The sequence below is a fragment of the Eleutherodactylus coqui genome, chromosome 5 (assembly GCF_035609145.1).
Source record: "Eleutherodactylus coqui strain aEleCoq1 chromosome 5, aEleCoq1.hap1, whole genome shotgun sequence".
Classification (NCBI taxonomy): Eukaryota; Metazoa; Chordata; class Amphibia; order Anura; family Eleutherodactylidae; genus Eleutherodactylus; species Eleutherodactylus coqui.
In genome coordinates, this window is record NC_089841.1 from 34,212,038 (window position 1) to 34,278,758 (window position 66,721).

Below are 66,721 nucleotides of genomic sequence, written 5' to 3' on the forward strand. Positions count from 1 at the left end.
TGGATGGAGTAGAGCTGTGTGTGTGATGTGTGGGGGATCAGGATGGATGGAGTAGAGGTGTGTGTGTGATGTGTGGGGATCAGGATGGATGGAGTAGAGCTGTGTGTGTGATGTGTGGGGGTCAGGATGGATGGAGTAGAGCTGTGTGTGATGTGTGGGGGATCAGGATGGATGGAGTAGAGCTGTGTGTGATGTGTGGGGGATCAGGATGGATGGAGTAGAGCTGTGTGTGATGTGTGGGGGATCAGGATGGATGGAGCAGAGCTGTATGTGATGTGTGGGGATCAGGATGGATGGAGTAGAGCTGTGTGTGTGATGTGTGGGGGATCATGATGCATGGAGTAGAGCTGTGTGTGTGATGTGTGGGGGATCATGATGCATGGAGTAGAGCTGTGTGTGTGATGTGTGGGGGTCAGGATGGATGGAGTAGAGCTGTGTGTGTGATGTGTGGGGATCAGGATGGATGGAGTAGAGCTGTGTGTGTGATGTGTGGGGATCAGGATGGATGGAGTAGAGGTGTGTGTGTGATGTGTGGGGGATCAGGATGGATGGAGTAGAGCTGTGTGTGTGATGTGTGGGGGATCAGGATGGATGGTGTAGAGCTGTGTGTGTGATGTGTGGGGGTCAGGATGGATGGAGTAGAGGTGTGTGTGTGATGTGTGGGGATCAGGATGGATGGAGTAGAGCTGTGTGTGTGATGTGTGGGGGTCAGGATGGATGGAGTAGAGGTGTGTGTGTGATGTGTGGGGATCAGGATGGATGGAGTAGAGGTGTGTGTGTGATGTGTGGCGATCAGGATGGATGGAGTAGAGCTGTGTGTGTGATGTGTGGGGGATCAGGATGGATGGTGTAGAGCTGTGTGTGTGATGTGTGGGGGGGGTCAGGATGGATGGAGTAGAGGTGTGTGTGTGATGTGTGGGGGATCAGGATGGATGGAGTAGAGCTGTGTGTGTGATGTGTGGGGATCAGGATGGATGGAGTAGAGCTGTGTGTGTGATGTGTGGGGGTCAGGATGGATGGAGTAGAGGTGTGTGTGTGTGATGTGTGGGGATCAGGATGGATGGAGTAGAGGTGTGTGTGATGTGTGGGGGATCAGGATGGATGGAGTAGAGCTGTGTGTGTGATGTGTGGGGGATCAGGATGGATGGAGTAGAGGTGTGTGTGTGATGTGTGGGGATCAGGATGGATGGAGTAGAGCTGTGTGTGTGATGTGTGGGGGTCAGGATGGATGGAGTAGAGGTGTGTGTGTGATGTGTGGGGATCAGGATGGATGGAGTAGAGGTGTGTGTGTGATGTGTGGCGATCAGGATGGATGGAGTAGAGCAGTGTGTGTGATGTGTGGGGGATCAGGATGGATGGTGTAGAGCTGTGTGTGTGATGTGTGGGGGGGGTCAGGATGGATGGAGTAGAGGTGTGTGTGTGATGTGTGGGGGATCAGGATGGATGGAGTAGAGCTGTGTGTGTGATGTGTGGGGGATCAGGATGGATGGAGTAGAGCTGTGTGTGTGATGTGTGGGGATCAGGATGGATGGAGTAGAGCTGTGTGTGTGATGTGTGGGGATCAGGATGGATGGAGTAGAGCTGTGTGTGTGATGTGTGGGGATCAGGATGGATGGAGTAGAGCTGTGTGTGATGTGTGGGGATCAGGATGGATGGAGTAGAGCTGTGTGTGTGATGTATGGGGGGGGTCAGGATGGATGGAGTAGAGGTGTGTGTGATGTGTGGCGATCAGGATGGATGGAGTAGAGCTGTGTGTGTGATGTGTGGGGGATCAGGATGGATGGAGTAGAGCTGTGTGTGTGATGTGTGGGGGATCAGGATGGATGGAGTAGAGCTGTGTGTGTGATGTGTGGGGGATCAGGATGGATGGAGTAGAGCTGTGTGTGTGATGTGTGGGGATCAGGATGGATGGAGTAGAGCTGTGTGTGTGATGTGTGGGGGGTCAGGATGGATGGAGTAGAGGTGTGTGTGTGATGTGTGGGGATCAGGATGGATGGAGTAGAGCTGTGTCTGATGTGTGGGGGATCAGGATGGATGGAGTATAGCTGTGTGTGTGATGTGTGGGGATCAGGATGGATGGAGTAGAGCTGTGTGTGTGATGTGTGGGGGATCGGGATGGATGGAGTAGAGCTGTGTGTGTGATGTGTGGGGATCAGGATGGATGGAGTAGAGCTGTGTGTGTGATGTGTGGGGGATCGGGATGGATGGAGTAGAGCTGTGTGTGTGATGTGTGGGGATCAGGATGGATGGAGTAGAGCTGTGTGTGATGTGTGGGGATCAGGATGGATGGAGTAGAGCTGTGTGTGTGATGTGTGGGGATCAGGATGGATGGAACTCTATTTTATTATAAAATTAGGAAACATAACAGTAATTGTCAAAACAAAAATCTGTCTCTCTCCACAGTTTGGAGCACCGAACACAAATTAACACAACATGTGTATTCCAGTCCGTACAATGTCCGCTCAGGAAGCTTGCTTCTTCTGAACAAAACAGAAAAATAAGGACCTCCTCATCCTCTCTTGCCCTTTCTTGAGCTTCTCTTTTGTTCTTTGCCTCTTCTCCTGCTTTAGTTTTTCTGTCCGTATCTTCCCTTACTGCCCATGGACTCTCTGGTGCCAGAAGATCCTCGATGCCAGACAAATCAGCAATGCCAGTATACGTTCCCCATAATAAGAAAAACAAATAAACTGGCTTTAGATTTTTTTTTTTTTTTTCTCATTTAAAATGAAACAACAGTACCACCTAGAGCATTCCCCTCATAAACCCCCCTACGCTAGGCCGGGCCCTTAAGTGATGAAAAGAAGATAACATGAAATGTTTACATTATTTATACAATTTTCTGTTTCCCTACGAAGTTATACTATAACCTACTTACAAAATTATTATTTATATATATAAATTGTGTTTTTTTTTTTGTTTTTTTTGTTTTTTTTTTTAAATATGTATTTATTTGATTAATTTATTATTTTTTTTATTTTTTTTTAATTATTTTTATTTTTTTCCTATTTTTTTTTTTCAACACAATAACTGTAATCTAATATTTACAGCATATTATATACATATATACACAAAATATAATTTATTATTATTTTTTTTTGTTTGTTTTTTTTCCCTTAATATAATTTAATTAAATTTTGTTACACACTTAATTCTCTTCACTATAAAGAAAATGACCTCCCCCCTCTTACCATCACCGTCTTACCATTGAGTCCTGGTTCAGTCATTTGCAAGCCCTATTTCTCCTTTTGTACTTAAAACAAAACAAAAAGCTATTAGTGTGAGAAAAACCAGCCCACCACCAGGAATCGGAAAGGGAAACAGGCTAGGGCACCGTAAAAGAAAGGCCCCTCCATAACCGAGATGCCTTTGGCGCTCCCAACCTGCTGCCCTCCCAAGAACGTACCTTCCCCAGGTCATCAAGAATGCCCCTACATACTACTTCCACCGGGAGGATTTTCTGACGCGTCGAAACTAGACACCTTGCGTGCCACGTGAAATATCTAACCACTAGGCTGACTAAATATAACGTGCATTTATCCCGGCCACCCAGAACTCTGAAAGCTCCATATGCCCACTCGGAATAGGAGAGTCCAGCCAGCCGGGGCCAGCCGATGGAAATCCCCACCCTTCTATATACCTCTGTATTGAAGGGACATTGAAGTAGGAAATGCTCCATGGTTTCCACCGTAGAGCCACACTCTTCACGGGGGCAATTTCTTTCCTCCGTGCTCCTATACTTCAGATTGTCCCTCACATACAGCTTTCCGTGGAAAGAGCGCCAGGCCAAATCCCAAAACTTCATAGGGACCCTCACTGAATTTAACAAAACCAACCCACCCTCCAGGTCCTGGCCTGGGCAGTCCTTGAGGGCCAATGGCTTTTGGAAACGGGAGGTCAGGACCCTCCTATCAAGGAACCTCCTCGAGAGAGTCTCAACCTCCACAGCCCCCAAGCCCCATCGACGGATAAGCTTCAGAGCCGGAGTAACGTAAGCCGGGAGATGTCCGTGCGGCGTGCGTAGGTCTTTCACTCGGTCTCCTCTCACCCAATCCTGGAGAAAGGGCCGAAACCATGACTTAGAGGAAACTACCCACCAAGGAGCCCTTTCCTCATTGCAGAAGTTGACTAGATTAATCTTCAAGAAGGTGTTGACTAAATACACCACGGGATTGACCATACCCAATCCCTCTAGTCTCCTTGGGCGGTATGTAACCTCTCGCTTCACTAGGTTCAGCCTGTTGTCCCATAACAGCTGGAAGAACAGGCTATAGATCCGTGTCCAAGAAGACTCTGGCAAGATGCACACGCTGCCCAGATAGATAAATAAGGGGAGCAGGAAGGTTTTGATGAGGCTCACCTTTTCCCTCAGGGACAAAGGCCATCCCTTCCATTGGTCCACCTTTTGACTGGCATCTTTTAGTCTGCATTCCCAATTTGTCTCGGGATAATTTCCCTGGCCGAAATGGATGCCCAGAATTTTTAATGACTCCTGGGGTCTTGGGAGGGTGTCCGAGAGACTAAAATCAGGATCTCCTTCTCCCAACCAGAGACTTCCACACTTATCCCAGTTGAGCTGGGATCCAGTTACTTCTGAATACTCCACAACCTCCGACATCACCCATCCCGCCTCCTCGCGAGAAGAGACGAAAATCGTGACATCATCGGCGTAGGCCACCACCTTTAGTGCCGGCCCAGAGTCCCCCAGGCCCACCCCAACCCCCGCCAACGGCCCACAACCCAACCTCCTTAAAAAGGGGTCGATCGCAAACACGTATAGCAGGGGGCTTAAGGGACAGCCCTGACGAACCCCGGATCCCACAAAAAAGGGGCGCCCAGCCCAACCGTTCACCAGCGGGAAACTCTCAGCCCCTTTGTACAAAGTTTTTAACCAATTGACAAACCCTACCGGCAGACCATATTTCAAAAGCACCGACCAGAGGTACTCATGGTTAACCTTATCAAAAGCCTTTGCCTGATCCAAGGACAGCAAGAACCCTCTCCAGTTCCCAGCCCTGCCCTGCTCCACAACCTCCCGGACACTCAGCACAGCACTAAATGTGCTTCGGCCTGGAACAGAACAGTGCTGATCACCCGAAAGCAGCTCCGGTGCAAAACGCACCAAACGATTAAACAGCACCTTAGCCAAAATCTTCCGGCCCGTATTGAGCAGCGCTATGGGACGCCAATTCTCAATCCGGGACGGATCCTTACCCTTTGACAAGATGATCAGGGCTGACCTCCTCATTGACTCTGGCAGAGTACCCGAGGAAAGGCACTCATTATATACCTCAGTCAATAGGGGAACCAACTGTTCCTTAAAGGTTTTGTAGAACTCGGATGAGAAGCCATCCGGACCTGGCGTTTTCTTGAGCTTAAGCCCTTCAAAGGCCAGTCTCACTTCCTCTTCTCTGATAGCGTCTGTCAAAACGTCAAGCCCAGAGGTCACTCTCTCTTCAGGAATGGTTTCAGCCAGGAAAGCCGACAGCCTGTCTCGATCTTGATCCTTCCCTGCCAGAAGGCCCGAGTAGTAGGATCTGACTACCTCCAGGATCTCTGAACTGGACCTCTTCAGAGACCCTGTACTATCAATCAGTCCTGTAACCATCTTACTATTTACTGACATCCTACAGTTTCTGTAGGGGTCGGGCGAGCGGAATTTCCCGAAATCCCTCTCAAAAACCAAGGATGTGTACCTATCATACTGGCACCTTTTTAACAGGGATTTCACTCTGGAGACTTCCTCACGGTTGCCCCCCGCCGAGACAAGCCGCTCGAGTTTCCTCCTCAGTCCTTGATATAAACGATAACAAGACAAGGATCTGAGGTTAGAGAGCTCACGGAAATACCTCGCTGCCCTTTTCTTGAAAATCTCCCACCACTCTGACTTACTGTTACATAGGCCCATGAGCGGAATCTGGCTCTGAAGGAACTCCTCAAAGGACTGTCTTATCTCAGCTTCTTCCAGGAGGGCCGAATTCAATTTCCATAAACCTCTACCCATCCGAGGGGTATCTGTAACATTCAAAGTAAACATAATTAAACAGTGGTCGGAGAACTCCACCTCCACCACCAATAAAGGTGAGGAGACAGCTTCCTCCTTTAAATAAAACCTATCTATCCTAGACCTACTACTACCTCGATGGAAGGTGAACACCGTGTTGCCTGGGGCATTCCTGATGTGGATGTCCTCCAGGCGAGCCTCACTGACTATTCTATTCAAAGCGACGCTATCATAATCCAGTCTGTCTTTGGTACCTCCCCTATCGCAGAGCCTCGTGACGTTATTGAAGTCTCCACCAAAGACTACCAACCGGCTTGAAAAAAGATAGGGCTTGATCCTTGTGAAAAGGTCCTTTCGCTCACATTGACTTTGAGGACCATAGATGTTAATCAGTCGTAGCTCTTGACCTCCCACAAGGACGTCTAGGACCAAACACCTCCCCATTTCCACCTCAATCACCCGTCGGCATGTGACATCTGCGGTTTTAAAAAGAACCGCCACTCCGCTATACTGCTCGGCCGCAAGAGACCAATAGGAGGGCCCGTGAGTCCACTCCCTCTTTGCCTGATATATACTGGCTAAATCTGTTAGCCTGGTCTCCTGCAAAAATAAAATATCAGCTTCAACACGGCTGAAAAAATCAAAGGCCATAAATCTTGCAGTATTTGACTTAATGCTGGCTACATTAATGGTCGCCAGCGTCAACGGACTGAGTGCCGCCATCTAAGGTGATTAAGGTTGGATGACTCTTATCTTATCCCTTCCCCTTTCTTCACCCGAAAACCCACATTCCTCTCCTCCTCTCTTTAATGACGCAGACATATCCATGCCCTCGATTGTTGCCCCTCCTTCTTCAGGGGACGCCAAACTTTTGTCTGGTGGCTTCGGTACCTCCTCCCTCCCCTGGGACTCAGTCTTCCCAAGGACGGGAGGGCGGGTCACATCCTCCGGCCCCTCCCCACCCCTCTCGGGTTCCCCCGTCACCCCCACCAGCAAGGGAGATTCAGGTTCCCCCTCAAGGGATTGAAAACGGTTTGAAAGAGACACCAGAGGGGAGCCGGTTTGTCCTTCCATTAGTCTCTGACCCGGGGCAGGAGAAGATTTCCTTTTACCTGGTTGTTTTTTCTTTTTCACATCCTTTTTCCGCCTCTTTTCCAGCCATTCTCTGCCACCTTCATTTGATGACAGAGCGGCGCCAGAGGCGGACCCCTCTTCCCTCTGCAGTCTCTCGGCCTCCTCCTCCAACTCGCTCTCCCCTGGAGCCTCAGTAGCAGGAGCTTTCTCAAGGGCAGGGGCGCGGACCGTACCAACGGTTTTCCCAGATGTTTCACCTGCCCTTGCCGCCTTCCTGGCTTCCAGGCGTCTCATCTGACTTGCTGTCTTACTGCCGTTCTTCACTGGACCCTCAGCCCCAGTACCCCCGTCAACACCCTCCCCCACCGGCAGACCCTCACCCTGCGTCTCCTGAGGCCTACCCGTGGGTTCAGGGGCCGTGTTGGCACTAGAACGAGGGCAGCGGCTGTAGGGGTGTCCTAGAACACCACACAGGTGACAGCGTATGTCCCTACACGATGCGGCTGTATGGCCTACCCCTCCACATGAGAAGCACACCTGCTGAGTGCAGTCTGCACTAAAATGGGTGGGGTCGCCACATCGGTGACACACTTTTGGCTGTCCCCGGTAGAAGACCGAGATCCTGTCCCTACCCAGATAGGCCGAGGAGGGGATGTGGGTCACTGAGTTCCCCGCCCGGCTCAGCTGGACCAGAAAAGTCCATGCCCCGGACCAGATACCATATTCATCCCGGTTTTTCACCGGGGCACCCTTAACTTCTCCAAAACGACTTAACCAGGTCATGATATCAAGCGAAGACAGAGACTCATTACGCGTTAACACAGTCACCGTCTTTACATCGTCCTGGCGGGACAGGGGGGAGACCCTGAAATCCCGCCAGCCAGGCCGATTCTTCACCAGCTCGTAATTGGTCCAGAAGAGTTCCAAACCCTCTGGCCTTACGAAACTGATGTCGAACTCCGGGCTACCGAAGGGATGGATCAGAGCAAAGATGTTATGTGCCCTGAAGCCCATCTTCAGCAGTAGTTCAACCACCTCACTCCTCCTAGGGCATGTTTCATCACTTTCCCACCGAAGACGGACTGCATTCCTTCTGGTCCCCCTTGGCCCGCCTGTTGGGAGTGACCAATTTCCCGTATTTTCTCGGAAGGCAGAAAGACCAAAACGTTGAACCCAAAAACTTAAATCCACCTGCTCACCATCTATAAGGGCAGACCTCTCGCCCCGTCTCAGAGCGGCCGTGAGTTGCTGTCTTAAATCCCTATCCGTGCCACCAAACAAAACCCTCCTCGCATCATCCTGAACTGCACCAGCGTAGCTCTTTGCCCCAGGGGCCACCGGGGGGTTACTACTGCGGGGAGGGCCTAGATGAAGGGCCCGGCATAGCCCCCCTCTCATCTCCACTCATCTCATTATTACTCCTGCTCCCTTGCTGGGGAGGCTCAACCCTTTTTCCCCCTTCCATAATTTTTGCACTCCTACATCCTTCCCCTGAATTCTCACCTGCACCCACACTCTTCTCCCTCCCCTCACTCTCCCTACTTTCCTCAACCTCCACACCTTTGTTATTCTGCATTTTATTCTGTTTTGTTCTTTCAACACTCCCCTCCTCCCCTTTATCAGTGTTTAGCCCTTCATTTCCCTTATCTATTACAATCTCCTTCTCTCCCTCTGCTTCTACTTGCTTTATTACTTTCACCCCCTCATGCGCTCCACCATTCTTTCTTTTATTTCCCTTTTCTCCCTCCTCAGTTCCCCCTCCCCTCTTGTTTTGGGAAACTGCTTGTACTGTCTTCCCTGCTGCTTTCTTTACCTTCGGGCTGGCCTGCACCAAAAGGGTCCCCGACGAGCCTCTTTGCACCATGGCATGGGTCCCCCCCAGCCGGCCATCCCGACCGCTCTCACTCATTCTTCTTTTACCCTCCTTTATTTCAGCCACACTCTTACAACTCGCAGCTCTTCTCATTTTACCATCTTCCAGAGAGACTGACTTTGGCGCGGTTTCTCTGGTGCTCAGGCCTGACGCTGTCTTACTTGCCCCAACTGATTTCCCGGTGGCACCTTCCTTGGGCGCTACTGCTTTTACATCTATTTTTTTTCCCTGGACATTTTTAACCCTCTGAGTGCTGAGAACCCCGGACTGCTTTTTACTTTCATTCATCAGCTGCCCCTTTTTAATCACTCCTGCCTTTCCACTCCCCGCTGCTTCAGCTCCCCGCCCCTCCGTCTCCTGTGCACGATCCGCTGCCTTAACTCCTAACTCCCCACTGGACACTAGCCCCGTGCCTGTACGAGTTGGGAGAGTTTGGGGTTCAGGTTTTACATTAAATGTTGCTGGCACTGCTGATTTTACACTGGCCTTTCTTGATGTATTTAACCCCTGCCCGGTCCCTTTTGTTTTAGTATCTTTTCCTTTGTCCTGGAGAGGAGAGACCACCGGCCGCTGCTGCGTTGCCGCCTGTGCGTTCTCCCCCCCTCCAGGGCACTGCTCCTCTACGGTTGGTATACAATCCATATCTTCATTGGCATCATCTGTCCCCTCACCCGGCTCCTGTACCTCCACCACAGTAGCCTGGTCTGAGGAGACCTGCATAATTACATGCTCCAACTGTACTTGCTCCACCGAGCCCGTGAAACCATCATTACTATGCCCCGCCCCCTTGTAGTCTGACCCTGCAGCAAGCACCTTGCCAGACTGGACACGGGGGGGCTACCAATGGTTCTATTTTCTCTCCCTTTTGACTGGCTCCCGATGCCACTTCAGACACCGGGCGACCCCCTGCCGCAGGGATTGCATTATCAGGAAGTGGCACATATCTTGAACTTACCACTTCCACTGTAGCCTTCTTCACCTGGCCTTTTGCGTGGATACAGGTGTCCTCTTCAGGTGTCTCGTTCCCGAAGCACAGCTTGCTCAAATCCGGGGGGGCCTCCATTTTCTGGATCTCGCTGAGTAGATACCCGCCGCTGTCACTTTCCTCTTCCATGGATGAACCTGAGAGGGGCGGGTCGGCTTGTCTTGCCGGGATACTAGCGTCAGACTCGTGACCCGTCCTCTGCTTTCCTTGGCTGCCCCTGGGGCTCTGTTCATTAACCCCCTGTGATCTAGCAGTGTTTGAATGCTGCTGCAGGCTTGTAGAAAGCTGGGTTTTCCCTCTGCAGCCTTCCTCTGCACTCTCTTCACTGCTGGTATAGGATGGAATGTTCCTATTAAAGCGCTCCTGGTGTCTCCAGTTCTCCGACATGCTGCCTCCGTTTGCCTTTATAGCGTCTTTTCTTGCCGTCAGTTTCTTAATTTCTTCCACTATGTTCTTTATTTCGTCCTGATAGTCTTTCTTTTGGTCTCTTGAGCATGTCTCTAGCAGGGCTTTCAGAACCTGCACTTCATGCTGCAGTTTCTTCAATTTGCCGCTTATTGTCTCATACTCCCGCTTGTACTTATTAAAGCGGGTGGCTAATTGCTCTGCTGTCTCTCCGTCCTTTCTTTCACCCCAGGAGTACAGATCTTCCTCCTGGGGCTTACCTTTAGTTTCTGCCGCTTGTACTCTCAGTCTCTGCGACCGCCTCAATTCCGTATTGGCTCTTGGAATCGGCTGCCTCTCGCTGCCCCCCGCCGGTCCATCCCGGGAGGCAGTGGATGCCCCAGGCGAGGGCATACTCGCTGGGGAAAAGCAGACCTTCTCCCCCTGGAAGAGGGAGAGGCTGCCTGCACGTCTTCACTCTCCAACAGCTGAGCACACACTGCTGCACTCTGACACGCCCACCTCAGGATGGATGGATGGAGTAGAGCTGTGTGTGATGTGTGGGGGATCAGGATGGATGGAGTAGAGCTGTGTGTGTGATGTGTGGGGATCAGGATGGATGGAGTAGAGCTGTGTGTGTGATGTGTGGGGATCAGGATGGATGGAGTAGAGCTGTGTGTGTGATGTGTGGGTGATCAGGATGGATGGAGTAGAGCTGTGTGTGTGATGTGTGGGGTCAGGATGGATGGAGTAGAGCTGTGTGTGTGATGTGTGGGGGTCAGGATGGATGGAGTAGAGCTGTGTGTGTGATGTGTGGGGATCAGGATGGATGGAGTAGAGCTGTGTGTGTGATGTGTGGGGATCAGGATGGATGGAGTAGAGCTGTGTGTGTGATGTGTGGGGATCAGGATGGATGGAGTAGAGCTGTGTGTGTGATGTGTGGGGATCAGGATGGATGGAGTAGAGCTGTGTGTGTGATGTGTGGGTGATCAGGATGGATGGAGTAGAGCTGTGTGTGTGATGTGTGGGGTCAGGATGGATGGAGTAGAGCTGTGTGTGTGATGTGTGGGGGTCAGGATGGATGGAGTAGAGCTGTGTGTGTGATGTGTGGGGATCAGGATGGATGGAGTAGAGCTGTGTGTGTGATGTGTGGGGATCAGGATGGATGGAGTAGAGCTGTGTGTGATGTGTAGGGGATCAGGATGGAAGAACTAGAGCTGTATGTGTGATGTGTGGGAGGATCAGGATGGATGGAGTAGAGCTGTGTGTGTGATGTGTGGGGGATCAGGATGGATGGAGTAGAGCTGTGTGTGTGATGTGTGGGGGATCAGGATGGATGGATTAGAGCTCTGTGTGTGATGTGTGGGATCAGGATGGATGGAGTAGAGCTGTGTGTATGATGTGTGGGGATCAGGATGGATGGAGTAGAGCTGTGTGTGTGATGTGTGGGGGATCAGGATGGATGGAGTAGAGCTGTGTGTGTGATGTGTGGGGAATCAGGATGGATGGAGTAGAGCTGTGTGTGTGATGTGTGGGGGTCAGGATGGATGGAGTAGAGCTGTGTGTGTGATGTGTGGGGGATCAGGATGGATGGAGTAGAGCTGTGTGTGTGATGTGTGGGGGATCAGGATGGATGGAGTAGAGCTGTGTGTGATGTGTCGGGGATCAGGATGGATGGAGTAGAGCTGTGTGTGTGATGTGTGGGGATCAGGATGGATGGAGTAGAGCTGTGTGTGTGATGTGTGGGGATCAGGATGGATGGAGTAGAGCTGTGTGTGTGATGTGTGGGGATCAGGATGGATGGAGTAGAGCTGTGTGTGTGTGATGTGTGGGGGATCAGGATGGATGGAGTAGAGCTGTGTGTGTGTGATGTGTGGGGGATCAGGATGGATGGAGTAGAGCTGTGTGTGTGATGTGTGGGGGATCAGGATGGATGGAGTAAAGCTGTGTGTGTGATGTGTGGGGGATCAGGATGGATGGAGTAGAGCTGTGTGTGTGATGTGTGGGGGTCAGGATGGATGGAGTAGAGCTGTGTGTGTGTGATGTTTGGGGATCAGGATGGATGGAGTAGAGCTATGTGTGTGATGTGTGGGGGATCAGGATGGATGGAGTAGAGCTGTGTGTGATGTGTGGGGGTCAGGATGAATGGAGTAGAGCTGTGTGTGTAATGTGTGGGGATCAGGATGGATGGAGTAGAGCTGTGTGTGTGATGTGTGCGGATCAGGATGGATGGAGTAGAGCTGTGTGTGTGATGTGTGGGGGATCAGGATGGATGGAGTAGAGCTGTTTGTGATGTGTGGGGATCAGGATGGATGGAGTAGAGCTGTGTGTGTGATGTGTGGGGGATCAGGATGGATTGAGTAGAGCTGTGTGTGTGATGTGTGGGGGATCAGGATGGATGGAGTAGAGCTGTGTGTGTGATGTATGGGGGATCAGGATGGATGGAGTAGAGCTGTGTGTGTGATGTATGGGGGATCAGGCTGGGTGGAGTAGAGCTGTGTGTGTGATTTGTAGGGGATCAGGATGTGATTTGTAGGCGAGGGCCCAAAAAAATTGGTGTACCAACAGTACTAATGTACCTCAGAAAAATTGCCCATGCCCAACCAAGAGGGCAGGTGAAACCCATTAATCGCTTTGGTTACTGTGGCTTCATTTGTACTTAGGCCTGGAGGCAGCCCAGTGAAAATAAAAATTGGTTCAGGTGAAAGTTTCAACGCTTTAATGAGAATTGAAACGTATAAAAATTGTTTAGAAAAATTATATGACTGAGCCTTGTGGGCCTAAGAAAAATTGCCCGTTCGGCGTGATTACGTGAGGTTTCAGGAGGAGGAGCAGGAGGAGGAGGATGAATAGAATACAGAGATTGATGAAGCTAAAAGGTCCCCGTTTTTGATGGGGATACAGAACGATGCTTCCATCTGCGGGTGCAGCCTACGTATTGTTTAGGTACCGCTGCTGTCCGCTGGTGGAGAAGAGATGTCTGGGGAAATCCAGGCTTTGTTCATCTTTATGAGTGTAAGCCTGTCGGCACTGTCGGTTGACAGGCTGGTACGCTTATCCGTGATGATTCCCCCAGCCGCACTAAACACCCTCTCTGACAAGACGCTAGCCGCAGGACAAGCAAGCACCTCCAGGGCATACAGCGCGAGTTCAGGCCACGTGTCCAGCTTCGACACCCAGTAGTTGTAGGGAGCAGAGTCGTCACGGAGGACGGTCGTGCGATCGGCTACGTACTCCCTCACCATCCTTTTACAGTGCTCCCGCCGACTCAGCCTTGACTGGGGAGCGGTGACACAGTCTTGCTGGGGAGCCATAAAGCTGGCAAAGGCCTTGGAGAGTGTTCCACTGCCTGCGCTGTACGTGCTGCCTGATCTCCGCGCTTCCCCTGCTACCTGGCCCTCGGAACTGCGGCTTCTGCCACTAGCGCTGTCAGATGGGAATTTTACCATCAGTTTTTCCGCCAGGGTCCTGTGGTATAGCATCACTCTCAAACCCCTTTCCTCTTCGGGTATGAGAGTGGAAAGGATCTCCTTATACCGTGGGTTGAGCAGTCTGTACACCCAGTAATCCGTAGTGGCCAGAATGCATGTAACATGAGGGTCACGAGAAAGGCATCCTAACATGAAGTCAGCTATGTGTGCCACAGTAGATGTACACAACACATGGCTGTCCCCACTAGGAAGATCACTTTCAGGATCCTCCTCCTCCTCCTCCTCTGGCCATACACGCTGAAAGGATGACAGGCAAGCAGCATGGGTACCCTCAGCAGTGGGCCAAGCTGTCTCTTCCCCCTCCTCCTCATGCTCCTCCCCTCCTCCTCCTCCTCTAAAAAGCGCTGAGATATAGACATGAGGGTGCTCTGACTATCCAGCGACATACTGTCTTCCCCCGCCTCTATTTCCGAGCGCAAAGCGTCTGCCTTTATGCTTTGCAGGGAACTTCTCAAGAGGCATAGCAGAGGAATGGTGACACTAATGATTGCAGTATCGCCACTCACCATCTGGGTAGACTCCTCAAAGTTTCCAAAGACCTGGCAGATGTCTGCCAACCAGGCCCACTCTTCTGTAAAGAATTGAGGAGGCTGACTACCACTACGCCGCCCATGTTGGAGTTGGTATTCCACTAAAGCTCTACGCTGCTCATAGAGCCTGGCCAACATGTGGAGCGTAGAGTTCCACCGTGTGGGCACGTCGCACAGCTGTCGGTGCACTGGCAGATTAAACCGATGTTGCAGGGTCCGCAGGGTGGCAGCGTCCATCTTGGACTTGCGGAAATGTGCGCTGAGCCGGCGCACCTTTCCGAGCAGGTCTGACAAGCGTGGGTAGCTTTTCAGAAAGCGCTGAACCACCAAATTAAAGACGTGGGCCAGGCATGGCACGTGCGTGAGGCTGCCGAGCTGCAGAGCCGCCACCAGGTTACGGCCGTTGTCACACACGACCATGCCCGGTTGGAGGCTCAGCGGCGAAAGCCAGCGGTCAGTCTGCTCTGTCAGACCCTGCAGCAGTTCGTGGGCTGTGTGCCTCTTCTCTCCTAAGCTGAGTAGTTTCAGCACGGCCTGCTGATGCTTGCCCACCGCTGTGCTGCCACGCCGCGTGACACCGACTGCTGGCGACGTGCTGCTGACACATCTTGATTGCGAGACAGAGGTTGCGTAAGAGGAGGAGGGTGGTTTAGTGGAGGAAACATACACCGCCGCAGATACCAGCACCGAGCTGGGGCCCGCAATTCTGGGGGTGGGTAGGACGTGAGCGGTCCCAGGCTCTGACTCGGTCCCAGCCTCCACTAAATTCACCCAATGTGCCGTCAGGGAGATATAGTGGCCCTGCCCACCTGTGCTTGTCCACGTGTCCGTTGTTAAGTGGACCTTGGCAGTAACCGCGTTGGTGAGGGCGCGTACAATGTTGCGGGAGACGTGGTCGTGCAGGGCTGGGACGGCACATCGGGAAAAGTAGTGGCAACTGGGAACCGAGTAGCGCGGGGCCGCCGCCACCATCATGTTTTTAAAAGCCTCCGTTTCCACAAGCCTATACGGCAGCATCTCCAGGCTGATCAATTTGGCTATGTGCACGTTTAACGCTTAAGCGTGCGGGTGCGTGGCGGCGTACTTGCGCTCAAACATTTGCGCTAGCGACGGCTGGACGCTGCGCTGAGAGACATTGCTGGATGGGGCCGAGGACAGTGGAGGTGAGGGTGTGGGTGCAGGCTGGGAGACGGTCGTGCCTGTGTCCTGAGAGGGGGGTTGGATCTCAATGGCAGGTTGGGGCACAGGGGGAGAGGCAGTGGTGCAAACCGGAGGCGGTGAATGCCCTTCGTCCCACCTTGTGGGGTGCTTGGCCATCAGATGCCTGCGCATGCTGGTGGTGGTGAGGCTGGTGGTGGTGGCTCCCCGGCTGATCTTGGCGCGACAAACCTTGCACACCACAGTTCGTCGGTCGTCTGCACTCTCAGTGAAAAACTGCCACACCTTTGAGCACCTCGGCCTCTGCAGGGAGGCATGGCGCGAGGGGGCGCTTTGGGAAACAGTTGGTGGATTATTCGGTCTGGCCCTGCCTCTACCCCTGGACACCGCACTGCCTCTTGCAACCTGCCCTGCTGCTGCCCTTGACTCCCCCTCTGAAGACCTGTCCTCAGTAGGCTTAGCAAACCAGGTGGGGTCAGTCACCTCATCGTCCAGCTGCTCTTCCTCCGAATCCTCTGTGTGCTCCTCCCTCGGACTTACTACCCTTACTACTACCTCAGTGATAGACAACTGTGTCTCATCGCTGAAAGCTCTTTTGACAGTTGCCGGAAGTCCCCAGTCTCCTCACCCGGATCCCGAGAACTTTCCAAAGGTTTGGCATCGGTCACGATAAACTCCTCCGGTGGGAGAGGAACCATTGCTGCCCAATCTGGGCAGGGGCGCGAGAACAGTTCCTGGGAGTCTGCCTGCTCCTCAGAATGTCCAGGAAAAGCAATAGGGTTCCCAGCAGCACTGCAGCAATCCTTCAACAAGGTCAGGCAAATAGAAGTGCAAACGCCAGTAACGGAGCCCAAACCAGATAGGCTCCAGAAATGCAGTCCACGTAAATAGAATAACTGGCAGCAATCCAAGATGTGGAAAAATACAAAATCCGTTTATTACCCCATAGCAAAGAGAAGTGACGTTTCGGTCCAATAGACCTTCCTCAAGCTTGAGGAAGGTCTATTGGACCGAAACGTCGCTTCTCTTTGTTATGGGGTAATAAACGGATTTTGTATTTTTCCACATCTTGGATTGCTGCCAGTTATTCTATTTACGTGGACTGCTCCTCAGAATGTGTCATTTTAATGGAGTGAGAAGGCTGGGAGGAAGGAGGAGCAGCAGCCAGAGGATTCAGAGTTGCAGCAGTGGACGGCGTAGAAGACTGGGTGGTCGATAGATTGGTGGATGCACTTTCTGCCATCCACGACAGGACCTGCTCACACTGCTCAGTTTCTAATAAAGGTCTACCGCGTGGACCCATTAATTGTGAGATGAATCTGGGACCCCAGAAACTTGCCTCCCTGCTAATCCCGCAGCAGTCGGCTGTGATACACCTGGACCAGGAGCTCGGCCTGTGCCCACACACCTGACTTGGGCCTCCCCGTCCTCGTCCACGTCCTCTAGGCCTACCCCTACCCCTCAGCATGGTGTATTACGAGTGGAGCAGAAACAGAACGCTGTAATTAAATGTGCCGCTTATTGGCCTGTGGTTGGAGGCTGACTTCGCTTATGGAACGCACAGCAGAGTCAGGAAACAATTATGTGTAAGCCTGTAGTGAGACATAGGTGCGTATGACTAAGCTACTAGAATTCACAGCGCAGAACCAGTCAAGTGGCCAAAGGCCAGTGGTAGGCCTTAAGTATTTTGCTTCTATTTCTTTAAATGGTGAGGTGAAACACCAGACAGACACTGTATGCAGCGTATATTATGTATACTGTTTCCCTCTGGCGGGATGACGGCGGTCATGTAACGGGCACAGCAGAGCCAGGAAACAATTATGCGCAAGCCTGCTGTATCGCTTAGCTAGGTATTAATTAGCGACTACTACCCCCAGCAGACACGCAGTACACTGAAGACGGTCACAGGCAGCCCAAATATAGTATTTTTCCCCAATTTTTTTGAAAAAGCCCACTGCCTATATAGCCAGTATACCTCTTTCCCTGCCTCACCAGTACTGCCCCTATACTCTGTAAAATTACTGCACACTGAGGACGCTATGCTCTGCACTCCCGATATACAAAAAAAAAAAAAAATTGTGCAACACTGCTAAAAGCAGCCTCAACAGTACTGCACACGGTCAGATGTGGCCCTAAGAAGGACCGTTGGGGTTCTTGAAGACGAATATAACACCTAACACTCTCCCTATAGCAGCTACAGCAAGACAGCACTGTCCCTGATCTCTGTCAGCATGCATCTGTGCCGAGCCGCGGGCGGGGCAGATTTAAATACTCGGGTGTCATCTGATCTTCCAGCCACTCACTGCAGGGAGGTGGGATAGGGCTGGAATGTCACAGGAGGAAGTTGTAATGCTTTCCCTGTGCTTCTATTGGCCAGAAAAGCGCGCACATTTCTCAGGGAAAGAAATGTAATGCAGTCGAGCACCGCGTGGTGCTCGTCTCGAGTAACGAGCATCTCGAACACCCTAATACTCGAACGAGCATGAAGCTCGGACGAGTACGCTCGCTCATCTCTACTAACAATCCCTCAAAATAAAAATGAGATCAGTTGGAAACAAAGTTTCTCACTTATTTTCATCCCCATCATTTTGTGCTCTGCATCATTTGCCTTCTCTCTTGTATGACATGGAATGACTGTTGGGGTGCGCTCACACATGGCGGGTTTGTTGCAGAATGTGCGCCAGGGTTCCACCACCAAGTACAATGTAAGGAAATAGGGTTTTATCAACCTCCACTCATTCACAGGAGAAGAGATCTGCAGCGCTCCGTCTACAGCAGAACATCCCAGGATTGTCACAGGAGAAGAGATCTGCAGCGCTCCGTCTACAGCAGAACATCCCAGGATTGTCACAGTAGAAGAGATCTGCAGCGCCCCGTCTACAGCAGAACATCCCAGGATTGTCACAGGAGAAGAGATCTGCAGCGCCCCGTCTACAGCAGAACATCCCAGGATTGTCACAGGAGAAGAGATCTGCAGCGCTCCGTCTACAGCAGAACATCCCAGGATTGTCACAGGAGAAGAGATCTGCAGCGCCCCGTCTACAGCAGAACATCCCAGGATTGTCACAGGAGAAGAGATCTGCAGCGCTCCGTCTACAGCAGAACATCCCAGGATTGTCACAGGAGAAGAGATCTGCAGCGCTCCGTCTACAGCAGAACATCCCAGGATTGTCACAGGAGAAGAGATCTGCAGCGCTCCGTCTACAGCAGAACATCCCAGGATTGTCACAGGAGAAGAGATCTGCAGCGCTCCGTCTACAGCAGAACATCCCAGGATTGTCACAGGAGAAGAGATCTGCAGCGCTCCGTCTACAGCAGAACATCCCAGGATTGTCACAGGAGAAGAGATCTGCAGCGCTCCATCTACAGCAGAACATCCCAGGATTGTCACAGGAGAAGAGATCTGCAGCGCTCCGTCTACAGCAGAACATCCCAGGATTGTCACAGGAGAAGAGATCTGCAGCGCTCCGTCTACAGCAGAACATCCCAGGATTGTCATAGGAGAAGAGATCTGCAGCGCTCCGTCTACAGCAGAACATCTCAGGATTGTCACAGGAGAAGAGATCTGCAGCGCCCCATCTACAGCAGAACATCCCAGGATTGTCATAGGAGAAGAGATCTGCAGCGCTCCGTCTACAGCAGAACATCCCAGGATTGTCACAGGAGAAGAGATCTGCAGCGCTCCGTCTACAGCAGAACATCCCAGGATTGTCACAGGAGAAGAGATCTGCAGCGCCCCGTCTACAGCAGAACATCCCAGGATTGTCACAGGAGAAGAGATCTGCAGCGCCCCGTCTACAGCAGAACATCCCAGGATTGTCACAGGAGAAGAGATCTGCAGCGCTCCGTCTACAGCAGAACATCCCAGGATTGTCACAGGAGAAGAGATCTGCAGCGCCCCGTCTACAGCAGAACATCCCAGGATTGTCATAGGAGAAGAGATCTGCAGCGCTCCGTCTACAGCAGAACATCCCAGGATTGTCACAGGAGAAGAGATCTGCAGCGCTCCGTCTACAGCAGAACATCCCAGGATTGTCACAGGAGAAGAGATCTGCAGCGCTCCGTCTACAGCAGAACATCCCAGGATTGTCACAGGAGAAGAGATCTGCAGCGCTCCGTCTACAGCAGAACATCCCAGGATTGTCACAGGAGAGGAGATCTGCAGCGCTCCGTCTACAGCAGAACATCCCAGGATTGTCACAGGAGAAGAGATCTGCAGCGCTCCGTCTACAGCAGAACATCCCAGGATTGTCAGCGCAGATTCCATGTAGGCGGTGGGAGGAGTTTGTGATTCCCAAACACATGACATCACTAATGTGTAATTATGATCTGCGCACACGTGAAAGGATCGCAAGTGTCTCCCATTGATTGCACTGGGAAACATTGTATCACACTTGCTTGTAAATTGCACCGCCTTAAAAGTCCCATTGAAAGCAATAGGCAAAGCGTTCTGCGAGAACAAGCAAACATAGAACATGGCGAGATACAAAAGTACTAATAATGTCTTTGTTGTTTCCCTCACCTCTGTGATTTTATGTAATTTATAGTGAGTTAGCGTAGGTACTGCCCTACAGCGATTGTGCCGGTGGCGATTGTGCCTATGGCGACCGTGTCTCTTCCGGTATTGTATTTTTGGCTTTTTCTGTGAATAATGTCTTTGTTGTTTCCCTCACCTCTGTGATTTTTTCACTCAAAAGAATAGATTTCATATTCTCGCGCGTTTTGTGCATATGATATAAAATTCGTGCAAGAGTATAGTTTGTGTGAACAAGGCCTTACTGCAATACCATAATCAGCAACAAAGTCACCTGCGGATTTTGGCAGAAATTTACTTGGAAAAAATTTCCACAATGGGGTGTCGCCTTTAAGGCCGGGGTCAGACAGACATATTAGCACATGCGTGTGCACAAACGAAAGACTGGCGCGTAATAAGCAGAAAGTTGAATCTATCTATTCAATGTGTTCATTCACATGCATGTATTTGGCGTGCGCAATTTAGTCACATGAAAAAATCCACAGCATGCTCTATTTACCTGCCCAGGAAAAGAACACATCTTGAAAACATTCTACTAACTGGCCCTTTAATTGGCTGACAGCGGCGTTGTGTTTCTTGTGGACGACTTGCATGTGCAAAAAGTACAGCAAAGTATGCCGATGCGAATGCAAAAACACGGTACTCATTCAGCAAAAACACGGCGTAATTCTGCATCCGCTCGTGTGACGCAGGCCAAACGCTTCCCTCACAGGTGTTTGCGGCTTTGTTTTTGTCTTGTAAAATACACCATGAATTTCATGTACCGTATATACTTGTGTATAAGCCGACTTTTTCAGCACATTTTTTTATACTGAAAAAGCCCCCCTTGGCTTATACTCCAGTGTATAGGCACAGTCTCTTATTTTCAGGGTGTGGGGTAGGGGTGGGGGGCCGGCAACTGCGCAATGATTTTCGGGGAAGGGCTTTAAATATAAGCCCTTCAATGAAAATCAGCACGTGTGAAAAATATATACTCACCTCTCCGGCGCTACCGAGGCTTAGCCGCGTCTTCTACCTGCACTGCTATGAAGTGCTCAGCCACTCACAGGCAGCACTTAGCCATTCAATGAATGACAGCTGAGCGCTGCCTGTGATTGGTCACAGCTCTCAGCCAATCTCAGGCAGCAATCGGCTATTTATTGACTTCATTCATTGAAAATATAATATAAAACACCACAGTCAAAAAAATATTGTTTGCACAGTTTTATATTTCGCTAATGTCTTTCAACTAACATCTGGCAGTGTATTGACCGATTGCACAAATATTGAGTGAGTATTTGTGCACCTCTGGTATGCAAATGCGCACGAAAATTGAATATGCTGTGTTTAGTTGAGCAAAAAAATGGGAAAGATGAACCCATTGAAATCAATGGCCAAAAGTAAAGGACAGCGCCCCAACCCAATGAGAATATAACGGTAATAATGGGAAGTAAAATGAAAACAGGACTTACCCGGTGTAGGTGGGATAGCCCAGGGTCGGGCCACCCGCCCAACACCTCGACGTCTTGGTTTGCGTGTAACCAAATCCAACCAGTGGAATTCCACGTATTTGTTTCCTTATAGCTATGTAAAAGGGAGAGCTGGCCACAGTCGTACCCCTGGATTGGGATCTGACCACAGCACAGGGTGTATAGAATAAAGCAAGAAAAAAGGCTCGGCGCTCCAGTGAAACAAATCCAACAGGAAAAGACTGTAGATCAGTTTATGATCTTTAATGTAAAAAGATGTATACGACACGCTTCGTCGCGTTACCGCGACTTTTTCAAGTACACCAAATATAAAACAACGCAAAATATAAAGAAAACATGTGGGACTTACATTTGCAGAGAGGCCAATGAAATCAAGTTGGAGACACTACCGCATATGCTCATTTCCCTTCAGGGGCAACGTAAAGGTCTGCTGGTATGGACACATTCGGCGTCATACGTCCGGCAAAATGTCTGGTTAGTGTGCCACGTCCTCTGACATGCGCACTAAGTCAGGTGAATGAAAAAACGTCTGGGTGTCGGACCCTACGTATGACGTGGGTACGCACACCTGGGACGCACGTTGACAAGGAATGGAACGCATACGTCGGGATCCCCGAACACCATAGCGGTGTTTGTACTGAAACACAGTTTTATCTCAATAAAACAAAGCATATGATTTTCCATTGCTTTGGAACCAACAAACGAACCTAACTATAATAATTAGCCAATGCACACAAATATAATAATAATAATACATAATAAGTAACAAAATAATAAAACATGTTAATAAATGCCTACAGAACGCGTTTTCAATGATTATATCAGCTGTGGCATGTCCGCTTTTTTAATCAATATGCTTTATGATTAGAGATGAGCGAATGTACTCGTTTAGGGCGATTTCGCAATCGAGCAGCGCTTTTTTCGAGTAACTGACTACTCGGGCGAAAAGATTCGGGGGGCGCCGGGGGTGAGTGGGGGGGGGGGGGGAGAGAGAGCTCCCCCCTGTTCCCCACTGCTACCCCCCGCTCCACCACGCCGCCCTCCCCCCGAATATTTTCACCCGAGTAGTCAGTTACTCGGTGCTTGATTGCGAAATCGCCCTAAACGAGTACATTCGCTCATCTCTATTTATGATGTAAATAGCGGGAATGTATATTTAATAACCAATATCAATCCTTTACCATTCTTGAACCCTAAATTGCCCTCAGAAAATTTACATAGTTTACAAAGATTGACTCTACATAAAAATTTACACCGAAATATATATAATTACTATATATTTAAAATATGTATATAAAAATAAACAAATACATATATATATATTAATATTGTAATTATTAATATTGTAATTATTAAAATTTCTCCAGAACCTCATTGAGTCCGTGGGGCATTAGTGTGTTCAATTTAAAAATCCAATACATCTTTTTTATTTGAAGACTTTTTACTGATCTGGTAGAAATACTTTCTAATGGAATTACTGTTAGACCAGAGGGGTCACAATTATGGTACATGCTAAATAGAGATGAGCGAGCGTACTCGGAAAAGCACTACTCGCTCGAGTAATGTGCTTTATCCGAGTATCGCTGTGCTCGTCCCTGAAGATTCGGGTGCCGCTGCGGCTGACAGGTGAGTCGCAGCGGGGAGCAGGGGAGAGCGGGCGGGAGAGAGGGAGAGAAAGATCTTACCTCCGTTCCTCCCCGCTTTCTCCTGCAGCTCCCCGCTCCGTGCCGGCACCCGAATCTTCAGACCCGAGCACAGCGATACTCGGATAAAGCAAATTACTCGAGCGAGTAGTGCTTTTCCGAGTACGCTCGCTCATCTCTAATGCTAAAGTGTCTTTCATGAATCCTTTCTTTAGATTACTTTTGTGTCTAGAGACTCTAACTCTTAGCATATTTATGGTCCTGCCAATATACCCCTTTTTACAAGGACATTCCAAATAGGTAAATTACATATTTTGTTCTGCATGTCGGATGTTGTTTGATTTGGGTTGTTTCTTTTTCTTCTGTTTCTATTTCTACTGTAGCATTGGCTATGGCCTTAGTCAGACGGGCGTTTTTTCGCGCGATTTGCGGATCGCATGACGGATGCGCATCCGCAAATCGCGTGGCCGGTGCGCGCAAGTCGCCCGCAAATCGCCCGAAAATCTGCTCCTAGCCGCGTTTCATTAGAAACGGGCCGGAGCTGTCCAGCGCATTGCATTCAATGGAGACGGCAATACAGCCGTCTCCATTGAAAGCAATGCGCTGCGGGCGAGCCCGGGATGAATTGTCGGTAAGGGCTTAAATATATAAGCCCTTACCTGCAATTCATCCTAAAATGTGTAAAAATAAAAAAAAATTGTATTCTCACCTTCTGCCGGCAGCCGGTGCTCCGCGCGGCTGTCCTGCAGTGGGTGTGAAGGGGGTGTGAGTCAGACCTGCCCCCTGATTGGCTCAGCGCTGAGCCAATCAGAGGCATGCCTCACTCACACCCATTCATGAATTCATGAATGGATGTGAGTCAGACCTGCCCCTGATTGGCTCAGCGCTGAGAGGCAGCAGTCACTCACCCATTCATGAATTCATGAATGGGTGTGTGAGTGTTTTCAGCCTCTGATTGGTCAGGGCTGTGACCAATCAGAGGCAGATCATTCAGCAGGTGGGGATTTTAAAGCCCCGCCGGCTGAATAGTGCCAAGAAGCAGTTCAGGAGAACTGACAGCGGCCGCGGCTGGACTCCGGCTGCAGCGGAAAGGTGAGTATACAATTTTTTTTTATTTTAACACATTTTAGGATGAATTGCCGGGAAGGGCTTATATATTTAACCCCTTCCCGGCAATTCACCCCGCGCACGCCTGCAGCCCATTGCTTTCAATGGAGCGGCTGTATTGCCGCTCCATTGAATTCAATGGGCAAACATCGTTCTTCTCTGCCACAGCTGTTACAGCTGTGGCAGAGAAGAATGATTTGTCTTCTATATGTTCTCAGTGGGGTCGGCGCTGCTGCTGCCGCCGGCCCCATTGAGCGCATATACAGAAGAGAACAGGAATCGCAGATCGCAGATAGGTGCGATCTGCGATTTTTTTGTTCTATAATTTATCGGACGAGCGCATAAAAAGCGCTCATGTGTCCGATACCATTGCAAAGCAATGGTTTTTAAAAATCGCCGGACGCATGCGCATGCGCAAATCGCGGCTAAAAACGCCCGTCTGACTAAGGCCTCTATGTGCACAACTTTTACAGCGTTTAACCCCTTGAGTGGCACGCCCGGAAATTTTCCGGGACCAGCTCCACTGCCCATAGTGATATACCCCGGAAGATTTCCGAGCTATGTATCACTATGGGAGCTGCAGAGCACAATGCCACAAGCTGTGACAGTGTGCTCTGCCTGCACAGACCCACAGAGAACAAAGCAAGGGCTTTGAAAAACCAGCAGAAGATATTGCCGATATGCCGGCAACCTCCTGCACTGGTTTGTTTACAGGTTGCCATAGAGACCATCGGCTTGTCAGAAGCAAGCCGATGGTCTCTGTGGCAGGGAGAGCTTGGTGTTAGCTGTCAGAGGACAGCTAGGTACTAGCTCTTACAGCAGAGATCAGAGAAAACCTCCGATCTCTGCTGTGTTAACCCTTTACATGCTGCAGTCTATGTGACTGCAGCATGTAAAGGGCTGTCACTGCAGCATGTAAAGGGCTGTCACCATCGGACCCCCGGAATGTGATCAGGGGTCCTGATGGGTCCCTGTGGAAGTCTCCTAAAGGGACAAAAAATTAAAATAAAAAAATAATAATAAAAAAAAAAAGTTAAAAAATTATAAAAAAAAATAATAAACACTTGTCTCCCTTTACTTTGTAAAAAATCAAAAATACAATCACACATGTGGTATCCATGCGTCATAATGACCCAGAGAAGGAAGTTAATACATTATTTAACCCCTTAATGACATGGCCCCTTTTTTCCCCCATTTCTTTTTTTCCTCCCCCGTTTAAAAAAATCACAACTTGTCCCGCAAAAAACAAGCCCTTATATGGCCGTCAATGGAAAAATGAAAAAGTTATGGCTCTTGAGACGCAACTGCAAAATTAGTTGAAATTCAATGATTAGACCATTTTAAAAAACCTGCCCTGGTGGGCACGACAGGGTGGTAGGAAACCTGCCACTCAAGGGGTTAATGCCGCATTTATAAACACCTTTCTTCTCAAAACTAGATCCTACATCCAGTTTGACCTTCTTTTCATTTTTCGGGCGTGGTGGAGCCAAGATATGTTTTAGCGTTTTGTTTTTTCTAAAAATACATTTGGGTTCTTTGTCTAATTTTTCTCCCAAGAACGGATCACTTTTTATTTAATATGTTTTTATTAAACATTTTTCCAATTAAACAGGATCTCCATTCACATACAGGGTTTGCAGTAATAATCTTGCATTTATATTAGGCTGTCTGTCAGATTGCATAGTACAAAAGTATTAGGATATACTTCCATCAGTAAGTCCATTATGGCTTTTAAAATTACTTTCCTTTGAGTTTCTGCCCCAGCATGTGCGGAGAACGGGGGTGGAGGGAGAGGAAAGGGAGGGTAGAAGGGAGGGGGTGGGTGTAAGGTTAGGAGCCTTGTCTTGTGGAAAATCTGTCTTATTTCGACAAGGTTTTATCGAGCATCTTTCCATTGAGCAGGGTTTCTGCTTACACCCAGGACATGCACTAAGGGATACATTTTTATACGGCGCTGTACACATTATTACATCATAGGGTTGCATATTATATATTTTGTCAAGACAGCCACCGCTTCTCACCCGATTTCTATTTTTCTCCTTTTCCCTTAGCGTACACAGGGAGGGGTGGGGGATCGAAGAATCAAGGTAGTGGGGGGTTGTAGGGAGGGGGGGGAACATATGTAGGGGTCACATTACTTAACCAAGTACAGTAACATCCTTGAAAATAAACAATTTTGACACCTGATACATTATGAAATCAGTTTCTTACATCTCTCCTCCTCTGCGAATATCCGGTCCAGTCGTATCTTCTTTATAGAAACATGTCTATTTTATGTCCCAGCGAGTAGGCCCCCAAAGTGTTTCCCACATCAGGTCAAGTCCCACTAACTGGTGGATCTCCGGATATAGATCTCTCCATATACCATATGGTTGTTTTGAAGGATTCCTCAATTGCCCTTTTCACTCGTTGCGGTAGGACATCAATGAAACTCTCCCACACCTCAAAGGATCCCTCCACCTGCGCCTCTTTTTGAGATGAGGCCTCAGTCCAGTCCATTTGCATGAGAAAGGACAGCTTTTCCAGAAAGAGCTTAAAGGGGGGAGGGGTCGTATCTACCCATGCCTGCAGAACGGTTTTCATCCCTGCCATGGCGACCATGTGCAGAAGCCTACGGCTGCCCGGGGTGCATCTATATTTATCCAGGTCTATAAAGCCAAAGATTGCCCACAGGGGGTCTAACGGAGCTGCGGAGGTCAAATGTGTTGTTGTATAGCGGTGTACTCTAATCCAAAAATTCTGGACTATCCCACAGTCCCACAGACAGTGACGAAGGCCCACCCCGGCCATTTGGCACCTGAAACATCTGTCATTATTGTATAATCCCATTTTTTGTCCTCGTTGAGGGGTAATATATGCTCTATGGTATATCTGTAAGGTCATTTCAACATATCTACTTGAGGGTAATATAGTCAGACTATATTTTAGCATTTTTAAGAGTTGTGGTACTGTGAGTCCTGGGATATCTGCTGTCCATTTTGAGAGTGCTGTTCTGGAGGTGTCGTGATCTAGTGGGCTGTTTAGGAATTGGTAAGTTCTAGTCGTATGGCCACGTGTGTTAGTAGGTTGCTTCAGCTGAATTTGGTTTAATTCAAGCCATTCATTCATAGGTATTTTCAATAATATTTTGTCTACAAAACTTTTGGCCTGCAGATACGGAAAGAAGGTAAACTGGATATGTGGATATTTTGATTGCAGGTCTCCCAACGACAGCATTTTATGAGTATTTTTATGTAGTAGGGACTGGATATTGATTATTCCTCCCACATGCCAGGATCGGAATTCACCATGAGATGAGTTGGCCTGGAAATATGGGTTGTGTAAGAGCGTTAAGTACGGTGAAAAGTGTGGGTGTAAAGAGGTGGCTTTGCGGAATTTTTGCCATGCTTTCCAGGTCAACATTAGGAGAGGGTTCTCTCTGTATTCTATTGGGATCATTTGATATGTTAGATGTAAGAAATTGGGGAGGGCTATTTGGGGGATAAGGGTCTGCTCTATTTCCGTGTCTACAAAAACGAATGTCTGCTGTATCCAGTCTATGATTATTTTGGTTAGTGTTGCAATATTGTAAGTTCTTATGTTGGGAAGGTTTATTCCTCCATTTTGTTTTGGTTGTCTGAGGATATTGAAGGGGATTCTGCTTCTGCCACCCTTCCAGATAAATGTTCTTATTAGATAGTTTATCTTTTTCTCATCCTCAGGGGTAATATATATTGGGAGAACATGCAGTAAGTATAAAAGGCGAGGGAATTCTACCATTTTAAATAGGTGACATCTACCTATGTATGACAGCGGGAGTTTGCGCCATTTTGTTAGGGTTTGTTCTAGGGTTGTTATGTATGGCTTCATGTTGATGTTGTATATATCTTGATATCTCTTTGGAACACGGACTCCCAAGTAGGTAATAAATCGGGTTCTCCATTGAAAGGGGTATTGGTGAGTCCAATGTGGTGTTTGCGAACTTTTTATTAAGAGTGCTTCGGTTTTCTCCAGATTAAGAGTGTAGCCTGATAGAGGGCCTAGTGTCTGAAGGTCTTGGAGTATTTCTGGGAGTGTATGAACCGGATCCTTAATGGTCAAGAGAACATCATCTGCAAAAGCATTTATGGAGATATTGGGATGATATGGGCGGGGGGGGGGGGGTCATTGGTGAGGTTGGTTTTAGGAGGTGCAATAGGGGGTCCAGGGATAAATTAAAAAGTAGGGGTGAGAGCGGGCATCCCTGTCTTGTACCCCGAAATATGTCTATGGGCTGAGTGCTATGTCCATTAACTGTCAGGGTGGTTGAGACATTAATTTGGATATACCCAATAAAGTTGAGAAAGTTTGGGCCAAATTGTCTGTCTCGCAGGGTGGCCTGCAGAAAAGGCCAGGACACCTTGTCAAATGCTTTTTCTGCATCTAGACTTAGTAGTAATGTTTGTGGGGTGTGTGGGCGGCTGGCCTCAATTGTCGCTGCTATAGCTGTTCGTATGTTTTTAGTAGCGTGCCTATTGCTTAGAAAGCCCCTTTGAGAGGGATGTATAATTGTTGGGCAGAGCATTTGTAAACGATTGGCTAGTATTTTTGTCAAGAACTTGTAGTCACTATTTAATAGGGATATTGGGCGATATGATTGGACTAATGTTGGGTTTTTGTTTGGTTTCAGTATTAAGACGGTTCTTGAGTCTAATAATGTGTCTACTTGTATGTTTTGTGTATAGATTTCATTATACAGTCTTGTCAAGGTTGGGATTATTTCTAGTTGTTGAAGTTTATAATATTCATTCCCATATCCATCGGGGCCTGGAGTTTTGTTGTTTGGTGATGTCCCCAATCGCCTCTTTCACCTCTGTCTCTGAGATCGGTTCCTCCAGGAGGATTCTCTGTTCGGCAGTGAGTTTTGGTAGGGCGAGGGTATCTTGCCACCTTTGAATCTCATTTTTGTCTGTGGGGGTCGCTCTATATAGATCTTCGAAATAGTTGGATAAAATGTTTTCTATTTCCTCCTGTTTTGAGATTTTTGCATTCGTAGTAGGGTCAGTCAGGGATAGTATAGGCTTATGCGTGGATTGTACACTAATTATGCGGGCTAACAAACGGCCAGGCTTATTGGCATTTTGGTAGTATCTATTCTGATCTATCTTAGTGAGCCATAGGGCCTGCCTCTGGACATAGGTTTCTAAGATTTGTTTTGTCTGGTTGTAGACAGATTTGTTTTGTTGAGATGGCAATTGGGCGCAGCGCTTTTGTGCTGTGATTAAGTTGTGTTGGAGTTTGAGGAATTGTTGTCTTGTTTGCTTTCGCTTGTATGAGGTGTAGCTCATTATGTGACCTCTCATCACCGCTTTTGATGTTGCCCAGAGGAGAGCCGTGTCTTCTGTGTGTTCAATATTGTCGTCGATGTAATTCGCCCAGTGGATTTTTAAATAGTTTCTAAAGTCTTCCGAGTGGTATAAGTGTGTAGGGAAGGACCAGATTCGTGTTTTACTCTGTGAGTCTTTACCCTGAAATGATAACGTAATTGGTGCATGATCTGATATTGCGATGGGAAGAGTAGAAGCGTTTACGAGTTTCCCAAACAGCATTGTTGACAAAAGGAAACAATCTATCCTGGACAAGGACTGGTGGGCTGTTAAGTAATGTGTGTACTCTCTGGAGTCTGCATTTGTTATGCGCCAGGGATCACAAAGACTTTGTGTCTCCATAAGGTGTATGACGTCTCTAGTTGTTTGTGTAAAGGAGTTGTTCGGCGACGTCCTGTCCATGTCGGGGCATATGACGGTATTAAGGTCTCCCCCTATGATCAGATTTTGGTGTTGGCTCTGTAAGAGCATAGAATTTAGTTTTGGAAAGAAATTGTTGGTTGTCTGGTTTGGTGCATAGACATTAAGTAGGGTATAGTCCATGTCATGTATGCGTGTTCTGAGCATCAGGAATCTGTCTTCTTTATCCGCTAGTTCCTCTTCCACTGAGTATATCAGGCCTTTGCGGAATAGGATAGCCACCCCCCTTCTTTTTGATATGTAATTTGCAGTGTAGCATGAGTCAAGCCATGGGGCCTTAAGGGTGCTTCCCGAATCATGCTTCCAGTGCGTCTCCTGTAAGTATATAATGTCAGGTTTCAGGCGTCTCAGATGTGTAATGATTTTTTTTTCTTTTTAATGGCGTGTTGAGGCCTGCTACGTTCCACGATACTATCTTGATATGTGTGGGTGTGAGGTACTCTTGTTCTGTTCTATTGTTCATGTCTGTCATGGTGGGGGAGTCTGCAATCTCTGTGTTGTATTGTTTTGTTGTACCTTCCGTCCCAGCCGTCCCAGCAAGCGGCGGGAAGTTCAATGCATTATGTTAGGAGGATCATGCGCCAGGGCACCAGGACCGGACATCGCAGGAGGAGAGATATATATTGGTGTCAATTCAACTTTTACAACTGTAAAAAACAAAACAAAACATCATTACATAAAGTTCCCTGGGAAGGGAAGGAATTGGTTAAACCTTTTCTCAGAAAGTGGCAGTGTTTGCTTATTGCCACGCCACAGTGCACCAGAATCCTTGGATTCTAGATCAGTCATGGTTCATCACCGGCTTCCAGCCGAAAGTGTTGGGCCGCCGATTGGGGGTCGCTGAAGATCAGTTGTCTGCCATTTTCCATTACTCTCAGCTTGGCTGGGAAGAGCAGTTGAAACCTAATGGCATTGTCGTGAAGGTGTCTGCAGATTGGCGTAAAAGCCTTCCTTTTCTGGGTGACCGATGCTGAAAAGTCTTGGAATATAAGTATTTTAAAGCCTCTGACCGTCAATGTTTGTTGTCTCCAATAGTTTCGGAGGACGCTCTCTTTCACCGCCCAATTGAGATATTTGGCAATAACCTGTCTTGGTCGCTGGCCAAGTCCCAATTGTCTGGGGGGCCCCACTCTATGTGCCCTTTCTATACAGGATCTGTCAGAGGCACCATCTGGGGTTAGGACTTTTGGAAGGTCTATTGTCAGCAAAGTCATCAGGTCCTCTCCCACAATGGTTTCTGGAATTCCCACAAATCTCAAGTTACTTCTGCAATCCCTATTTTCCAAATCTTCGCGTTTCTCTCTAAGGGCCTGCTCGCTCTCGTGACATCTAGTTATGGTTTGTTCCATGTTGGAGATGGTTATTTATTGTGAATTCAACTTATTCTCTAGGTCTGCAATTTTTTGGGAGTTTGTGGTAATGAGAGACAGAGCCGAGTTAATAGATGTGTGGAGAACCTCGAATCTCTTGTCCAGCATGGGCATTAAGGTTCGTGAAACTTCTTGCGCCACTGAGACAGCCTGAAGTGTTCCTAAATCAGGTGTATGGCCTGGACTGTGGCCCGGGGAAGAGCATGGAATTGTCATATCGTATTCTTGTTCCAGGTCTTGTGATGGTTCTGGTTCTTGGCTATGTTGTGGGGAGTCCTGGATAATCTTAAAGGATGGTTTCTCTTTTTTACTTTTGGACTTTGACATGTTTTGCATGTTTTTGCTTCCTGAAAAGGATCGCTGAGATGTTTGCGAAGTGCGTTGAGGTGTTTTGTGGTTGTCAGTCCGTTTTATGAATTTATCCATGCCCTCGTGTCCTCAACTCTTGAGAGCGCTTGCTGGTGATTCTGTTTGTGGGCGCTGATTCACAGTCCGTAGACAGTCGTGGTTTTAGACTGGGTGTAAGATTTTCAATGCCAGGTCAGCGGGGACCTTCGTCACCACATAACTTGTAGTTTAGCCCCTAAATTTGGATCCGGTATCACTGCAGCGTGTTTCAGAGTTTACTTTTAGTTTGCCATAGGTCGAAAGTCTTAGGATTTAGGCGGACTTTTTCCCAGGCCTTGGGTTGTCAAACAGTTACGACCTGTTGTTGGCTTATGAATCAGGGGTCAAGGTCGCCCGTCAGGTCTATGTAATGAGCAAGATATGTTGCCGTTTCGGCAGGTTGTGCTGCTTAATGGGTTTTTACACCCCAGTTCCCCCGGAGCAGAAGGAAAAGTGGAGAAAATGTCCTCTGTTACTCCGGTTTGTTTGCTTTTAGGGAGTTTATAAAAAGTGGGCATGCATGATGTCCCACCTCCAGGGGAATTGCAGACTTAGTTTAGGAGGGCTGACGTCCTATCATTCTGTCCTTTCTAAGCTTTGTCTTTTTTTTTCCCCACCCTCTACTTTAGTGTGTTCGCTTGCGTTGTGTTGTAATAGCGGGGCTGTTTTAAAAGAAATGGCGTTTGTTCCCGCTGCAGGCTCTTATTGATGTATTTTCTTGATTTCACCACTAGGTGGCAGCAAGTCAGCCAGGCTCTGTTTAGGATCTAGAATACTGGTAACAGATCTTGTGTAGTAAACTAGCCCTGAAGTTTGCATTAGTTGATGTAATGTCTTGAATTCACCACCAGGTGGCAGTAAATCAGCAAAGTACCGTTTTGGGGTACAGAGCAAGTAGCTGGTATATAGAGCAACTAACTTTATAGCTTGGAGCAGGATGCTGTGAGGGCAGGGACAGTGCTCTGAAGTGCCACCAGAGCCAGTAAGCAGTCTCTCTCTTTTTTTCTTATTTCCCCTGTGTTTTTGAGTGTTTTTTTTGTTTGTTTATGGCTGGAGGAGGGGGAATCTGCTAAACCAGGTGTGGGCTGCTTGTGATGGTAATGAGGGTTCTTACTGCAGGTGTGGCTGGAGGGGGAGCCGTTATGCAGGGTGTGGGCTGCTTCTCTAAGCCCAGGTATTGTAATGTAAATGAAGGGCCTTTGTTTCTCTCCCTGGCTGCCTGTCTTCTATTGTTTTACTCTGAGGTCTTTCACTCCTCTGTGTCTCTCACTGCTGGCAGTCCTAGTTACTGCAAGGAGCTGCCTAGCTTGCTATAGAGGCTCTCTGTGCCTGTCCTGCAGCCCGTTTGTGTGGGAGCACTCCTGACTTGCATCTGTCCTGTGCTCTGCTTAGGCCACGCCCCCAACGGATCATTTTTTAAAGGGGCCCAGTTCTTTTTAATAATAGTCTTAATCTTATTATGGTGTAGACTGTATTTGGTAATAAATGATGTTTTGATTGATGTATCAATATGATTACCTGACCTATCTTCATTCCCTGTGGTTGGTCCTGCTCTCTGTTTTTTTGTTATTGTTTTATCTCCCCGTCTTGTTGTTATTATGAGATTTTCATTACCCTTTTCCTCAAAACCTACTTTAATGTAGGCTGACTCTACGATTTCCCTTGGGTAGCCCTTCTCCTTGAATCTTTGTTTTATAGTTTGTGCTTGTTCTTCGAATTCGGATTTCTTGGAACAATTCCTTTTTATTCTTTTAAGTTGGCCATAGGGGACATTGGTTTTCCAACTTTTCAGGTGACAACTGTTAAAAATCCAAATAATTATTGGTATCAACCGGTTTAAAAAAGGTTTTCATAAAAATATCTTCATTTTCTGTTGATATTTCTAAATCCAGAAACACAATACTTTGTTTATTGATGGTGTCCATAAATTTCAAATTCAACTCATTTGTATTTAAAATCTTAATAAAATCTCTCAAGTCTTTCATATCACCCTTCCATATCATCACAAGGTCATCTATATATCTTTTGTATAGCACTATACGTGGGTCGTAAAATTTATTTCGTTCAAAGATCCCCACAAGATTCGAAAAACTGGGCGCACATTTTGTGCCCATTGCGGTGCCATGAATTTGTCTGTAAAATCCTTATTGTATGAAAAATAATTATTGATTAAAATAAATGAAATAGCTTCCAATATGAAGCTTTTCTGTTGAATGGGCATAAGAGGATCTTCATCAAGGACCATACTAATAGCTTTCAAGCCTTGTTTATGTGAAATATTAGAATAAAGGGCCTCTATGTCCAAAGTACACCATAAAAAAGAACTGTGCCAATGTTCATTTTAAGGATTTCTAATAAATGGCCGGTATCTTTAATATATGCAAGTAACGTTTTCACATATCTCTTTTTCTTGCTTTATTCTATACATTGAAATCAATGGGTTCTCTTCTCTGCATATTACACACACAAATTTACAGCAAATTGAAAAACGCCTTAATGATCTTTAAATAAAATTCAACTATAGACGTTTCTGCTGAAAAAGAAATGTCAAAAAATGCCCAGAAAAAGTCAATGCCATTTTTTAAGAAAATTTCTGTGCATCAAGTTACCTTTTTGAATTTTTTTTCTTGTACTAATTTGCCAAATACACAGATTTTAAAAAAGTAAATAGTTACTTGTCTGTGTGAGTTCTTAGATGGTTCAGAAATTGTGATTTCTGAGTAAAACACTTCCCACATTCTGAACATGAAAATGGCTTCTCTCCTGTGTGAATTCTCTGATGAGTAACAAGTTGTGGTTTATTTACAAAACACTTCCCACATTCTGGGCATGAAAATGGCTTCTCTCCTGTGTGAATTTTCTGATGAGTAATAAGATGTGGTTTATTTACAAAACACTTCCCACATTCTGAACATGAAAATGGCTTCTCTCCTGTGTGAATTCTCTGGTGTGTAACAAGATCTCGCTTAGTTGAAAAACACTTCCCACATTCTGAACATGAAAATGGCTTCTCCCCTGTGTGACTTCTCAGATGTATAACAAAATTTGATTTCTGAGTAAAACATTTCCCGCATTCTGCACATGAATACGGCTTTTCTCCAGTGTGAGTTCTCTGATGTGCAACAAGATTTGCTTTGCTAGTAAAACATTTGACACATTCTGAACATGGAAATGGCTTCACTCCTGTGTGAGTTCTCTGATGTTTAACAAGGTGATCTTTAACAGTAAAACATTTTCCACATTCTAAACATGAGAATGGCTTCTCTCCTGTGTGAATTTTCTGATGTCTAACAAGTTTTGATTTCTGTAAAAAACTTTTCCCACATTCTAAACATGTAAATAACTTCTCCCCTGTATGAGTTCTCTGATGCATAATAAGGTTTGTTTTGTTACCACAAAATTTGCCACATTCTGAACATGAGAATGGCTGCTCCGCTGTGTGACTTCTCTGATGTACAGCAAGATTAGATTTCCTAGTAAAACATTTGCCACAATCTGAACATGAAAATGGCTGCTCTCCTGTGTGATTTCTCTGATGTACAACAAGATATGCTTTGGTAGTAAAAGATTTGCCACAATCTGAACATGAAAATGGCTTCTCTCCTGTGTGACTTATCTGATGTCTAACAAGATGTGCTTTCCTAGTAAAACATCTCCCACATTCTGAACATGAATATGGCTTCTCTCCTCTGTGAGCTCTTTGACGTTCTAGTCTTCTGTGACTTTTCCTCTGCTTATCAGTTACTGATGAATCAGAAGATGGGACCTGTATAAGAGGATCAGATGATGGATCTTTGCTGTGAGGGGCAGAGGTGATATCACGGATAATGGCAGTTTCTTCATCTCTATCTTGTCTACTATTATCCTCTGCTTCAAAATCTGCAGATATCAGACGTCCCTCTGAGCTCCCGCTGCAGTCATCTGCCAAAACATAAAGCTGATTTTACTATTATTGAACATAATTAAAAATAATATTGATATTTTAGAACATTTCTATATAAATTACGAGTTGCATTGCAAAATGCTAATAAACAGTTAAAACCACATCAGATCACAAGATAACAGTAGACCTCAGAGAGAGGACCAGTAGATCATGATGTTCTGCCACCAAGCTGTCATCTTGTAGTTTTTACCTTCGGTGGTGAAGCCTACATCTTCATACATTCATATGTCAGTGTACCTCTCTCCATGCTTCTAGTAAATGCCCAGTTGAGGACTATAAGGTTTATTTGAGTTAGTGCTATTAGGTAGTGTCTATCTCACACAGTTACCCGAAAGGTACATGCACTTTATCATAAACAAAGAAAAGGATAGGAGGAAACCAGGATATTGGGGTATATGGTTACATTGAAGATTCATTTGGGGGCTTTTCTGCCCCAAAGAGAGATTTAAAAAAAAGTTTTATCTAGATATTATATGTGTTTGGAGTACTGAGACATGTTTCTATTGGGCCTGGTTGACGTCAATTGCAACTATTGCATCTGCATCCGCTACTCTACTTATGAAGAAGGGAGACTCCCTTCTCCTCGCGCAAATGGGTGATCTATTGCACAAAAACTTGGGTTAGGTGGGAGGGAAACTCCTCCTGCCCACTCCTTGGGCTGTTCTCAGGATCACTGCAGTCACCATGACCTCAATTTTCATGACTATTCAGGGTCAGTCCCCTAGTGCAGCAGCCACTACAGCAGGATCAAAATTGCCTTAACCCCCAGAGTAAACCACATTGCATACACCAGATTCTAGCTAATGGCATTATGTGGCCCCTCCTACTCTAAATATAAAAAGTAGGGGGGGCGTGGCTAGCTAATGCCGAGATAGGACGCATGTGAGACGCGCTCCCGCTGTACTCACCTTCCCCGGGCAGCAACCTCCGACAGAGCGGCAAATTCCGCCCATTCAGGACAGGATGGGCAAGAAGATCACCCCCGGAACGAAAACGCCGGCTCCGAGCGGCAGAAAAGGGGCACTGGAGCGATTTATCGGCGCCCAGAGCGGCGGGAACCCGGCCAAGATGGCGCCGGCGCCGGCTCCCACAGGGTCACGTGGGTCCCGACAGTCCCCTCCGCCGAGCGCCGCACAACACAACCCGGCTCAGCAACCGCTGCGGTCCCCGTCCCTCGGCACCTCACAGAGGGAGAAGCAAACAGGCACAACGCAGCAGGAACCTCCAGCGCGAGAGGACCCCGCACCTGAGGCACCAGGAGAAGCAGGAGAGAGCAGCAGAACCGTGAGTTACACCAACATGGACTCCCCCTCAGCACATACAGGCACACCAGCAGCAGCTTCACCTGCTGCACACTGTACCTCCCCTAGCACCAACAGGGGCAATGATTCACTGGGGTGGTCGGTATCCCCTGAGAGCAGTGCACCCAGCAGCCCAACAGATAATGCACATAAAGGGGAACTCTCCAATAAAGACACTGAGCAGTGGAAAACCCACATAATGTCGATCCCCACAAAAAGCGAGCTGCACGCGCTGTTCGAAAAATTTGAAACATCAAACAAACAAGCCCTTGATCGTATCCACTCTGACATACACCAGATGGGACACAGGTTGCTGCAGGTAGAGGAGGTGCAAGAAGACACGGCGGCCATCTTAGAATCACATAGGCAAGCCATACAATATCAAACAGACCAAATCGCCAACCTGACTATGTATATAGACGACCTGGAGAACAGGAATCGGCGAAACAATCTTCGCATCCGGGGTTTACCCGAAGAAGTAGATGGCCCCCAACTGGAGACGTGGGCGCAAACATTTTTCCTGCAATTACTAGATCGCGCACCGGACAACCCGGTCATAATCGACAGGATACACAGGGCGCTGGGACCCAAGGCGACCGACCCAAATAGACCAAGGGACATAATATGCAGGATCCATTTCTTTAGAGAAAAAGAATCCATTATGCGTGCCGCCAGAGAAAAGGGGGACCTTATGCACAATGGCAAACCTCTCATCATACTCCAAGACCTCGCACGCCACACGCTCCGCCTCAGGGGCGCACTGAGGCCGCTGCTAACATTGCTCAGAGAAAGGGACATACCATATCGCTGGGGATACCCATTCTCCCTGACCGCCAGAAAAGAAGGCAAGTCAGCTACATTCCGCATGTTAGGAGACCTCCCTAAATTTCTGGGGATCCTCCAACTCCCCATGATCGCACTCCCTGACTGGCCAAGCACCCCAACCTTGCTATCCCCAACTGTCCAAGAGCACTGGCAGACGGTCCCACCCAAACAGCGCCGTGAAAGCCGCAGAGGACCTGAAACGGACACCTGATGCCATCTATCCCACAGTGAAGCCCCCATGAGAAGGACTGGCCAGAAACTACACTGAAGAGAGACAAAGGAAGCCGGAAGATGGATCTCATTTGCCGTTCATAACTTTCTTAAGTTCCCGTTAAATACCGGATCACTTGATCCGAACTGTTGCCGTGTTGCCGTTTGGAGGTTATTTACAGGGACCCTCTTGGGTACCCCAAATGTTATAGCAATTATCCCGGGGGGTGGGGGCGGGGGCCGGTCCTGTCCTGCCGAGCACTCTACCACTCCCTACCTAAGGTGAGCTGTCGCACAGCGCTGCGACCACAACACTTCTCACCATGATGGCGTATGCGGCCGCTGAATGCCGCAAAAGGTTTTTTCTTGTAAACCTTTCTTTCTCCTATCCTCTTTTCTACTCTTTTTCTGTCACCCGACCCAACTACACCCTGGTTACTAAACAACTCCCCCACCTGAATATAGATCATGGCTAGTATCACATTCGGCACATACAACGTGAGAGGGCTAAATAAACCCGCCAAGAGGGGGCAAATATTGGATCACTTGCACAGGCAAAAAATTATGATTGCGCTCTTGCAGGAAACTCACTTCCAAGCAAACAAAATCCCTAAATGTAAAAACCGAAATTATACAACATGGCACCATAGCCCGCATCCCAGCAAAAAAGCGGGAGGAACCTCGATAGCCATACATAGGCAACTTCCTCACAAACTTATTTCGTCATTAATGGACGAAGACGGAAGATACGTCTTCCTAAAAATCCAAATCTATAACGAAATTTTAACTATCGCTAATATATATTTCCCAAATCAAGCACAGGTGCGCTTTGGAATCCGGGTACTGGGGGCCCTGAGGACCTTCGCGGACGGCTCCAATATACTGCTAGGTGGAGACTTCAACCTCTGCATGGAACCTCTACTCGACTCCTCTGGGGGTAAGTCTGTAATCCCACACACGTCACTACGTAGGCTACGCAAGGAACTGGCTAGTCTTAGGCTCATTGATTTATGGAGGATTCTGCACCCTAAAGAGAGAGACTATAGCTTTTTCTCCCCGTCACATAACTCATACCAACGCCTAGACTACTTATACATCTCACATAGACTACTAGACCGCGACCCCTCAAGTACCATTGGCCCCTTTATATGGTCAGACCACGCTCCGGTTTGGGGATCGATCCGACGCGCCACACATGACACTACCAACATCAATTGGCGCTTAAACGACAACCTGCTGTCGGACTCAGCTTGCACACAAGCGATACAACAGGCCATTGAAAATTTCAACACAGATCACTCAACAGACAACACATCAGACCCTATAAAATGGGAAGCCCTCAAATGCGTACTCAGGGGAATCTTTATTTCCCATGGGGCGTGACTGAAGAAGGAAAGGAACACCACTTTGAGGGATTTGTTGTCCCAGATGACCCACCTTGAAAACATAAATAAGAGAGACCCGCTGAACGCGAGAGCGTCTGAAATCTCAGAAATACGTGGCCGAATCCTACAGCTGCTGGATCAGGCCTCTTTGTGCCGACGGGATAGAGCTAGAGGGTACTTCTATGAACACGGGAATAAAAGCGGTAAAGGGCTAGCAAAAGCACTAAACCCAAAACCTCCACAGACATATATCTTTGCAATTAATACGCCAGACGAGGGCCAAGTTAACACAAACGCTAAAATAGTAAATGGCTTCCATAAATACTACCATGACCTATATAACCTGACGGACAGGCTAGGGAACCAAGATGAAGCCCTACTACAGGATAGAGATAATTATCTACTTAATTTTGCTCCCAAACGCATTCCAGAAATGGAGGAAAGCGAGCTCGAGGGAGACCTCACCCTTGAAGAAGTAAAAGAGGCCATCCAATCCCTGAAAATCGGAAAAAGCCCGGGACCAGATGGCTTTACGCCACGCTTCTACAAACTTTTTGCAGAGGACTTGGCCCCCCTAATGCTCAAAACATTCAACTCCATATCTGATTCCTGCCCCTTCCCCGCCCAGGCCCTACAAGCTGTGATCACGGTTATCCCCAAGACAGGAAAGGACCCCGCATCCTGTAGCGGTTATAGACCAATATCCCTCTTAAACGTGGATACTAGGATCTTCTCGAAAATCTTAGCTACCCGCCTACAGTCACACATTCCCTCACTAATTCATAAGGACCAGGTGGGCTTTGTCCCGGGGAGGGAGGCAGGGGACAACACAATTAGAACGCTTGCCCTCGTGTCGCGGGCGCGCGCCTCCGGGGATCCCCTGTGCCTACTCTCGGTGGATGCAGAAAAGGCGTTTGACAGGGTGGGTTGGGGGTTTCTGGAGGCGGTGCTGGGGCGGGCGGGCATGGGTCCGAGACTCAGGAGCTGGATAATGGCGCTATATAAGTGCCCCTCCGCTCGAGTTCGGGTCAATGGTCAACTCTCGTCACCCATACAAATACGTAATGGCACGAGACAAGGTTGTCCCCTGTCTCCCTTCCTGTACATCCTGGTAATGGAGACCCTGGCGAACGCTCTCCGAGCAAACACCAACATTAGCGGCGTCAGAATAGGTAACAAAGAAAATAAAATAGCCCTATATGCGGATGACCTATTGATATACATAACAAACCCCAGAATCGCTCTCCCTAACATTCTTGCAGAATTTAAAAGGTTTGGGAAACTCTCCAACTTTAAAGTGAATCTCAACAAATCAACAATCCTTAATGTCACACTAGCAGACTCGGAGGTGGAAGCTTTGAAACCTACTCTCCCGTTTAAATGGAAGCAGGACGATCTTAAATACCTAGGTGTCACGATCACAAAAAATCTAGACATGCTCTTCGAAAAAATTTTTAAACCCCTTCTCGCCACACTAGAAACAGACTTTAAGAGATGGCAACAGGTCCCCATGTCATGGTTTGGCAGAATAAATACAATAAAAATGAATGTGTTACCGCGGTTTCTTTACCTGTTCCAAACGGTGCCCATCCACATACCTGGGTCCTTTCTATCACAGATTAGGAAAGCCATCATGACTCACATTTGGGGAAACAGCAGACCCAGGCGCAATTGGAGAGCCCTCACTGGTCCCAAGGACCGGGGAGGCATGGGCATCCCAAACGTCGCCTTATACCATAAAGCGGCACTGTCCAAACGGATCCTAGACTTATTTCATAGCAGAGCCCAGAAAATATGGGTAGAGACCGAACAAGACTCTGTTCCCTTTAATGGCAAGGGACTCTTATGGGTCCCAGGCAATGGGAAACACAAAGGCTTGGGCTGGTCCCCATTTATAGAGGATCTGGTCTCAACCTGGCTAAAATCAGCGACTAAAGCGAGCATGATCCACAGGCCGGGCCCACTCACTCCCTTGGTTGGTAACATAGATATTCCTAATTTCCTAAAGGGTACCACTCTAACTAGCGTTATCACTGATACAATCCTCAGGGTTAGAGACATAACTCAAGGGGACGGATTTAAAACACTACACGAATTGCTGGAAGGACAAAGACCCCCACCCGGAGCGTGGTTCCAATATCTACAGCTGCGACACTACGCGGGGGCCTTAGGCGATATACACCAAATAAGACACCCTCTGACCACCTTCGAGAAGATGTGCCTATCGGCCTCTTCAACTCAACAAAAAATATCATCTTTGTACAAGATGTTAATAGAGGAAGACACATGTAATAGTAACAAAGACCTGGAGAGGGAGTGGGAGAGGGACCTCGGAATTGCACCCCCAGAGGAGTCATGGAGGAAATCATACATTCTAACCCACAAATTAAACATGTCCAGTAAATTGCAAGAATTGAACTATAAAATTCTGACAAGATGGTACCGCACCCCGACGGGACTAGCCAGGATATTCCCCCAGTACCCGGATACCTGCTGGAGATGCCAAAGAGAACCTGGAACACTAGTTCACATATGGTGGTCTTGCCCCCAGATCCGCCCCCTCTGGAGGGAGGTCAATACTCTGTACTCTGGTATATGCAGATGTGAAATCACCTTCACGCCAGAAATGGCCTTACTCTCCATGTTCCCAGGTTCAATAGCCAGCTCTAAAGGTTCCCTACTTAGATTTTTCGTCCTGGCCCTGCGACAAACAATCCCCAGAAACTGGAAATCTACGACAGCCCCCTCAAGGTTGAAGTGGCTGGAAGCCCTAGACCACATAAGACACATGGAGGAACTCTGCGCAAAAGACGAGATGAGACACAACAAATATATCGCTACGTGGTTGGTCTGGAACCAATTTCGTCTCTCTCCCGACCTAAACACGTGGCTTGACAGCGGAGCTCTACCAACAACCACAACCCCCTCCATAGTCAGCTCTACTATTCCATAAACCACACCTCTATTGCTACCTATCCCAAACCAGGGTCACCTGTTCCCCATCCCCTCATACCTCCTACCTGCCCCCGTTCTGCCACCCCCACGTCCCGCTCTTTTTTCTTTTCCTTTTTCTCTCCCTTTTCCTTTTTTTTTTCCCTTTTTTCTTTTTTTTTTCCTTGTTGTTTATAATTTTATGTGAAACATATAATTATTAGCCCGCCAGGGCCTGTTGTTGTTAAAAAGGTTTGTCTATACCGAAAAATGAAGAAACTGCCTCACAGACTGAGAACGTGGATGGAAAATGAAGACAGATTGAGTATTTGTTAATTATAAATGTTTATTCATGACACCATTCCATAATACTGTAACTAACGTTTATTAATGGCAGACTAAATAAAAAATGTTTGAACCATAAATATAAAAAGTATAATCAAGCCACATCACTGCTTGCAGTCACAAGGGGACAGTGCCATCCTATCATTCATCTACAGTGGCAGTGCAACAGCTGCATCCTATGGGCAGATAAGAAACTAATCATTTCACTACCCATGTCATCATTGAAGTGCGAACCCCTTTCACTAGTCAGAGAAACTTCTTCAAGGCAGTGTTGGAGCATCATCACGGCTTGGCTCTTCTTTAAGAAGGGTCTCCAGCTTGCAACTTAAAAGGTACAGTGCAGCCCATTGGAGCAGAACTGTAGGAGAATTGTTAAATGACAAATGATGATTCAGCATCCAGGTTTCTTCCTTCCAGTCCCTGGAGAGAAGCATTCCTGACACTCATAGCACCAACCTTCCATCCTCCAAGGAATCTCCTGTTATCTGGGTCTATGTCTCCACAATCTGGATTCTAGAAGTCTAATAGGAGCTAATCTACCACCCCCAAAAATAGATAGCGCAATATATATATATATATATATATATATATATATATATATATATACACATATACATATACACACACACACACACATAACAAACCTTCAAATTAAGTAGACCCAGCAATACCAAAGACTACAAATACAGTTAACAACTCTGCAGAAATTACTCTGGTTCCATCTCCCCTGCCCTCACTCTGTACCAGCCATATTAAGACTGTCTCATTAACCTACATAGGTCCAGAACATAATACGACTTCAGAACTCACAGCTACTATGAACCCGAATACATTCACGTGTTTAAGGATACTAGTGAGATCTTCCCCTGTATTGGGTATCATAATAGATGTTTCACACATCATTATTCCCTGCCAAACACCTTCATCTATAGAGGTCATTACACCCAAATAACCAAGACTCCCAGACAATATAGAAACACCCACATTGAATATTGAAGAGGATCTACTGCGCCAGACCCCTGACATCACTCCCCCTTGCCTCTCTTTTTTAGGGACAAGTACACCTCTCTCTCAGGTGATAAACTCTATAATAAAAATTCCAAACCTACGAAAACCCCTAACACCTAGGATTGTATCATTGAAGACAAGCAGAAAGAAGACAGACCCACTACCAGTAATACAATCAAAGATCTCATACTTCTACCCTCTACTTCAGTGTTCCAAGAGGCCCAAGAAAAGAAACAAAAAAAGGAGAGGAAGAAGAGGAGGCAAACGACAAAGAAAAAAAAACGACACAAAAAAAGGGCGATGAAAATAGAAAATATGGAAAAACTAAATTCAATAGAATGCCAAACATGTGGAATTTTCAATATTTCTCACTATTCAATATCAAAAAGTGCTTTCAAAAGGCCTCTCCTTCAGTCCCTCACGCCAATCAGACCCATTCGATTTTTTTGTAGACCTAAATTAATATGTACGTGAATTAACTCTTAATCATCATTATAAACATCGAAAAACTAAACCAGGTTGCACCTTAAGAATTCCATACCATATAGATAAACTCATTATGATGAATTTAAAGCCACAAAGTAATTTCTACCCTTTAGAAAGCAGAGGTAACTACATAGAGACGTTCTAGCAACACACCCTAAAAGATTTACGGACCACGTGTCAGACAAACTATAAACCTTATCACTATTCAACAAACGATCAACATCAAACCTTGGAAAATTTTGCAAAAAATTCATTATAAAACGAGTGGACAAAGGAGGAGGAATCGTCATAATGGATGCAACACAGTATTCTGCAGAATCCCATAGGATCCTGGGGGATCCTAAATACTATAGAAAACTTAAAAGTAACCCTACAAACCCAATGACTACATCAATGTTTACCATAATCAATGAAGCTTATTCTAATCAATGCCTATCAAAACAAGAGAGAAATTACATCTGCATAAAAAATCCAGAACTCCTATATTTTTATCAACTGCTGAAAATTCACAAAAATCTGCAAGAACCCCCTGGACGCCCAATAATAGCAGTCATAAGTTCACTAACAAGTGGCCTATCAGAGAACTTAGATATGCACCTACAAAAACATGTAGTCTAATTTCCATCGCATCTGAAGGACACAGCTCACATATTAAAATTATTAGAAGGAATCTCTTGGATCGATACATATGGTGTACATTACACGTCAGCGCCCTATATTCCAACATTGCACATGACCTGGGAATAGAGACGGCCAAATATTTTCTAGACACTAACGCACTCATGCCAACCAGTCAAAAACATTTTTATTTTGCAAGCGATAAGACTCCTACTTACAAACAACTATTTTATGTTTGAAGATAAATTCTATATTCAACTGTAAGGGACTGCCATGGGCACCAAATTTGAGCCTTCATACGCGAACATTGCTGTTATGTGCGGTTTCGAAAAAAAACACTTTTTAAATAAAAGGTTAATATTTTTTAAACGACTTATTGATGACATCCTAATGATTTGAGAAGAAAAAAAACTGTATTTGATAGACTTCATTATCAACCTGAACAAAAATAAATGCAACTTGACATTTACCGAAAACATACATAAAGACAAAGCCATATTTTAGACCTAGAAATATATATACACAAGACGGGAAAATAATAACACAGACCCATTTTAAACCAACTGACGCCAATAGCTACCTCAATTTTGGAAGCTGCCATTCAAAAGAACTAGAAACTAAATATCCCACAAGGTCAATTTACATGCATCAAAAGAAACTGTACAAACATAGAAATATATAAAAAGACAAGCCAAAATTTTAAGTAGAAGATTTAAGAAGAAGGGCTACCCAAATAGCCTAATAGTAACCACATACAAGAAAGTTTTAAATGAAGACTATAAAAGAACAAGAAAAACCACAGGGAACAAAAGAACAGAAAAAAAGAGGTTCAATAAGAGAAAAAAAGGTCAACTGTTCTTCATCACAAAATATAGCATTCACCATAGCTCACTCAAAAGAATTCTTAGAAAACACTGGAATATTCTGGAACAAGGAACCATTTCTTCAAACATGCATTGAAGAAAAACTGAGTATCAACTTCTGTAAAAAATAAAACCATAGAAAAAGTAGTGACTCCATCCTATCCAAGAAGAGAAACCACAAATCTATGATGAAACTGTCTTTTGGACACACCTATAGCGGATGTGAACAACAAAGATGGAAATGCTGTAGTATAAGTCAGCATGGCACACATGAAATACAAACCAATACTCAAGAAGGAAAAAAAAATAGATCAAATTAAAACAGTCCCTTAATTGCGGGTCAAGCCATATAGTATACTTGTATACTTACTGGAATGCCCGTGTGGTCTGCAGTACATAGGAAAACAATAAATGCTTTCAGAACTGGTCTCAACAAAGATAGATCAAACATCACTAATGGATTCACGTAACATAGTTTATCATGCCATTTCCTTGAAATGCATAATAAGGACCCCTCGCTACCCCATTAAAAATAATTAAATCCGATCATTTACCAAATTAAAAAACAAAGAGAGGTTTTGGATCTACACACTGAACACCTCGTCACCAAACAGTCTCAATGAAATGCTAGAAAAATATGGTAGAAACTAGAAAGAAAAAAAAACACGCATAGCACTGGCAACCAAATTATTTTTATATGTGAATCTGATGTATATGTATATAGTTCTCAGATACTAGATCCTATAGTGAGAGCCATATCTTTACCTTTTTCCCTATGCTATCTAGCAACACGGGCATTCTAATATTTGAGACATAATATTTTAGAGGACATGCTAAACTTATATTTTAGATAATTTTATTATATAAATATGTGTTTTTTAGACTATGTAATGAAATGTATTTGGCGGCTATGTTTCTTACTTTGAATATTACTCCCACTGGGAAGCGTCGTGGGGCAGGCACCATCGTCAGATGATTACGTCCCCTACCACCAAGTCGCAAACATCCCAGAGAACAGACCACTTCTACCAGTGAGAGCTGCAAGATCAGCGGCGTCAATTATTGATGACATCACGCGCTACACCTTTCCGAGTGTCTCACAGAAGGGAATGGATCATTAACGATGTAAGTGTTTTCAACTGTATCATTATATATGTTTGTCTAATAATGCACTATTCTACTTGAGAAAGGCATACCATATGCCGAAACACGTTGCAGTTTTTTAATCCTCTTTATAATAAACAGCTGATTGCTATATATTATACAGCACTTTGTATTTGCTTCCAACGCAAACAGAAAAATAGATCAAGTATACTAACCATCAGGAGCGCCAAGCAAACTCTTTTTTGGGGGTGCTTTGCACTCCTCTATACTTTTCCTAATAGGAGCTAATGACCTTCTATGCTCAACAGAAACTGCCCTTACAGAAGTGTCAAACGACCTCCTGACAGCCAAATCGAGGGGCGACTACTCCCTACTGATCCTCCTCGATCTCTGCACAGCATTTGACACTGTTGGCCATCAACTCCTCCTCAGTATGCTTCGCTCCATCGGTCTAAAGGACACTGATCTTTCCCGGCTCTCTTCCAACCTATTTGACCCCCCCTTTAGTGTCTCCTCTGCTGGCTCTACCTCCTCTCTTCTTCCCTTTCCTGTTGCGGTCCCCCAGGGCTCGGTCCTTGGCCCCCTCTTCTTCTCCATCTACACAGCTCTTATTGGACAAACCATCAGGAGTTTTGGCTTTAAGTACAATCTCTATGCTGATCACACCCAGTTATATACCTTTTCGTGTAACATCACAGCCATATTCCTCCAGAACGCCACCGACTGCCTGTCCGCTGTCCCTAACACTATGTCCTCTCTCTGCCTAAAACTGAACCTCTCAAAAAACTGACCTACTGGTTTTTCCGCCCTCTACTAACCGACCTCATCCTGACATCTCCAGGGTGTGATACCCCCATGACTCCCATACAGCATGCCCGTTGTCTTGGGGTTATATTCAACACTGATCTTTCCTTTACCCCCTACATCCAATCTCTCCCCCGAACAGGTCATCGGCACCTCAAGAACATCGCAAGAATCTGCCTCTTTCTCACTGTGGACATGCTAAAAATGCTCACTGTTGCCCTCATCCCCTCTTGGCTTGATTATTGCAACTCGCCGATAAATCGGCCTGCCCACACCACTCTCCCCACTCCAATCCATCCTGAATCCAGCCGCCAGGCCCATTTTCCTGTCCAAATGCTATTTGGATGCCTCTGCCCTGTGTCATTTACTGCACTGGCTGTCCATCAACTACAGAATTCAATTTAAACTCACTACCTGCATCCATAGAGTCCTCCACAGCACCGCACCATGCACCTAATGAATTCAGATTATGTGCCCATTTAATTCGATCCTCTCCTTCCTGTCTCCAAGACTTCTCCAGAGCAGCACCAGTCCTCTGGAATGCACTACTCTGAACAATCCCTGTTACACAAAACTTCAGGCATGCTCTAAAAAAAACAAAACAAAAAAAAAAAACACTTTTAGGGAGGTATACCGTATCTTTTAAACCAAACCCCTCTTTACTGATATTGTATTTGTTTTCTCTCAGAAAGTAGTTGGAACATCTACTGGTCTTCCCTGTGCTACTTGGGGGAATGAAAGAATGATGGCTATCTACAAGCAGAGAGATGGTAAGGGAACACATAGCTAACTTAAATGAATTCTAGTCTCACAGTCCAGATGAATTACATCCTAGGATACTAAAGGAAGCAACAGAGGTAATTGCTGAACCACTAGTCCCAGAAGATGTTGTCCGCATCTTTAAAAAAGGAAAGAAGGTGGATCCAGAAAACTACAGGCCTGTGAGCCTGACTTCTATACTGGAAAAGAACTTTAAACAAATTATTAAACAGCATGTATGCAAGTACATGGAGTAATTAACCAGAGCCAGCATGGGTTTGTAACAAACCAGTCATGCCAGACAAATCTAATTTCCTTCTATGACGGAATCACCAACTGGGTTAATCAGGGAAATGTAGTAGATCTAGTATATCTTGACTTTAATAAAGCATTTGACAAAGTATCTCATACCATACTTAATGAAAAAAATGACCAAATATGGGATTGACAAGGCAACTGTTAGGTGGATTCACAACTGGCTGAGTGATCATACTCAGAGGGGTCATAAATGGCTGCACATCCAAGCGCAAGAATGTATCAAGTGGGGTACCACAAGACTGTCCTAGGCCTAGTGCTGTTCAACATTTTTATAAATGATCTGGGAGGAGGGAATTGATGGGAAACTGATCAAATTTGCTGATGACACTAAGCTAGGAGGAATAGCTAACACTAGTGAAGAGAGTGAGGATTCAAAAAAATCTAGAAAAGCTTGAAAAGTGGGCGTTGACTAAAAGAATAATATTTAATAAAGATAAGATAATGTAAGATAATCACATCATTATTACGATGTGGTGCCCATAATTACACCCATATTATAGATGCCCATCGTGTGTTATCACCTATAACAGTATCACATGTCATCCACATTTAGTATGTACTCCGGCTGAATGGGGAACATCCAGCGAAAAATGACAGATCCCAGAGCTTATAAATCTACATAACTATCAGCAGCCGGTGACTGAGGAGAATCTGTGATTCCTCTTTGCTGTATTTAGTTGTTACTACTCACCTGGGTGGTTACCTGTAGGAATCCCCTCTTTACACTGCTGATCGCCCCTCACATTTGTCTCTGTAGTATTAATATTGGTCAGATCTTCATCCTGATACAAAAGTTGGGAGACAAATATTGTAAAAGTCAGCAGACGGTTGGAGAAGTCATAATCATGAAATAATCATTAAGCATCATGTAGAAGACATCTAATAGGACTTAAGGCAAGAGCTTTATAGCCCCTCTACAGATCAGAGGGCCATCTCCATCTACCTGATGGTCCTGTGCAAAAAGAGGACGGGGACATCTCTCTGGTGGGCTTCTCTTACTGGATGGAACTGCAGGAAACACAGACAGACACTGAAGTCATTCTTTACATACAGATCATAAAGTCCCCATGTATTTAGTCCTGTCTATTACCTGGTGATGGGAGCGGCTGGCGGGTCCCCATCATGGCCTCCTTGTACAGATCCTTATGTCCTTCTAAATACTCCCACTCCTCCATGGAGAAAAAGACTGCGACATCCTGACACCTTCTAGGAACCTGACAACACAATATACAGTCATCACCCAGAAGCCTCCAATGCTGTTACTGTATAATGTCCCAGCATTCCCTGCAGCGTCACCTCTCCAGTCAGCAGTTCAATCATTTTGTTGGTGAGTTCTAGAATCTGCTGTACATTGATGTCCTCATGAATCAGAGGGTGAAGTAGGGGCCCAGTAATAGGGCTTAGGGGTCTTCCCCCTTCATTACACACAGGGGCCTGACAGCCATCGCTAGAGGTCTTCTTCACTACTGTGTAATCCTGTATATGGAGAGACAGTAATAAATATCACTATAGACATTTCCAGAATCCATCACCTCTCCAGTGACATCATCTGTTATTACCATAGATAAGAATGAAGTAATGTGACATCATCAGAATCTCTCACCTCTCCAGTAAGCTGGAAGAGTATCTCTAGGGTGAGATTCAATACACTCTCCACCATCCTAGCTCTGTCATTCTCCATCCTTGATGGGTCAATCAGGATAATTCTTTTATATAGAAAATAGCAACAGTTGTTCCTGTATTTTAGGGTTAAAAGATGAGAAAATGTAAAGTCCATAGAAAATACAATTTAAAAATAACTTTTACTTAAGAAAATAAGGGGGAAAAATGGAGGAGATATTACTATAGAGACAGCACATCCACCGTGTAATCACCTCTTTATTTCACCTTTACAACCAGGTCCGGATTATTGTTAGAACAATTAGAGCACTCGTTTATGTCCGCATGATTTTGGCCACAGCAGTCATGTGACAGCATGTACCCGCACTACCCGAAATTAAGAATCAGCAGTCCTGAATGGATTGGGGAGAAAAGCAGGCAAGTATGCAGTTTTATTTCCACCATCAAAACAGGCCATAAAAGGGCTTTATTGTTTATGGCAGTAGAAAGGGCAGCATTGTTAATTATGGGGCTAATAAAGGTGGTATTACCTATGGGAGCAGAATGGTTGGGATTATTAACTATGAAGGCAGAAAGTGGCATTAATACTTATGTGGGCAATAAAGACAGCGTTATTACTGATGGGGGCATAAATCAGGACACCATTACTGTCTTGAGAAAAATAAAAACGGAACGAATTATGTAACACCTAACTACTGTCTGTATGGATTGTGTAGAGGTGTGAAAAATGTAAGGAGGGTGATAAAAAAAGCAAAGCACTGTGTGTGAGAAACAAGTTGTGGCTGGAAAAAGCCATGATGACACCCTAAAGGTGTAACTTATGTGAATCATTTTAGTGGTACCCTATCATGTATTCTTAGTTATCTTCGAAGTATATACTTTTCCTATGATGTCATTTATGATATATAAACCACATGCACCTTTGAATACATTAGAAATCATTTGATGCCGCAACAGGCTGGTGTGATTTGTATTTCTCCTAGGGGCCCAGACTTCTACACAAGATCCGATTGTTTTCTCTTTGGTAAGCACATAAATTCTCCTTACGTATTTGGTCTTTTGAGCCGGAAAAACTCACTGCAGAGGAAAAGGACAGTCTGGCTGTTAATAGGTGGATCTGAAGTACTCTCTCATAATTAAAAGACCTCTGTCTTGCTTACATTCTCTTTCTTCTTCTGTTGTCAAGGTGCAATAGCAGTAGTCTATGTGAGGCCATAGCCATTGTGAGAAGGCTACAGAAAAGAATTACTCTGTGCAGCACGTAAAAAAAGAGGATGTCATGGGACACAGTGGTGTCCATGAGTTTTACTTCTTATGTTCCTACTACTTCTTTTTCTTTGATATTGTGTTATAGAGTAACTAAGAATAAACAAAGAGGGCGGCCGCCTACTAACATATTGTAATATTTGTATTGTTGTCTTATTCTGTATGAAGCAAATGTTAGCGATTGAGATAAGCTGATCCAATACATGAGCACTGACCTCTTGGACACATTAAGGACCAACCTAAGTGTGTGGGTTGTTTTCAGACAAGACCTTCGATTGTGTTCGATGTTCACAGGCCCTACTCAGAAAGGCAAGAAGGAGTCTTCGTGTATATAGCGAAGCACTGATTCCGGTCAGGAACCTTTGCATTTCCGCTGTATATTTCAGTGTCCAAAGGCCTGTTTTATATTGTTTGTCTTTTAAATCTACATCAAGAACTTAATTACTAACAATGGGAAATACAAACTGAAGGCATTCTCCTGTGCATGTCTCTGTTGTTGCCAACGACAAGAAGTCCTCGAAGGAGTTTATTAATTATAATTATTAATTACATGCACAAGTTAAATCCTGACTATGTCAAATATTGTGACAAGTGGGAAAGAAATATAGATTTAAAAATAAATTAGAAGTCCCTAGTTGTAAAGAATTATGTGATAAAATGCAGACAAGATCAGCTCAAGATTAGAAGAAATACGGATTATCCTCTGCTGAAGCCCAGTTAAAAGAAGCCCCAAACTGTCACGCTTATATAAAAAAATAGACCCCCGACAGTTTGATGAACAATTTAGAGGGTTAATACGGAGTTACAAATTGAATGGGAAAAAAAACAGAGAGAGCAGCTAGAAGAATTCTAGGGCCAGATTAGAGTTCTGTAGAAGGAAATTAGAATGGGAGGGGAGGAGATGGTAGACCCCTTTCCATAGGATAATCAGGGAGAGATAGATGATTCTAATGCTACATATAATCAGCCACTAAAGAATGCATTTGTAAGTGGAATAAAGAAGGAAATAGGAGGTTACATAATGAAATATATGGTTACCATTAGGATGGGATCATTGCAGGAGGTTTTGGAATATGCAAAACATGCAGAAAAGCTTTACAAAGAAAAGGGTAAGAAAGTGAGAGTTTTTATACAGGGAAAAGAATGTGATACGATGGTTCAGAAAGTCAGAGGTCACTGGACAGCGAGAGGACATGGAAGTAGAGGAAGAGGAAGAAGCAGAGGTGGGATGCAGCTCAGGGATTTAAATGTGTGTTGAAACAATGTTCTCAGGCACCTTGGGGAAAAAAAAGAACTAGGAGGGGTGGATGTAAAACACTTGGAGGATCTCTTGGCAATTTCTACTGCCTGAGATAGTTCTCCAGGTGAATGGGTGGCTGATTACTTTCCTGGTGGACTCAGGAACCACCAGGACATTAATACATCCCAATATGTACCCAATGTAAAATGTAGTAACAGTCATATCATGGTAAGAGGTGTTAATGGTCGGACCTACAGGGAATCCCTCTCTGAACCAGTTATAACAGACCCAGAGACAAATAAGCCTGTGAAATGTCAGATTGTATTGTCTTGAATATGTCCAGTAAATTTGTTGAGATGATATATTATGACAAAATTAGGTACACCTTCACCAGAGTAACTCAGGGCTATTGTGAGTCGCCAACAATTTTCTTCCAGGCAATATCAGCAGACTTAGCCCAGTTCCAGGCTCCTAGAGGAAGTCAGCTGCTACTGTTTGTGGGTAACATACTGCTGGCAGCAGACAGTGGGGCCAATTCTAGGGAGGACACAATCACACTCTTGAGGTTTCTCTATAAGCCAGGCCATAAAGTAAACAGGAAAAAACTCCAATACTGTCAGTAAACGGTTAAATATTTGGGGTATAATCTGTCAGATGAAGGTAGGCATTTAGATGACATTAAGAAGCAAGCAATTCTGGAGGTCCAAAACCACAAACAAATGATGTTCTTTTTAGGAATGACGAACTTCTGCAGAGCCTGGATCCCACATTATGCATCTCTGACAGCGCTTCTTACCAGACTCATCTATGATGAACCTCTGGCTGCAGCTGACAGGATCCAGTGGGATGCACCCTCTGAGGAAGCCTTTTGTCAGGTTAAAACTGTTGATTTATGGGAAGGATATATGACCTCTGTGTTAACTCAGGAACATGGTGCGAAACAGACCGCTGGAATACTACTCTTCCAGACTAGAACCAGTGGCCAAACACTACCACCCTGCATACAAGCAGTAGTAGCGGCAGCTGAAGCAGTCAGACCTTCTGCCACTTTAGTGCTGTTCCCCTACTCACACTGAAAGTACGGCACGCAGTTGGTTATACTCATTGCTTAGTCTTTCCAGACATCCCTCCTGCATGACACTACTGCTCTCACAGTCACACCTGACAACTGAGGGATGTACTTCACTCCATCCATCTACCTTACTGCCTATTTCTTCAGACGGTCCTCCATACAACTGTCCAGGAGAGATGGCACATAAGGTGTTACTCAGACCAGATCTGCAGGATGCAACTCTTGTAGATGCTGAATACACTCTCTTTGTAGATGGGTCGTCCAGGAAGAACTTCGATGGCACCAACGCCACCGCATGCTGTGGTTACACTAGAAGAGTCCATAATAGCTGGGTCCTTGTCAAAGTATTACTCTGCACAGGCGGCAGAATTGGTAGCTCTTACTAAGGCCTGTCAGTGGGAACAGGGTAAGAAGGCCCACATTTACACTGATAGACATGTTTTTGCACAACAATGGAAAAACAGAGGGATGGTCACCTCCACAGGGAAAGACATAAACCACAAAGATTTAATCTTACTGTTACTTGATGCTATACAATTGCCTAAGTAACTTGCAATCTGTAAATGTCAGGCACATACTACAAACCAGGATCCTGTCTCTTTAGAGAACAGGAGGGCCAATCAGTCTGCTAAAACAGCCTCATTAACATCACTAATGCATGTGTCAGAAACACCAATGTTAGACATGCAAATACTCAATGACATACAAGCACATGCCCCACCAGAAGAAATAAATCATTGGGTGGACAAGGGAGCTGTACAAAAAGATGGGTTGTACATCTCAATAGAAAAAAAAAACTATCTTACCTAATCTTTATTCAGATATGCAGCCGTTTTGAGCCATGGGCTGTCTCATGTCTCAACAGGAGGGATTGCAGCACTCATATGGAAAGTATTCACAGTCTATGGGTTTACAAACTACTTTAAAAATGTTGTTTTTTGTATTATTTGTGCTAAACACAATGCACAAGGGAATATAAGACCCAGGAGGGGACACTCTCCTACATCTCAGTATCCCTTCCAACACATTTGTATGGACTACATAGAATTAAACAAATGTGAAGGTAAGAAATACTGCCTAGTTATCATAGATGCTTTAACCAAATGGGTTGAAGTATTTTCCACAAGTCAACCAGACATCTCTACAGTGGCAAAAGCATTATTAAGGGAAATAATACCGAGGTTTGGGATTCCAGAGCGGATTTATAGTGAGAACGGGACACATTTTGTGAATGAGATAATCACTAAGCTAGAAGTACTTCACGTAGACTTAAAAAATCATTGTGCATATCACCCCCAGTCAGCAGGGCTGGTAGAAAGACATAATGGAATCTTAAAGAATAAACTGAAAAAGGTTTTGGACCAGACAGGCAGGAATTGGGTAAAATTGCCTTCCTTGGCAGTACTCAGCATGCACACCTAACAATGAAGGGTTAAGTCCATTTGAAATGTTGTATGGGAAACCAGATGGACTACCTCAATTAAGTGTGATCAGGACAGATGCAGAAGCAGATCAAACTGTTGATGAGTATATGGCTAAATTGTTCCAATCTAAACAAATCATTCTTTCTAAGGGTGCATTCACACAAACGTATATCGGCTGGGTTTTCACGCCGAGCCGATATACGATGTCCTCATCTGCAGGGAAGGGGGGGGGGGGGGAGGATGGAAGAGCTAGGAGCAGGAACTGAGCTCCCGCCCCCTCTCTACCTCCTCTCCACCCCTCTGCACTATTTGCAATGGGGAGAGGCGGGACGGGGCAGGGCTAATTCACGGAATTTAGCCCCGCCCCCATCCCACCTCCTTTCATTGCAAATAGTGCAGAGGGGCGGAGAGGAGGCAGAGAGGGGGCGGGAGCTCAGTTCCTGCTCCTGGCTCTTCCATCCCCCCCCCTGCAGATGAGGACATCGTATATCGGCTCGGTGTGAAAACCCAGCCGATATACGTTCGTGTGAATGCACCCTCACTCTGTTCCAGAGGAACCAGTACATCCGGAAGAGAAATTGATGCCAGGTGATTGGGTCCTCATCAAGGTTATAAAGAAAATGAATTGGAAGACTGCCAAGTGGGAAGGACCTTACCAGGTAGTCTTGACCACTCCTACTGCAGCAATGAAGATTGCTGAAAGGCAGACCTGGATTCACCAATCTCACTGTAAAAAGGTAAGACAGGCCGACTAGGGACGGCGTGCTGAGGGGGTTCCAGTTCAGGCCGCTACAAAGGGGGGATTCCACATTAGGTGGTCTCCAACTCAACCCGGTGAAGAAATCCACATCCCTTCCCCCTGAACCTCCTCAGTAAGGACAAAATGAAAGGAATTTATTTTCGGAGTATTGGTGAGTCTGGGGAACGCTATTGGTGACAGCCCTGAAATTGTCAGAGGTCATCATCATATTTACCTCGATCCTACATGATGGGAGGATGCTGGGAGAGCTCTGAATTTAACTTTTGTAGAAGAAGTGACAAAAGCAATTTTGGTAGATATGTGTCAGATGAGGGACTTGTTGGCATTGCACACAAAGGAATAAGGTGTGGCTAGATGCTTGCCTGGCTTGATAGTACTCTTAGTCAGGGCACGTCCCTGGCGGCCATTTTAGTGCAAGTCTGTACAGTACCTGCTGTAATACTTTCGGCCACCGCCCAAGCGCAATCTGGGCTTCTCACCTCCCATAGATGTACCTTTTACCTAGCAGCCCAATGCTTGCACTGATTGTAGTACACAACACCAGTGATTAGTGCCTTCTCTGAATTGTGTAGGAATAGTCAGAACAATCCATCCAGTGTCCTCTGTGTCTTGATGATATGTTGTCTACCTTAAGTGTGTGCTATAAGATAAGATCAGTATGATACTGTGTGATATTTAGTCGAAACAGAGAAATATGTATGGTCTCCTAAAATTAGTGTCAGGTAGTTAAGGGACAGGTTGCTATGGGTGACAGTAGCACTGACAAGGAACAGGGATAGTAGGCAGCAGGACAGGCCTATTCAGAGAAAAAAGGGATTATTACATGATGCAGATATTACTGGCATAAGACAGTGAAGGAATGAAAGTTTACAGAAGTATTAAATGAAGTTAACAGACAATAGCTTGAGTGCTGGTTCTGTGTGTTAGGGTTAGCTCACAAATGGTTAAAGCATCTTTTACATTTGAATGCTTGGTCCTTGTGAAGCTACTTTCTCCCCCTCCAGTCTCACAGAATTTGTTATATATCAAACACACAGTGAAGGGAGGGGGAGGGAAAATGTGTGACTGACTCTCTAACATAGTACTCAGAGTGATATTCTGCTGCGTGAAATGAAGAGACTTGTAATGAAGATGAACATGAATGAAGTTTAGTATAAACTTGTGTGAATAGGAAATGTACGTTCTTGCTGTTATTTGTGTACATGTCAGTTCTGTGATTGGTTGGACGTGTGTATACTTGCTAAATGGGGTTACTCTGTGAGAAGGTCTTGTAGGATTCAAGAAACAGTTAAAGCTTTGTTCATCTTACTTCATCACCTCTCCTTCATAAGAGAAATTCCAGAGGGGGGTTTGTTTGTTGGAGGATCAAGCGACTCTGCAGATGATTGGAGTAGTAGTAGTTTTGTGAATTTTTATGCTATGCAGTAAACATTGTGTGTAGAGAATTATATGGTTATTAATATTTATAGGAGATAGAAAGACTTGACCGCACGATAAATGAAAGTTAATGACCAGTGTTCAAGCTGTGATGAATATAAAATGTGTGATTAGGCTTCTTAACTCTACCTACACCTCATAGATAAGTGATCCATGTTATACATGGAGTTTACTGCTTCCACCTGTGGGCGGGGACCAAATACCATCTGCTGTTGTCTCCGATCCTGGGATTATACTTGCTTTGCGTTACCTGGTAATGGGACTATGGCAGACTACTGGAGTCTGCCTGAGAGATACTGTGCGGAGAGGATAACAGTAAAGGGCACGTTGTTTTCTGGAATATGGCCTGAGCAACAAAGAGCACGCGCAGACGTGTGATGGTTGTATGGTGACAGTCGGCTAAAACAGGTGCCAGGAACATGCCCTGGTGGGGATTGTGCATGGTACAGCTAATAATGCATGTGCACCTCATGACCTCAGAGGGCAGTAGCAAGGCCTGTCCAGAGAACTAGGAACACCTCTCTCAAAGGTTTCTTTAACAACGTTTAAATTGACGCAAATCGGGGTCCCAAGGGGGGTACTGGACGAGTATAAGGTGAAAATCAGATAGCTGCAGGGTTTTTGAGTCTCTTCTTGCATGGTGGACAGCAGTGGATAAAAATGTAAACTGGATTAAAAATATATATTATAATCAACAGAGATTTGTTAATTATACAAGAGATGCAATGAAGGGCCTAGCGGAGCAAGTAGGACCTACCTCACTCATGGAATGGCAAAATAGAATGGCTCTTGATATGTTGCTAGCAGAAAATGAGGAGTTTGTAAAATGATTGGAGGATATTGTTGTATTTTCATTCCTAATAGTATGGCACCAGATGGTACCTGAGCACTGGAAGGGTTAAATGCATTAACAAATGAACTAGCTTAAAACTCTGGCACAGACGATCCATTCAGGGACTGGTTGAAAACTTGTTTGGACAGTGGTCACAAGTTGTATACTCCACACTAGTCTTTGCGTTAGTATTTGCCTCCATTCTAGTACTCTGTGGTTTCTGCTGTATTCCATGTATCAAAGGGCGGCTACAAAACCTTATTGACACTTAAATCACCAAAACTATGTTCCAAAATATACAAGATGACGAAGAAAAAGATGACTTACTGGGTCAGGTGACCACCTCTGTATGACAAGTGATGCGTAAAAGTTCTACGAAGAAAGCGCCATTTTACTTTGATGATTTCAAAGTGTGACATTTTGATTCCAGTGTGTTCTGATTGTACCGGAGGATTGCGCTAAATAACTGATTGACACTTCAATAGGTAAGATTTTATATCATGATGGACAATAATTTTTATATGAAGAAAGAAGCATTAATTGGATGTTAAATCAAGGCCAAGATTCTCTTGGGGGCGGGCCTAATTTTGAATACAATTGGTGGAATAACTATACATATAGATCAATGTAATACTTTTATATGAAATAATTACGTACTTAGTCTTGAGGTGTGAACCCGGACCTAGTGCTAATAAAGATTTTGGCCTGAGGAAGCCAGGGGTCTGTGGTAAAGCCATTTTATATATGTATTTGAGACATAGCCTTACTAAGATACTGTGTTGATGTATTGATCTAAAGTGGGGAATGATAAGAAAATTGTAGATTAATGTATCAGTTAAATGTTTTTCTATTAGATTGTAGACTAGAAAGATATAGCATGATGCTAGTATAAGTAGTTATGGGGTTTAAATAATCATTTTCTACACTAGTGAATAGTACGGATAGAGACAGACAGAAGAACAGAAGATAAGACAGTCTCCCAGACCCCCCTTACATACATTCTCACTGAAATCATAGATGTTTCATTGTATGTTAAAGTTACACCCTAAAAGATGTAACTTATGTTAAACATTTTAGTTGTACCCTATTATGTATTATATTAATCTTGCAGGTATGTACTTTTCCTGTGATGTCATTTATGGTATATAAACCACATGCAACTTTGAATACATTAGAAATCATTTGATACCGCAACAGGCTGGTGTGATTTGTATTTCTCCTAAGGGCCCAGACTTCTACACGAGATCTGATTGTCTTCTCCTTGGTAAACACATAAATTCTCCTTACATAAATGAGTCAAAATTATTAGATTTGGTAATTTATCTTTTGAGGAAAATCATCCAATATCACATGTCTGCAAATGGAAAAGTATGTGAACCTTTAGGATTAACAGATAATTTAAAGGTGAAATTAGAGTCAGGTGTTTTCAATCAATGGGATGACAATCAGGTGTGAGTGGGCGACCCATTTTATTTAGAGTGCGTTCACACGTGCCTTTTTTGTTGTGTCTCAACGGCAATTAAAAACCACATAAGAAAACCCCATGTGGTTTTCAAAAACGGTGTGTGCATTTTTTTTTTAACTGCATGTATTCTTTAAAAACACATTCAGTTTGACAATACATGCAGTTTTTCCTTTTAAAAAAGGAATATAGTTTTTAATCGCAGTTGAAAGAGACAAAGGTCACACGTGTGATTGCAGCCTTAACAAACAGGGATCTATCGAAGTCTGATCTTCACAACACATTTGTAGAAGTGTATCATGGCATAAACAAAGGAGGTTTCTGAGGAACTCGTTGATGCTCATCAAGCTGGAATACCATCTCTAAACAGTTTGGACTCCACCATCCAGTCAGACAAATGGTCTACAAATGAAGAAGTTCAAGACCATGATTACCCTCCTCAAGAGTGGTTGACCAACAAGGATCACACCAAGAGAAAAACAAATAATAGTACATGAGGTCACAAGGAACCGACGGTAACCTCTAAGCAACTAAAGGCCTTTCTCCCATTAGCCATTGTTCATGACTCCACCATCATGAGGACCCTGAACAACAGTGGTGTACATAGCAGGACTGCAAGGAGAAAGCTGCTGCTGCTGCTGCCCATCTGCAGTTCGTTAAAGATGACCTGGACAAGCCAGAAGGCATTTGGAACAATACTTTGTGTTGAATGACACCAAAATAGAGCTTTTTGGCTTAAATGAGAAGCGCTATGTTTGTAGAAAGAAAAACACAATATTACAACATAACCCCCCCACCCCATCCATCCATCTGTGACACTCGGTGGTGGTAGTATCATGGTTTGGGCCTGTTTTGTTGCATCTCGGCCAGGACAACTCAACATCACTGATGGAGCAATGAATTCTGAATTATACCAGCCAAGTCTAAAGGATAATATGAGGACATCTATCTTGGGGGCCGGGGGGGATTTAAGAGAACGCGAGTCATGCAGTAAGACAATGACCTAAAGTCCTGATTCTAATCCTATAGAAATGTTGTGTAAGGACCTGAAGCACGCAGTTTATGGAAGGAAACCCACCAACAAAACAGAGTTGAAGCTGTTTTGTATGGAGGAATGGGCTAAAATTCTTCCAAGCTGATGTGCGGAACTAATCAGCATTTACCGGAAACATTCAGAAGAAGTTATAGCTGCACAAGGGGGTCACACTAGACACTGAAAGGGTCACATACTTTTGCCACTCACAGAGCTGTGATATTGGATCATTTTCCTCAATAATTAAATGATCTTTATCTACTTTTAGGACTTGTGAGAAAATCGGATGCAGTTTTAGGTAAAAAATAAACAGAAATATAGAAAAGTCTGAAGGGTTCACAAACTTTCAAGCACCGCTGTGAAACTACTAAAAAGCAATGCCAGAATTTCTGGTCTCTTTTCATTCACCTTTCAAAATTCAGTAAGAAAAGTAATCAAAAAATTATGTATCCCAAAATGGCACTAATGAAAACGACAAGTCATCAGGAAAAACACAAGCCCTAACACGGCTCCATCACAAAGGAAATAAGATAAAATGATGGTCTTGGATGCAACAATGTGAAAAGAAGTTAGATTTTGTGCTAAATTGAAATAAATATCTACCATATTTTTCAGACCATTAGACACTTTTTTAGCAAGAAAAAATTTTGAAGCCCAGACCCTCCTGACCGCTTCCTTAAAGGGGTTCTGATATAAAAAAAAAAAATTTTACTCACCTTGCCTGGCCTGGCCCGATCGCCAGGCATGTCCCCTCCAGCCGGCATCTTCTTCTGTGCCTTGTAAAAGCAGAGCAGGAGTGGTCAAAAAGACCGCTTCCTGCTCTGCTCCGTCCGTCAGGCACTTCCGAGGTGAACGGACGGGCCGCCCACAGCAAGCACGTCACAAGCAGTGCTTGCTGTTAGCGGCCCGTCCGTCCTGCTGAACTCCGAGATTCTGCGCATGCGCAGTGGAGACGCGGCCCGTCCTGACTCCTGTCAGAGGGCACCTCTCCACTGCGCATGCGCGCGATCCCGGAGCGGCGCGGTTCGTGCAGGAAGAAGAGGATGACCCCGCTGCTGACAACAACAACAGAAGAAAAGGTAAGTATAAGATTTTTATGCTTTAGCAGCCATTAAACCATGGGTTCCCTGTGTCCATTAAGCAGACCAGGGAACAATGGCTGCTAAAGCATAAAAAAATGATTTGTGTCAGAACCCCTTTAATGATCAGCAGAGTGCTCACAAAGCGCTCAGAGCCATCATTACTTCATTGAGGGATTTCAGAAGAGCGACATGCCCAGGTGTAAGACCGGACCCACACGGCCATATGTCAATTGTGCCCGAGAAAATAGGGCGCAACTTACACTGCACAGCAAACGACCCTCGTTCATATGTTGTCTGACCTCCACTGACCCTACACATTCCATTGCCTATTCTTGTAATAAAATCATAGAACGGTAGAGTTGGAAGGGACCTCCAGGGTCATCAGGTCCACCCCCCTGCTCAGTGCAGGATTCACTAAATCATCACAGACAGATGGAAGTCTTCAGAAGCTGGACAGACCTTGCAGAAGAATTATCACCTCCCGTGGTAACCTGTTCCACTCATTGATCCCCATCACTGTCTAATATCTAATCTGTGTCTCCTCCCTTTCAGTTGCATCCCATCGCTTCTGATCTTTCCTGGTAGATCTTCTCTGAACTTGCTCCAGTGTCTTTTTAAACCACGTAGAGACACGGCCCTTTAGTTTTTTCTCTTTTTTACTCTAAATTTCTTAAAATCATAACTTTTTTTAATTTCACATTTACATAGCTACATGAGGGCGTGTTTTTTGGGGACGAGTTGTATTTCTCAATGGCACCATGAATCGGGAGGGGAGACTTATAAGGCCATGCATGCTCCTCTGGGAATTATGGGCCTTACATGTCTCCTCACACACCTTCTAGGTGTTCTCCCTAAGGAGTAATGATACCCCTTCCGACTCAGGTTATAGCCCTCGGACTAGCCAAGCCAGAATCCTACTGCACACTTATGAAAGGCGAAAACCCCGAAACAGCTATCTGTGTATGGATTCTGGCTTATTATTAATGGCACCATTTAATGTACGATATAATTTACTAGGAAACTTCTAAAAATGTAGGGAGGTCTTGTTTCTCTGGCATGCACAATGCATCAAACATATCATAGGTTTATTCTACGGATCAGTCCGATTACAATGATACCGCATTTATATAGTTTTAATTTTGTGGTATTACGTTTAAAAAATAAAATATCTTTGGAAAAATATAAAAAAAACTTATTTTCTGACAGCCAGAACTTTTTTATTTTTCCGTTGACATAGTTGTGTGACGGCTCATTTTTTATGAGAACTCCTGTAGCTTGTATTGGTAGCATTTTGCAGTTTAAGTGACTTTTTGATCGCGTTGAAATCATTTTTTTCTTGTAGACGGCGTGACCAAAAATATACAATTCCGGCCTTTTGTATTTTTTTTTCTGTCGGTGTTCACTGTACAAGATAAACAATGTGTAACTGTGAGAGAACAGACTTTTACGGATGCAGCACTACTACTACTAAATATATTTTTTTTTTTCCTCCTTAATATGAGAAGAGGGTTTTTTTTTAAAAAAAAACTATTACTTATTTGACTTTTTCCAATTACTTAAAAATTGTTTTACATTTTGTTTTAGCCCCCCAGAGGGATCTTGATCTTGAACAGTATGATGCAATACAGGACTTTGCCAGCAGTCCACGTGCCGCAGTACCCTGAGGGATGATAAATCGATCAGATCCTCCCATCCAGCGGGAATCCGTACGATTATCGCTCAGTGCCAACGCCGTCCCAACTGAAAGACGAAGGATAATTTGTTCTCTTCTCGTTCGTCCGTCAGTGGAGATAACTGATCGATGGATCGGCCATGTAGACAGGCAGTTATCACTTCTGAATGGCGGCCTGCTGTGATTGGAGGCCAGATGGATCCCCGTTGGCTCCGCCTCCATTCACCAACAATGATAGTTCTGGTGTAAAAGTATCGCTGGGACAACGGTCAGACATCTGTGCCAAACAGGTTGACCCGCGTAAAAATGGCCCTTACCCAGGAGTCGCTCTGGTGCCGGCGATGAGCAGGAGCAGCGCTGGGCATCATGGCGGCAGGGCTTCACCCGGAGGCGACGAGGGAACCATTGGTGGGCGGGACAGCATGTATTGTATCGCACAGTGCGGAGGGTGTAGGGCGGGCATGAATAGCGGGTAGGGGAGCGATGGCCGGCTACTAGTCTATATTCAGGCCCCCCTGACAGCGCAGCTTATGGCAGTTGTGGCACAACGTCCATCACTGACACTGATAAATACTATCTGCAGTGATGGCACACGGATATATTCGCAGCGCTGCGATCCTCAGAGCGTAAACAACGCAAAATACACCTGTAAGAAACCCGAATCCATCAGGCGGGATTAACCCCGCACGTCCTTAGACCACCATGACGGCTGCCTCAGAGGGTAATATTCTTCCCTGTTTTCTGGCGTTTCATCCGCGGAGCGTCTGATAGGCCGGAAAATACCGCAAATACATTTATATCAGCTTCTCGTAGCGATTATGTTAGCGCTATTTATGCCGCACGCAGAACATTGCAGAGCTTTCATTAATTAGGGATTATTCACATCGCGCTGCGTATGAAGAGGGCAAGATTTGTGCACGAAATACACCGTGAAAAAACCCCATTATTGATTCATTTCTATTTCATTTTTGCTATTGAAATGACATTTTCATATCTCACAAATAATATCACAATCACGTAAAAAAGGCAGGTTTAACAAGAGGACATCGCTGCGAGGGGACATTATACTCACCCGAGGAAATATAGCCCAAACTACAACAGTCCTGAAGGGGTTAATCCTCCCCTCCCTCACTGAACTGACATGAAGGGAAACACAGACCTCCACCTGCAGAGCCAAACAGCAGCTTCCAGGACCTGTGATGATGTCACTGTCATGTGATTAACAACCTGTGTGGGAGGAGTCTGGGATCACATGACCAGGGGGTGAGCAGCATCTGTAGGACTCTGCTGTGCTGGTTGTGCTCTTTGCTGGATTTGGATGGATGGATGGATGGATGGAGTAGAGCAGAGCAGAGCTGTGTGTGTGAGATATGTGGGGATCAGGATTAGAGATGAGCAAGGACGCTCGGAAAGGTGAGTTACTCGAGTGAGCCTCACTCATCTCGAGTAACTGCCTTCTCCTCCGAGCATGCTCAGGGGGGCAGCAGGCGCTATCCCACGCCGACGCCGCACCCCCCGAGCACGCTCGGAGGAGAAGGCAGTTACTCGAGATGAGTGAGGCTCGCTCGAGTAACTCACCTTACCGAGCGTGCTCGCTCATCTCTAATCAGGATGGATGGGGTAGAGCTGTGTGTGTGTGATGTGTGGGGATCAGGATGGATGGAGTAGAGCTGTGTGTGTGATGTGTGGGGATCAGGATGGATGGAGTAGAGCTGTGTGTGTGATGTGTGGGGATCAGGATGGATGGAGTAGAGCTGTGTGTGTGATGTGTGGGGGATCAGGATGGATGGAGTAGAGCTGTGTGTGATGTGTGGGGGATCAGGATGGATGGAGTAGAGCTGTGTGTGTGATGTGAGGGGATCAGGATGGATGGAGTAGAGCTGTGTGTGTGATGTGTGGGGGATCAGGATGGATGGAGTAGAGCTGTGTGTGTGATGTGTGGGGGATCAGGATGGATGGAGTAGAGCTGTGTGTGTGATGTGTGGGGGATCAGGATGGATGGAGTAGAGCTGTGTGTGTGATGTGTGGGGGATCAGGATGGATGGAGTAGAGCTGTGTGTGTGATGTGTGGGGATCAGGATGGATGGAGTAGAGCTGTGTGTGATGTGTGGGGATCAGGATGGATGGAGTAGAGCTGTGTGTGTGATGTGTGGGGATCAGGATGGATGGAGTAGAGCTGTGTGTGTGATGTGTGGGGATCAGGATGGATGGAGTAGAGCTGTGTGTGATGTGAGGGGATCAGGATGGATGGAGTAGAGCTGTGTGTGTGATGTGTGGGGTATCAGGATGGATGGAGTAGAGCTGTGTGTGTGATGTGTGGGGGATCAGGATGGATGGAGTAGAGCTGTGTGTGTGATGTGTGGGGGATCAGGATGGATGGAGTAGAGCTGTGTGTGTGATGTGTGGGGGATCAGGATGGATGGAGTAGAGCTGTGTGTGTGATGTGTGGGGGTCAGGATGGATGGAGTAGAGCTGTGTGTGTGATGTGTGGGGGATCAGGATGGATGGAGTAGAGCTGTGTGTGTGATGTGTGGGGGATCAGGATGGATGGAGTAGAGCTGTGTGTGTGATGTGTGGGGGATCAGGATGGATGGAGTAGAGCTGTGTGTGTGATGTGTGGGGGTCAGGATGGATGGAGCAGAGCTGTGTGTGTGTTGTGTGGGGGGATCAGGATGGATGGAGTAGAGCTGTGTGTGTGATGTGTGGGGGGATCAGGATGGATGAAGTAGAGCTGTGTGTGTGATGTGTGGGGGGATCAGGATGGATGGAGTAGAGCTGTGTGTGTGATGTGTGGGGGGATCAGGATGGATGGAGTAGAGCTGTGTGTGTGATGTGGGGGGATCAGGATGGATGGAGTAGAGCTGTGTGTGATGTGTGGGGATCAGGATGGATGGAGTAGAGCTGTGTGTGTGATGTGTGGGGGATCAGGATGGATGGAGTAGAGCTGTGTGTGATGTGTGGGGATCAGGATGGATGGAGTAGAGCTGTGTGTGTGATGTGTGGGGATCAGGATGGATGGAGTAGAGCTGTGTGTGTGATGTGTGGGGGGATCAGGATGGATGGAGTAGAGCTGTGCGTGTGATGTGTGGGGATCAGGATGGATGGAGTAGAGCTGTGTGTGTGATGTGTGGGGATCAGGATGGATGGAGT

The 66,721-nt window shown here is 45.9% G+C and overlaps 1 protein-coding gene across 1 annotated transcript; it reads right to left on the reverse strand.

The window, feature by feature from the left end:
- Positions 1-34,188: 34,188 nt before the first annotated feature.
- Positions 34,189-50,505, reverse strand: LOC136629151 (oocyte zinc finger protein XlCOF22-like). The gene is made up of 6 exons (XM_066605303.1): positions 50,275-50,505; positions 49,968-50,147; positions 49,762-49,885; positions 49,615-49,679; positions 49,363-49,453; positions 34,189-35,692 (listed from the first exon to the last, which is right to left on the reverse strand). Exons 1-6 carry the CDS (start codon positions 50,446-50,448, stop codon positions 34,443-34,445), a joined length of 1,884 nt encoding a protein of 627 aa, XP_066461400.1. The 5' UTR covers positions 50,449-50,505; the 3' UTR covers positions 34,189-34,442.
- Positions 50,506-66,721: the final 16,216 nt, after the last annotated feature.

Bases quoted from the DNA above. Each gene is read 5' to 3' on its own strand.
- LOC136629151 (XM_066605303.1), bottom strand. From the start codon at position 50,448: ATGGACTTTACATTTTCTCATCTTTTAACCCTAAAATACAGGAACAAC. The intron at 49,680-49,761 runs GTAATAGACAGG...TGTTTCCTGCAG, and splicing joins CCAGCCGCTCCCATCACCAG to TTCCATCCAGTAAGAGAAGC. The intron at 35,693-49,362 runs GTGAGTAGTAAC...ATGTTTTGGCAG, and splicing joins TCCTACAGGTAACCACCCAG to ATGACTGCAGCGGGAGCTCA.